We start from the raw sequence: 72,089 nt of genomic DNA, 5'->3' as shown, positions 1-72,089 counted from the left end.
GTATGAAGAGACAAAATTCTTTTCCCTAATCCAGAAGGGTGCCAGAATCCCACACAACTATGTCTCAGCTCATTATATTCCTATCCCTCAAGGTTTTGAGGTCAGTCCATACAATTCACATATCTGCTCACCACAAACCTGATCCAAGCCCACTGAAATCAACTGAAAGATTCCCACTGACTTTTTGGTCTCCGAGTCAGGTGCTAAACCCCCTCCAACAAACAGTTTCCAGCTCACATTCCCTCGCGGCTATGAAATGTGGCGATATGAAAATCAGCCTCACGGTGTGAAGAACATTGCAGAATTCCCCTACGAAGGTTTTCCACATCTTACCCTTCAGCTCCATGCAACAGACCTGGCAGTTCAGCCTCATTTTGACACTTACACGGACCAGACTATACCCCCAAAGCAAAGGGAGAAGAGACTCCTACATGGATGTTCTGTAAATCAAAATATCTTCTTTAGTTTTTTAGGGAACTTGGATATATGGACTGCAGGTAACACTTATTTTTTATATTTAGAGGAAATGTTACATGCATTAAAATCTAGACCATGCCTTTAAGGCACAGCCTCAAGACGTGTGGGAAGAGATTGCCTCACTCTAATCCTTAGAGGCACTACACCTAAGGCAGGCATGATACTGCCTGATGTTCTGGGGGAGACTATCAGACTTTTACAGCTCTGCTGGGCAGGGCACAAGGACTTTGTGTCATGAACCCACTCACAAACCATCCAGTCTCCTCTGGGGAGCATAGTTCTGCCATCAGCAGTAACCTGGAGCATAAGAAACAGAATTGTGCTTGATCACCGAACTGAAAAACAAACGGAGGGATCATGTATCCCGTTTGCACCCCTACACGTGGCCAGAAACAACGTTGCCAACCGTGAGCTGTAGCTCACGAAAGCTTATGCTCAAATAAATTGGTTAGTCTCTAAGGTGCCACAAGTACTCCTTTTCTATTCATGTTTTTATAACCATCTGACAGCATACAACTTACAAGCACGCGGGATGCAACTCATCATTGAGCTGACACCTATCCAACACGGGCAGAAAAAATATTGATGCAGATAAAAGCCTATGAGAACACAACATATCCTGCAGCAGCATGGTGAAAGGCAGCATACATCCAAATGTGCAGAAGATTGCATAACTGAACTATTTTGTCACTCCCCAAATGCTTATAACAAAGAAAAAAAAGGTTAAAAAAAAGTTTCTGACTTTCGTTAACCTTCTCTTGTAGTTCAGGTTATTTCTTTAATGCATTTATCTGCTTTAAAATTGTCTCCTTAGCCTCTCAAGGGAAACCAATATAATACACCATCACATTTCTCACAGGAGAAAAAAGAACACTTACTCTTAATAGGTGGCAATTTTGCCAGATGTTATTGACATAGTAAGTACGAAATTTCAGTGATACTAAATGCAAAGTGCAGCAGATTAAAGAACAATGGAACAAAGTGCAAAATGAAGTTTCAAAAGCAGCAGTGTCAAAGTCAGAGAAAGTGTGAAAAAATACATTTTAACAACACTATTAAGAACAAGTTTACTAATTACTGTAACTGGCACAAATGTAAAAGTACATTCCTAAGACTTGGGAAAGTTTTTAAAGTGTTATATTTTTTTCTTGTCAGCATTTCTTTTTTTCTTTATGCACTGCAGAAGAGACATAACACTGCTGGTACTAAAACAATGACACTTCAGGCTCTTTAGCTTTCACTTCTTAACCCTTCCATAACATATAATACCTTTACAATTCCTGCTTATTTAAAGCATGCAGTGAACTACAGAAAATGCTTTGATAACTAACGCCATTTAAAATAAAGACCATGAGATTGATTCACTCATGCTTTACACATTCTCACACTAAATAATGGAATTTGCACACCAAGAATGACTTCTTATTAAAAATTCAACAATATCCTGTTTTTCTACTACAAAGAAAAACTGTATATGGTGCACCACCTCCTCATACTTAATTATCCACTAAAGCTCAATAATAGAACACTACAGTCCCCAGATGCTCAGCTGCTGTAAATCAGCGAAGCTCCAATGATTTCAATAGAGCTATACCAATTTACACCAGCTGATGATCTGATCCTTCACTCGCATTTTCATGTTGTATTAACAAACATAGGGCCAGATTCTTATCTGGTGTAAATCAGCATTGCTCCATTCAAGTTAATGGAATTCCTCTGATTTACACCAGAGGAGTATCTGACTCATACTACTGTACTAGACTGGTCCCATCTACAATTCAACTTTAGCTGCTTGCAGCACAGCTAAGATGTGTAGTGTGGACGAGATCTAACTGTGTCTCCATAACAAAGCCTTGGAGATATGGTCAGGTCACATTCATGCTAACATTTTAACTCTTCCAACAATGACTGCAGATGTTATGGGCCAGATCACCAGTTGGTGTAAATCAGAGCCGAATTACACTGATTTACATGGACTTAGTACACAGCCTTACATGTACACATTTCTGAAGAGTACACCTCTAGAACTAAAACCAATAAATTACCATTAGCTGAACTCAGTAGCCTCTCTGAAGAAGAACTCTAGATAGACTTTATAATCCTTCAAGTTTCAGAGACAGTTCTTGAACTAATATCTCACAGTGAAATCCTACTAGCCAGCAAAGGGTTCCCATTCAGTTTTTTCTAGTAAACTTAGGTAATTACCTGGTGCATTACCAGGTTTAAGTATCTCTCCTTTCTCTATTGGCACACTGAGCATAACTTTCAGTTGATCAGCGGGGAGAAATGAAGCTGTCAGTGTCCTCCCCTCTCTTAGTGGGTATTTCTGATCTATTATCCTCTGGAAAAGGGCTAAATTTAAAGTCTATTTGCAAATAAAATACAAATAACAAAGCATCAGACCTTGCTAAAATACTACTAGCTTCTTCTCCAGGATCCTGGAAAGCTGACTTTACATGGGGTGCAAATAGGCTGCACTAATCATGATTCTGTTAGCAGTAGCTCTCGAGCATATCAGTGGCTACCCTTTTCACGGGAAATCTGATATTATTCAGCTGAACACATCTTCACAGCTTTCTTGGGGCACTTTTCTTTAAAGTGCATTTAACATACTCATCTATCGCCACTTTTCCACCTCATGACTGCATTTGACTCAATCAAGTAATTTGTGAACTAGAAATAAAATTGGTTCAACTTCAGAATTTGTCTACTGTACAATTTGACACGGGACCTAAGGCTCTGACCCCTCAAGGAAGAAAAGTAGCTGTATTGTACATGACTAATTTGCTGAAGGGCCTATTCCTGCTAATAAACAAAACCTGGTGCATTGTAATTCTATCCTCTGGAACATCATACTGGAATAAAGAAAGCTACTGATATTTTGCACAAAAATTACTGTTTATAGCCAGGCAAAGCAAACACAGAGCTGATGTGAGGATCCTGAACCTACTGATTCAGTTAAACTTATTCAGTTTAACATTGCTGGTGTCAGTTATTTCTCTTCAGCAGATTTAAATGAAAAAAAAAAATTCTTGTTGCAAAGGCAGTCTGTTCTATTCTACTCTGGGCTGAATGAAACTTATATTCATATAAGGTCACATTCATAGCACCTGACCTGTTCAATGATTTCACCCAACCCACATTAATGGTGAGCTATATTGATGATGCATATCCATTTCCCAGTAGGTGTGATGTAACTGTCAGCGTTTCAAGCCAAGTCCTCAGTAACCAGTAGTCATTGGTTCCACTGGATTAGACAGAGTATATACACATTTCATGACTGTAAAGGTGACTGCAGAATTCTCAGTGGTTTTACCAACATGCTGACTTCTGTTTATATCCCCACTCCCTGGCTGTTGAACCACATTTGCTCCTTATTATTACATGAAGGAACCATTTGGTATAACAGTGTTAACTGATTTGCTTGTTATTGTTATTTAATATGTCTGTATTTAATATGTTGTGAGGCCCCAGTCATGACTGGGCCCTGTTATGAAAGACTCTATGCCAATAAATATGCAGATACAGTCCTTTCCCAAAAGAACAGTTTCCCTTCATCGTTCTGCTGCCACCTGGATTCTAGAAGACAGCATGCAGTATGCTGGAGGGAGGCAGTGCAGTCCTGGACTCAGGAGGCCTGAATACTCTTTCAAGCTCAGTCAATAACTCGTGGCATGTCTTGGGCAAGGCACTTCCCCTCTGTTTTCCCATCTGTAAGGGGAGAAAATTATACAACCCTTATCCCTCCTTTCTAAAAGTGCTTTGAGACCTATTGATAGAAAGCATTAGGAGTGCTATGCATATTATTATATTATAGTTTTGGCAAGCATCCATGATCTGTTCCATCAGCTGGCTCAAGACTTATCTCCACAGCGGCTTCTCCTATGCCTTCACTGCTTCCTGAGTTGATGAGCATTTCTTCACCTTCTTGATATTTCCACTGACATGTACTACTTACTGCATGACGCTCTTCTTCCCAGAGACAAGGTGGGATAGGTAGTATCTTTTATTGGACCAACTTTTGTTGATGTGAGAGACAAGCTTTCAAGCTCTTCTTCAGGTCAGTGTAAGCTCGAAAGCTTGTCTCTCTCACCAACAGAAGTATGTCCAATAAAATATAATACCTCATCTACCTTGTCTCTCTAATATCGTGGGACCAACACAGCTACAACAACACTGCTCTTCTTCCCATGCATTTTTACTTGAAAAACAAATGATGTTCACTAATTCCCCTCGTTTTCTCATTTAAATGAAAAAAGTTTTGATGGAACTTTTCCAACCTTTTAAAATGTTGACCAATTACTATGGAGGATCTATAGATGGTTTTGATGTTTTTAATCTTGACACGTCTGTCGTGAAGGAAAGCTCACTGTCAAGAGCTTTACATTTACATTCAGTTATAGCAATCAGCTTGGTATTCAGAGTGTGCTCCTGAGAAACTACCATTAGAATAATTTGTTCTACCTCTTCCTTCTAGATCAGAAATAATTGCCCATCCACCTCCCCCTCTCTTATCACCTTCTGTAGTTTTCATCTTCTCAGTCTCTTCCAGTTACCCAGGGGGCCCTCATCAGAGCTACATAAACCTTTAGGACATATATTTTACCTCCAGCTGCACTGTTAATGGAACTCTTTGATCTTCCACTAAACTACACTGGACTTCTCCAAGATCATGTTTAATCTTTTGCTGGACTTATTCTTTAAGTCAATAAAACTGTCTTTTAAATTTACAGCTCTATAATGAGCTGCCTCTCTATTAAGTATTTTGTATAAGGGACACTACAGAGTTTATTTTTATCCTGTATCCATGTTAAGTTCCATCTCCTTATCTTCTTGTGGAACTGCTTCTCAAACCACTTTTGGGACAGCTGAGTTAACAAAACTGTCATTTTGGGTTTTTTGTTTGTGTGTTTGTTTCTTTTAAGCTGTGCTAGCATGCTGTTGTAACAGTCATGGAGCTTTTCTTGGTTTGTGGCTTGACAACTTTCTTGCCATATTTTATCAAGTGTAAATAAAGACAGAGTGGTTAATCAGAAGAAGTATAAGAATGGACCCTCAAATCCAAATGTCAATGCACTCAGGGTATGGGCGAGTGGTGGATATAATTAAGATCGGCAGCTCCTATTCCAACTCTACTGTTCTAGCGCTGGGTCAGATCCACATCTAAATGGGGACTATTTTGTGGTTCCAATTTAGATGCAGCCAAAACCTTGCAATAACATGGAGATTTTGACTCAAGAGGCCTGATGTTATGGATAAGGCTCAGCTGCAGATTTCTACAGTTTGGTGCTGAACACATATCATGACTGTTTGTGAGACTTTAGCACTGCCAAATCTGGACCCACACCCACTATTCTCAGTTCAGTCTCAAACTCTAAGCCAAATCTGAACACTGCCTCCTGAATCAATCCTTACTACGGAGAGCGATGCAAGCAATCCTCATCTTACTGCTTCCTAGTAGAGCAATATGCAGTCATCACTACTGTATTTATGGAAAACAGTTTTAAAATAAAGTTCTGTTGTTCAGCTACTAACATTCACCATCAGAAACAGACAAGACTTTAAGTTAGGAGTGAGTGAAATTTTCAACGAGATGGGTCCCAATTCCAAAGTTTCTGTTCTTTTACAGTTTAGATGTTATATTATTAACCTTCTCACTGATTGCATTATAGCAGATAACTCAGGTAAATCAGTGAAAATCTATCTATTCTTCTGATACCCCTTTAGTTTATGTTAGTTTCAGATTCAAGAGTGAACTGTTCCCACCACTGGCTGAATGTGCTACTTTTATATAGTCTGCTCAGCCCATGCCCCCCATAAACCTCAAGCAGCAAAAAGAGAAGGCTCAGCTTCAGTTAGTCCATTGAAATAATCAACCACACTTGTTATTCACATGGTCTAGACATCTAAACTCAGGATGACCCTGATACTTCCGGGCTAAAACAAGGAGGCTGGACTATTCAAGTCTACAAAGAACTCTAAAAGAAACTGTTTTAAGAATCCATTTTTACACCAGCTCTGGACTTAACTCTGCATTTGATTATACATAGAATCATAGAATATCAGAGTTGGAAGGAACCTCAGGAGGGTCATTTAGTCCAACCCCCTGCTCAAAGCAGGACCAATCCCCAATTAAATCATCCCAGCCAGGGCTTTGTCAAGAATGACCTTAAAAACCTCAAAAGAAGGAGATTCCACCACCTCCCTAGATACCGCATTCCAGCGCTTCACCAGCCTCCTAGTGAAAAAGTTTTTCCCAATATCCAACCTAAACCTCCCCCACTGCAACTTGAGACCATTACTCCTTGTTTTGTCATCTGCTACTTAGAACAGTCTAAATTCATCCTCTTTGGAACCCCCTTTCAAGTAGCTGAAAGCAGCTATCAAATCCTCCCTCATTCTTCTCTTCTGCAGACCAAATAATCCCAGTTCCCTCAGCCTCTCCTCATAAGTCACGTGATCCAGTCCCCTAATCATTTTTGTTGCCCTCCGCTGGACGCTTTCCAATTTTTCCACATCCTTCTTGTAGCGTGGGGCCAAAACTGGACACAGTACTCCAGATGAGGCCTCACCAATATTGAATAGAGGGGAACGATCACGTCCCTCAATCTGCTGGCAATGCCCATATTAATACATCCCAAAATGTTGTTAGCCTTCTTGGCAACAAGGGCACACTGATGACTCATATCCAGCTTCTTGTCCACTGTAACCCCAAGGTCCTTTTCTGCAGAACTGCTGCCTAGCCATTTGATCCCTAGTCTGTAGCAGTGCATGGGATTCTTCCGTCCTAAGTGCAGGACTCTGCACTTGTCCTTGTTCAACCTCATCAGATTTCTTTTGGCCCAATCCTCTAATTGGTGTAGGGCCCTCTGTATCCTATCCCTACCCTTCAAGTGTATCTACCACTCCTCCCAGTTTAGTGCCATCTGCAAACTTGCTGAGGGTGCAATCCACACCATCCTCCAGACCATTAATGAAGATATTGAACAAAACTGGCCTCAGGACCGACCCTTCGGGCACTTCACTTGATACCGGCTGCCAATTAGACATGGAGCCATTGATCGCTACCCATTGAGCCCAACGATCTAGCTAGCTTTCTATCCACCTTATAGTCCATTCTTCCAGCCCATACTTCTTTAACTTGCTGGCAAGAACACAGTGGGAGACTGTATCAAAAGCTTTGCTAAAGTCAAGGAACAACATGTCCACTGCTTTCCCCTCCCACACAGAGCCAGTTATCTTGTCATAGAAGGCAATTAGATTAGTCAGGCATGACTTGCCCTTGGTGAATCCATGCTGACTATTCCTGATCACTTTACTCTCCTCTAAGTGCTTCAGAATTGATTCCTTGAGGACCTGCTCCATGATTTTTCCAGGGACTGAGGTGAGGCTGACTGGCCTGAAGTTCCCAGGATCCTCTTTCCTCCCTTTTTTAAAGGTGGACACTACATTAGCCTTTTTCCAGTCGTCCGGGACCTCCCCCGATCACCATGAGTTTTCAAAGATAATGGCCAATGGCTCTGCAATCACATCCGCCAACTCCTTTAGCACTCTCGGATGCAGCGCATCCGGCCCCATGGACTTGTGCACATCCAGCTTTTCTAAATAGCTCCAAACCCCTTCTTTCTCCACAGAGGGCTGGTCACCTCCTTCCCATACTGTGCTGCCCAGTGCAGTAGTCTGGGAGCTGACCTTGTTCATGAAGACAGAGGCAAAAAAAGCATTGAGTACATTAGCTTTTTCCACATCCTCTATCACTAGGTTGCCTCCCTCATTCAGTAAGGGGCCCACACTTTCCTTGACTTTCTTCTTGTTGCTAACATACCTGAAGAAAACCTTCTCGTTACTCTTAACATCTCTTGCTAGCTGCAACTCCAAGTGTGATTTGGCCTTCCTGATTTCACTCCTGAATGCCCGAGCAATATTTTTATACTCCTCCTTGGTCATTTGTCCAATCTTCCACTTCTTGTAATCTCCTTTTTTGTGTTTAAGATCAGCAAGGATTTCACTGATAAGTCAAACTGGTCGCCTTCCATATTTACCATTCTTTCGACGCATCAGGATGGTTTGTTCCTGTAACCTCAATAAGGATTCTTTAAAATACAGCCAGCTCTCCTGGACTCTTTTCCCCTTCATGTTATTCTCCCAGGGGATCCTGCCCATCAGTTCCCTGAGGGAGTCAAAGTCTGCTTTTCTGAAGTCCAGGGTCCGTATTCTGCTGCTCTCCTTTCTTCCTTTTGTCAGGATCCTGAACTCAACCATCTCATGGTCACTGCCTCCCAGGTTCCCATCCACTTTTGCTTCCCCTACTAATTCTTCCATGTTTGTGAGCAGCAGGTCAAGAAGAGCTCTGCCCCTAGTTGGTTCCTCCAGCACTTGCACCAGGAAATTGTCCCCTACACTTTCCAAAAACTTCCTGGATTGTCTGTGCACCGCTGTATTGCTCTCCCAGCAGATATCAGGGTGATTGAAGTCTCCCGTGAGAACCAGGGCCTGCGATCTAGTAACTTCCATTAGTTGATGGAAGAAAGCCTTGTCCACCTCATCCCCCTGGTCTGGTGGTCTATAGCAGATTCCCACCACGACATCACCCTTGTTGCTCACGCTTCTAAACTTAATCCAGAGACTCTCAGGTTTTTCTGCAGTTTCACACCTGAGCTCTGAGCAGTCATTCTGCTCTCTTACATACAGTGCAACTCCCCCACCTTTTCTGCCCTGTCGGTCCTTCCTGAACAGTTTATATCCATCCATGACAGTACTCCAGTCATGTGAGTTATCCCACCAAGTCTCTGTTATTCCAATCACGTCATAATTCCTTGACTGTGCCAGGACCTCCAGTTCTCCCTGCTTGTTTCCCAGCCTTCTTGCATTTGTGTATAGGCACTTGAGATAACCCACTGATCATCCCGCTTTCTCAATATGAGGCAGGAGCCCGCCCGTCTTGTGCTCTTCTGCTCGTGCTTCCTCCCGGTATCCCACTTACCTCAGGGCGTTGGTCTTCTTCCCCCGGTGAACCTAGTTTAAAGCCCTCCATACATGGGGCCATACATCACTTTTCTGCATGTCTGCAGCATGATAATGAAGTGACTAATATGCACGAGTAAAAAGTATAATTTGAATAATTACTAGGCTTATATAAATCTTTTCAGTCATTATAGCCTTTGTAGACCCCAAATAAAATTTTCCAGCATATCTTTTCCACTTGAATTTCCATGAAATTGGCACATTTTCCTAAAAGTCCCCATGAAATTAGCACTTTTCCCTGAAAGGTCCCATGATATGACAAAGCTTTATAGTTCTGTTTTTGCTACACCGTCTTGTTTGTATTTGTTTCTGCAAAAAGTTGCTTTGAACACCTCTTTTTTGTTGGTACACTCATTGGTTGACATTTGCAGTAACACTGAGAGGTGCTGGCCACAGTTAAGTTTAAGATTTGCTTCCCATTATATGCCTGCTTTAGGCACCTGCTCACATCACAAAGGTCATTTCCACTTTAAATTTTGTATGAGATCTTGGTGAGCTAAGATCTGTTCTGAGACAAGAAAGGGCATAACTGGGAAATTTTTCACTGGTGTTTTAGGAACATCATAATACTCAGGATTTGGCAGATATTTCAACAGTGCTGAATTAGTAGTGGGGATATTAGAGCTTTCATCAAAAAGAAGGGGAAAATGTAAGTCTTTAGCCAAGAGCCAGTCTTTAAAACATAAAAGCAATTGTTATTATTAATTATTTATATTATCAGTGCCCAGAAGCCCCCCCGGCATGGACCAGAACCCCAGTGTTCTAGGCTCTGTATAAAAACAGAACAAAAGACAGTCCTTTCCCCAGAACAATCTAAGTGTAAGACAAGAGATAACAGATGGATACAAACAGACTGATAGGGAAGTACAAGGAAACAATGAGACAATATTGGTCAGCATGATAGTCTGTAGTCTCAGTACACCAGCAGCCTAGGCATTGTCAAGTTTTTTGTAGGCTTCATGGCAAAGGAGAGTCTGCTAGGGAGGATTGTCATGGTGACTGGGAAAAGCGGTTGGAAAAAATTACAGCTTGCCGTCTCCACCCATAACACTCTCATTGCTGTATTCTTATCTTCTAAATAACTCAAATAGCTACTCCTTCCCCTTTCTCCTATACCTACCAAAGAGAGTATGGAATGTTCTTCCTTGAGCACTCTCTTCAGAAAATGGCCTTTGGACTTAATGGCTGTGTCAGAAGTACCAATATTCCTCCCCTAGGTCCTGAACCAACACATTCCTGGGAAAATACAGTCCTGCTAAAAGGGACATCCCCTAAAGTTGTTTCTGGATGATTAGAGAGTTTCTCCAGGCTCCTCTCCTCCACCTCTATGTTCCTGAGTTGAAGTACCACACCTCCCCTTCCTTGCAGCAGTAATTTTGTCCTAGAGAGTGCCTAGATGCTGATGTACTCCATCAGTAATAGAATATTCTAAACTCTCTTCTACATGGGTCCCTTGGGAGGCAGGCAACCAAAGAATTTTCTCCAGCATCAACACTGCCTATCTAGAGGAGGCAAGTGTCAACAGGAACCTTCGTCATCTCCCACATAAGCAGAATCTTTCAAACACCATCAGTAAGCAATGGATAGCAAAATTTTCACACTCATAGATGACACGTGGTTGACATCTTCCCCGCAAGGTGATGGCAGGTAGGTCTTTGGAGGAGAAAAAGAGAAAGTCCCTGCGGTTCAAGAAAAGATGGGAAATCATGGAATCCATTAATTCCATGAGTACCATTATAATTTAGGGGGAAAGGCAGTGGTATGGTCTATTTATCAGCATAGAGAGACATCCATATTTAAGAAGTCTGTAGCCTTAATATCCTTGGAAAAAGTCCTTGATCCAAAAAAAAATTATTTTTTACAAATTAGGAATGAAAGGAATAAAGAAATCATGATAGGAGTTTGGTTTCTCTACAGGGACAGAGGTAAAGTGGTTTGGATTCTTTGTTCACTTTTGTACTTCCAAATATTTGAGTTTCTAAATTTAATATTAATTTTTAATCTGCTGGATTTAAATGGTTATTTTGATATCTATAGTATTCTCATGATTTCTATAGCCATAAGCCACTGATATATACTGAGCCTTAATTCCCATTGAACAACATTTTTTGGCAGGGAATTAAATAGTATGATAAAGGTCCCTTAATGAATGACAAATCACTATTAATTGGATTGAATAGGCCATAGCTTTGTGGAATTCTGAATCCTGTGTTTGCAAATGGTATTTTCTGTTAACTGTGGCAAAGGATCATTATTAGGAAAAGGCCACTTACAAAGCAACAAATACAATAAAACCAAGCACCAAGTACTCTAACCTAGGCTGTTATAGTCCTCCCCTTTCCAGGTTGCCTTGGCATAGCATCAAAATAAGTAGAAAATTACTGAGGGGAAAAAAGTAATAAAATTCATAATATTTACCTTATTGAATGATTTTCTGGCCTCCTCTTCAAAAGTACCTTTCCCACAATTCATGAGATTAAAAATGCTGTCAGATCAAACATCTTTTGACTGACATTTCTGTCATGGCAAATCTTGCTCTGACTAGGTTTTTTTCAAAGTCCATCTTGCATTGCTACAACCCATCTAAACACATTGCTATTAAGGGAAAGCTGAGGACTTCAAAAGGAAAGATTAGCAGAATGAAGGAGACAAAGAGGCCTTATTGGTGTGAAAGGAAAATCAGGCCAAGACAGAGGGTTTTGTGTGTGTGTGTGTGTGTTTATGGAACTATAACTTTTAGTTAAGATGACAAAGGGCAGAGAATACAGGACATAAGTGCATGGAAAGGGATGAAAGAAAGAGAGAATTAGGAAGGTGGAACACTGAGGAAGAAGAAATGGCATTTAGGGGTATTTGGGAAGAAGGCACAGACCCCCAGAAGAAAAAAACAAAACTAAAAAACTAGTCATACCTAGGAGGTAAACACCACCAGATTTTATTACCTAACCTTGGCTATCATCTGACTCGCTGCTGAGGTATTTAGCTAATGACTATTTGCTGAATTCAAACCTCAATCAAGTACTGCTCCTAATAGACTATGGTCCCAACTCTGCCCTCACTTGCGGCCCGATGCTGAGCACCTGAGGCTGTAAACTCACTGGGAGTTTTGGGTGCTCAGCATCTGTCAGGAACAGGTCCTGACACCAGGTCATCTTGCACTGAATTCATCATATTGAACAGAGTAGAGTGTCTATCACAAGCAGAACCATTAAATTGCATCTTATTTATGATGCTCCAATTTACTATAAAATCCCACAGCAAGAGAAATGTTTAGAATAACAGTCCACGTCACAATAAAATTATTATTATTTACTGCACTGGCTCCTAGAGGACTACCAGATTGGGGCCCTTTGCACTAAGACTAAGTGCTTATAGTATATGACAGTCCCTGTCTCACCATCCCTGACACAAGTAAGCTGACGTATACACTTCACATTTAACATACTCCCCACACCAATTGAAATACCATGTATTGCAGCTAGCACAGCAGGACCTTAACGAGTAGCAAAGCAAGTATTTCTTGAAGTAGAATTCAACATGTTGGCATTAAGTTACCTTGGGGTTTTCCTCCCTAAGTCAAAAGAACTCTGCACTCAGGTTTCTGGGAGCTGATCATAGGATGGTATATTTATTTTTACATTTATCATCCAAAAGGCTACAAATGAAAACCATGAATAGGGTGAATAAACAGAAAAACATAAGGGTGCCAAAAGCAAAACGAAAGTCTTTATTTATAAAATGGACACAATTCTGCCCTTGCTTTCACACATTTACCTAAAAAGGGTCTGATGCCCATTATTTCAGTTTCTGAGGACATGGGAATAAGAAGTGCGTGGTTGAGACTACAGTTATTGAAATCACATGGTTAAGTACTTGCTAATTTTGAAAAATGCAGGGCAACTTCTCTCAGTTACATGGCTACAAACCCATTAACTTCAGTCAGATTGCATTGGTGCTGTTCAGCATTCCCTTAAGTGTCTCACACTGACATCTCTGTCACTGTTGATGACACCACCATCTTCCCTGTCACTCAGGCCCACGACTTGGATGTGTTCTTTGACTCCTCCCCCTAATATCTCATATTCCAGTTGTGTTCAAATCCTGACACTGTTCCTCCATTACATTTCTAATACTGACTGCTTCTTTTTGCCTGCACCACTAAAAGTCTTGTTCCAGTCCTCATCAGCTCCTGTCTTTCCTACTGCTACCTCTTCGGCCTCTCGGACACTCACAACACCCTCTCTGACTGACCACAATCTACATAAAATGCTGAATCTAAGCTACTCTGTCTGGCTGTCATTCTGACCATTCATATCATCCATTCTTCTTGAATCCCTCCATTGACTCCTGTTCTCTGTGGTGTCAAATTGAGGTTTCTTGAGCTTTTCCAAGGCCCCCTCACAGTTCTTCCTCTCCTTATTTATCTACATTTAGCCCTTATTTCATTCCCCTCTGCTCCATTCACTTTGTCAGCTATTCCAGCCTTGACTTTCCACCTTTCTACTTCTCTCTCAAACATGTAGTGCTTTCTTCTATGCTATCCCTTTGACAGAGAGTACCCTCCCTTTTTGAACCAGTCGATAAGGCCACGACCTTCTTTGCCTTTAAACTCCTTCTCAAGACTCACGTATGCTGAAATGCCTACAAGAAAACTCCTAACAAATGATGGCCAGGATTCAGGAGTGGAAAAATCTCTACATTTGTATAAACCATTTCATGAGAAGTGTATACATTTCCCTCTCCCCACCCTTCACAGGTCACTGGTCTCCTTAGACTGTAAGCCGCTCAGGGCAGGGATTGTATCTGCCTCTGTGTTTGCATAGTTCCTATCATAGTGGGGACCCAATACTAATTGAGGTCAGTGCCTGTTGCCTTATGAATAGGAGGAAATATCAGTCAGCAAGGCAAATGCCACCCTCTGTTTCGCCGCTATAATACTCACAGACTTCAAGGCTGAACAGGTGTAACTGAGAACAGAACTTGGCCTGTATTCTTAATGAAATATATTCCTGTCAAAAATGCTCTTACATTATCTGGGGACAAAAGAATAAAAAAAGAAAGAAATTATGGAGACAGGACTTAAATCAGGAAAAGTCATTAAAAAGACATCATTAAATTTATAGAAATGTAAGCAGCTTTTAAGAAAGAATGCAGCTGGAAAGAAAGCCCAACTGTATTTTAAAATCTGACTTTATGTTCAGCTTTATAAATCCTAATCTTTAAAAGACAACACTACTGTACATTGAGGAAGGCTAGGGAGAATTTTTCACGCAAAGTCAATGACAATCCTAAACTTCAAGGACAGATAAGAGGTATGGTTACATCAGTCTTATGTTTATAAAGTGCTACCCATCCACTCTTGCATAATATATTTTTGCAGAATCCTAAATCACCTAATAGTGTGATAAAATGCATGTTGGCCCAAGTGCCAGCATCAGAGTGTTGCAATAAATTAAGTTTTAATACAGACACATAGTTCTGTTTGTTTATCCATGCACAAATATGCTTTTGCACACATAAAATACACGTGACCAAAATCACCAAACAAAAGGCCTGATCCTTATGAAGACAAAATTTCCACTAAAATAGACTCACTGGGGCCCAAAGCAGAAAGCAGAAGCCCACTGCCTGGGGCTGAGTCCCAGAACCCTGCCACCTAGGGCTGAAGCCAAAGCCTCAGCAATGTAGCTTTGTGGGGACCCGTGCGGCACACGGCCCCTGGCAACTGCCCTGCTTGCTATCCCCTAACGACGGCCCTGGCTTTTGCATGCAGAAAAGCAGTTGTTGTGGCACAGGAGGGCCATGGAGTTTTTATTGCATATTGGGAAGGGGGGGAATGGCCTCAGAATGAAGAGGTTGAGAACCCCTGCCCTACAACATACCACATCCAGCAGAATTCATGTTGACTTTCATGGGTGGTGCCAAAGGAATGGGCCCTTAAACTGTAAATCTGCAACTGCCTGCTTTCCCTAAATACCAGCATATTAACATTGAAATGATGAGTGTATAACTTAATATATACCTCCTCAAACTTTCTGACCACCCTGATTCTAATAGAGTGTCAGTCCCCGCACCATCCCCCCTTTAAAATCCTTACAGTTTTGTTTTTCCAAGTAGACAGCATTACCTGGGTTTTTTTCCATTAGTGTAAAGAATACCTCGGAAAATGAAGATAATGTTACTTACTTGCAAAGTTATTTGTGACGATTTTAATAATGATCACTGTACTCTATTATGTAAATTGTAAACTCTGCAGTAACAACAATTTAAAAACTGTTTTTCTCCTTTTTTAGCCTATAATGCCACTACAGCATCTCTCTCTCAAGTACTTCTACGGAGTCTAGTACTGTGGGAACTGGATACCATCACAGTGATAAAACATATGTAACAACAATGATGTACAAGTTTCAAAGAGAAAAGTATCTGTCTGTGGCCAGCACTTTTTCCCTATATACATTATACTGATATATGGAAATCCTGATAAGAAATAGAGATAGACCTGCCATATTTATAATGAATCATTTTATAATCAAATCGTATATATTAACCTGGTCTCTGGCCAATCCAAGAGCTGGCTGCCAAGTTCATAATTACACTGTTCTACAGTGAAGGGTATGAAAAATTAATTTCATGCCATTTTTGGTCTTGCTCGAAAGTGTATTCATTTGTTGGCTAGTGTGCAACAATTAAAGTTTGAAAGTAACAGTCGTGTTAGTCTGTATTCGCAAAAAGAAAAGGAGTACTTGTGGCACCTTAGAGACTAACCAATTTATTTGAAAATAAGCTTTCGCATCCGATGAAGTGAGCTGTAGCTCACGAAAGCTTATGCTCAAATAAATTGGTTAGTCTCTAAGGTGCCACAAGTACTCCAATAGCACTGTACGTAAGGGAGTAGCACTGTATATAAGGGAGCAGTATGACTGCTCAGAGCTCCGGTATGAAACTGCAGAAAAACCTGAGTGTCTCTGGATTAAGTTTAGAAGTGTGAGCAACAAGAGTGATGTAGTGCTGGGAGTCTGCTATAGACCACCGGACCAGGGGGATGAGGTGGACAAGGCTTTCTTCCGGCAACTCGCAGAAGCTACTAGATCACACGCCCTGGTTCTCATGGGCGACTTTAATCTTCCTGATATCTGCTGGGAGAGCAATACAGCGGAGCATAGACAATCCAGGAAGTTTTTGGAAAATGTAGGGGACAATTTCCTGGTGCAAGTGCTAGAGGAGCCAACTGGGGGGGGGAGAGCTTTTCTTCACCTGCTGCTCACAAACCAGGAAGAATTAGTGGGGGAAGCAAAAGTGGATGGGAATCTGAGAGGCAGAGACCATGAGTTGGTTGAGTTTGGGATCCTGACACAGGGAAGAAAGGTAAGCAGCAGAATACAGACCCTGGACTTCAGAAAAGCAGACTTTGACTCCCTCAGGGAACTGATGGGTAGGATCCCCTGGGGGAATAACATGAAGGGGAAAGGAGTCCAGGAGAGCTGGCTGTATTTCAAGGAATCCCTGTTGAGGTTACAGGGACAAACCATCCCGATGAGTCGAAAGAATAGTAAATATGGCAGGCAACCAGCTTGGCTTAACAGTGAAATCCTTGCGGATCTTAAACATAAAAACGAAGCTTACAAGAAGTGGAAGGTTGGACAAATGACCAGGGAAGAGTATAAAAATATTGCTCGGGCATGTAGGAATGAAATTAGGAGGGCCAAATCGCACCTGGAGCTGCAGCTAGCGAGAGATGTTAAGAGTAACAAGAAGGGTTTCTTCAGGTATGTTGGCAACAAGAAGAAAGTCAAGGAAAGTGTGGGCCCCTTACTGAATGAGGGAGGGAACCTAGTGACAGAGGATGTGGAAAAAGCTAATGTACTCAATGCTTTTTTTGCCTCTGTCTTCACTAACAAGGTCAGCTCCCAGACTGCTGCACTGGGCATCACAACATGGGGAGTAGATGGCCAGCCCTCTGTGGAGAAAGAGGTGGTTAGGGACTATTTAGAAAAGCTGGACGCGCACAAGTCCATGGGGCCGGACGCGTTGTATCCGAGAGTGCTAAAGGAATTGGCGGCTGTGATTGCAGAGCCATTGGCCATTATCTTTGAAAACTCATGGCAAATGGGGGAAGTCCCGGATGACTGGAAAAAGGCTAATGTAGTGCCAATCTTTGAAAAAGGGAAGAAGGAGGATCCTGGGAACTACAGGCCAGTCAGCCTCACCTCAGTCCCCGGAAAAGTCATGGACCAGGTCCTCAAGGAATCAATCCTGAAGCACTTACACGAGAGGAAAGTGATCAGGTACAGTCAGCATGGATTCACCAAGGGAAGGTCATGCCTGACTAATCTAATCGCCTTCTATGATGAGATTATTGGTTCTGTGGATGAAGGGAAAGCACTGGATGTATTGTTTCTTGACTTTAGCAAAGCTTTTGACACGGTCTCCCACAGTATTCCTGTCAGCAAGTTAAAGAAGTATGGGCTGGATGAATGCACTATAAGGTGGGTAGAAAGTTGGCTAGATTGTCGGGCTCAACGGGTAGTGATCAATGGCTGCATGTCTAGTTGGCAGCCGATATCAAGTGGAGTGTTCCAAGGGTCGGTCCTGGGGCCGGTTTTGTTCAGTATCTTCATAAATGATCTGAAGGATGGTGTGGATTGCACTCTCAGCAAATTTGCGGATGATACTAAACTAGGAGGAGTGGTAGACGCTGGAGGGCAGGGATAGGATACAGAGGGACCTAGACAAATTGGAGGATTGGGCCAAAAGAAATCTGATGAGGTTCAACAAGGATAAGTGCAGGGTCCTGCACTTAGGACAGAAGAACCAATGCACCGCTACAAACTAGGGACCGAATGGCTAGGCAGCAGTTCTGCGGAAAAGGACCTAGGGGTGACAGTGGACGAGAAGCTGGATATGAGTCAGCAGTGTGCCCTTGTTGCCAAGAAGGTCAATGGCATTTTGGGATGTATAAGTAGGGGCATAGCGAGCAGATCGAGGGACGTGATCGTTCCCCTCTATTCGACATTGGTGAGGCCTCATCTGGAGTACTGTGTCCAGTTTTGGGGCCCGCACTACAAGAAGGATGTGGATAAATTGGAGAGAGTCCAGCGAAGGGCAACAAAAATTATTAGGAGTCTGGAACACATGACTTATGAGGAGAGGCTGAGGGAACTGGGATTGTTTAGTCTGCAGAAGAGAAGAATGAGGGGGGATTTGATAGCTGCTTTCAACTACCTGAGAGGTGGTTCCAAAGAGGATGGTTCTAGACTATTCTCAGTGGTAGAAGAGGACAGGACAAGGAGTAATGGTCTCAAGTTGCAGTGGGGGAGGTTTAGGTTGGAGATTAGGAAAAACTTTTTCACTCGGAGGCTGGTGAAACACTGGAATGCGTTACCTAGGGAGGTGGTAGAATCTCCTTCCTTAGAAGTTTTTAAGATCAGGCTTGACAAAGCCCTGGCTGGGATGATTTAATTGGGGATTGGTCCTGCTTTGAGTAGGGGGTTGGACTAGATGACCTCCTGAGGTCCCTTCCAACCCTGATATTCTATGATTCTATGAGATGGTCAAGTTCAGGATCCTGACACAGGGAAGAAAGGAGAGCAGCAGAATACGGACGCTGGACTTCGTACTTTGCTCAGTAATTCTGAATTTTTCCTTTGTAGTTTCTAACTTGTTCCCAGTCAAAAGTTCAAAATTTCTATTTTCACCAAAGCTCCAACAAATCTGATGCTACAATCATCAGCAAGTTTAATATAAAATTAAAGTTGGATCACTGAATTTTATGGCACATACAGTTGTAATCATACATTACTTATCAATCCCTCATTTTTAATGTTCAGACATGTTATGTTAAGCTAGCTTGTTCAAGTAATGGATTTACTGATTAGTTCCTGTTTTGGTCTAGAATTGTTCAGTGATTTCCTCAATATTAGCTTAACCAAAAAGCTTATATATAATTCTTAGCAATAGTCTTGACAGAAATACAGAAGCATTCACAAGAGAATCAGAGTTTAAGTTAATCAATAATGGCTTTATCAAGAGTTTTTATTTATAGCTAATGCAAACGTTAGAAAAAATGTTACAGCCATTAATTATTAGCAGATTTTTAAAGCACAAAGTAAGAGTTGAATAAATGTACTTTAAGACACTTAAAGCCCAGGCATTCTTTTTAAAATGACTAGCTAAAGAGCCCCTTGGGCTGTCTTTTTACTGCTTTTCAAAGCTCTAATAGCACTTTTTCACCAAAGACACACCCCTTGAATCCTCCGAGAGATACAATAGCATAATTGTTCTTTTAGGTTTTAAGGCCTTGACATATCTGTCACTGAAAGAACAGTGAATAATAATACCAGAACTATTTTATGCAAATTCCACTTAGAGGTTTCAAGATTTTTGTGAGACTGATCTTGCCTCCTTGTTGACAGTTTTATTGTCACATTAGCTTTCCATGAGAAAGTGGTAAAGTTTTGTTCTTTGTTAAAAAATACTCATTTTAAAATCTTTAAAGTTAAAAACAAATACAAAAACAATGAGATGGAAACATTAATTTGGAAATGTATCAAAGGGGAAAACAGTAGTCACTTGGAACAATTTCTTTTTCCACACATATTCATTTATAAAATTATAAGCCATTCTCATTATAACGTGTAAGTGTAATATGTACAAAAGGAATATTTACATGCATATACAGTATATATTTACACACATAAATAAAGATAAAACATACCAACATGCATATTCTTTAGCTAGTCAATATCTAAAGCCTGCAAAGCCATTAAATACTCGGTGTGTGTGTGTATATGTTCATAGAAGACTGATTTTGCTATGGATTGTATACAAATAGAACACATGCCAATATGTTGGCAACATTAAATTCAGTTGGCAGACTGAGAATGGAATGATATATATGCTCACGGCAACCCTCTGAACACACTTATATTAACATCTAGTGAAGAATTTTTGTTAAATTAAGTTTTCAAATTCCCCAGATTCACAGGTTCAAAGAAATTGCCACAATGAACAGTGCATAGGGCAAGTAGCTCACCAGCAGCCTATCTACTTAACAGATCCAATGATGACTCCAAATTCAAATAGCACAGATGCCTATGGAGCACACAAAAAAGCAAGGCTGGAAAAGTACAGGTTCTTTCTTACTACCACATGGAAAACTAGGGCAAAATTAGTTAACGTAGTGTCAACCAGCAGGGAGTGGGGAAAAAGTATTACTCTGAAATAGCTCAGCCATTTAATGTATTTGACTTGTATTTAGTAATAATATACTAGAGATGGGCCCAAACCATTACCTCAGAATCTATCTGCCAGAACTTGGAATCCAAGCTGAGCTTTGTGACTCAGGCCTATTTCTTTAAAATATGTATGTATAGATGGAGAAAGAAAGTAAAAAAAAAATTTAAAGTGTAAAAGAGTATTTGTTCTTCTTTCTTGGGAATACCTGTGAGACAAGACCAAGGGACGCTCACAGAATCTTCTTCAGTCACGGGGGACAGATTTTGCCTACCTGTGGATGAAGCAGGAGGCTCATTCCCCAGACTGTGGATCTTTTGGGATGCATCAGAAGCAAAGGGCCTCTGTAGCTCTCCCGCAGCTCCCTGTTAGTATGTTTCTTTTGGGAAGCAACCCTGAAGCCCCTTTAAAAAGGGGCTTCCAAAGTGTGGAGTAACTTCACTCACTAGGAATTAATAATGCATGCTGTATTGACTTTCAAGTGGATTTCCTGCAGAGTGAGAAAGGGGACAATACACAGCCTGTCCAACACTGCTTTTTCATTATGCACAGATCCTGGAGCCTATGGATAACCATCCTTGGGATCTGGGGATGGTACTACAGAAGCAGCTGACTCCTGTCATAGAATATCAGAGTTGGAAGGGACCTCAGGAGATCATTTAGTCCAACCCACTGCTCAAAGCAGGCACAATCCCCGATTTTTTTTTTTTTGCCCCAGATCCCTAAATGGCCCCCTCAAGGATTGAACTCACAACCTTGGGTTTAGCAGGCCAATGCTCAAACCACTGAGCTATCAGGGACACAGCCACACACAAAAGGTGCCCACTGCACTTGGATCAATAGGGAAAGGAATGGCAGAATCCATTAAGTTCACAGTTTTAAAAATATTTTTAAATGAATTTTTCACCATACCAGTTGGAAATCAATACTATTTCTACAATTATACTACAGCCACTACTCTTCGGTTTACATAGTGCCTTTTATTGAACAGGATCTCAAAGCACTTTATTAGCTTAATATATATATATAGGAATCATTTCTCCTTCCACTGACATTCAGCCACCTATTTGGCCAGGTGAACAACTGGTGCAGAACTACACAATACCGGTGAAAGGAGAAATATTGACTCGAGGTCACGCAACAAATCTTTATGATTATGAAAACTGCCTTAGGATACTTAATGACCATCCAGAAAAAAACAAGGCCTTAGAATTTAAGCTTTTACAAGAAAGCGCTGTTGTATAGTAAACCACATAGAACTCTATATTTAAAAAGCTGTACTGCACAGAGTTGTGCAAATGCTTCTGCATTCATTATTAAATGGATTCACAATATTTTTTGTGGTAGAACCAGTTTGCACTGAAAGTCAAGAAGGTTTGATTCAAATAAGCCTAGTTTTCCCTGACTGAACCTCATTACAAGGACACAAGCATGGATCAGGTTTACTGGCTTATACTTTGTTTGCAAAAGTTTGCTGGTGCCCACGACCTGGAAGTCAAAGTGTTCATGCAACAAAATAGCACTGATTTGGGGGACACACATTTCAACATATAAGACAAAGAAATATTATGGACCAGACTGTGAACACCTTACTCCCAGTGATGAGCAGTAACTCATACAGATAATCCTATTGACGTCAAGGAGACTACTTACGCAAGCCTCTGCTCAGCACCAGGAGTCGGGTTCACAATGCAGCCCTTAAGTCCAAAAGGTATGATTTTAATGAGTCAGTTCCCAATAACTGGCAAGGTTACAGACAGTAATAACTTGTCACAGTCTACACAAGTCAGGGCGACAAGGATTAGGAGAGATTTTCCCTCCCCCTCACTGACTTTTTTCCCTTAAGTGGTTCAAATAATTGAAATGCAGCCAGTGAGCTAGATTCTGCCATGGTTGAAGCTGGCCTAACCCACAATGCTGTGTCCTTCGTGGTAGAAAGTCTGCCTGAATGGGTCCATGGTGACAGGGGGCCCAGTTTCCATCAAAACTGATTGAGAAAGTGAACCCAGGGCAGATGGGCATAGCTATGAAGTTTTGTTCAACTGCATGGGAGACATTTTATGTCCATTAATTACAAAGCTAATTTGCAGATAACTTGTGTCTATTATCAAACTTACAGTTATGGTCCAAACACATCCTTCCCCAACCACTGGTGAGGTGAGGATATGGAGCTGCACAAAACTTGACAGCTCTTACTGGGGTAGGTCGCCAATAGGATGGATGCTCAGGGAATTCTGAGGGGTAGGGAAGCCTGAGTGGGAAGCTGGGAGAGGTTGATAGGTGGCTGTTGGATGGAGCAGGGGTCCCTTTTGTGACAAATGGGGGGAGTAACACAGGGTGCTATGAGATCCCAGGGAGGAAAATGGCGCTTGGAACTCCCAGGGGTGCTATGTGTTGGGAAGCAGGATTCTTTCATCTGGAGTGGGTGCTGGGGGGGGGAGGGGTCAGGGGGTCCCTGGACTCCTGGGCTGAAGGGAGCTGTCTAGGTAGCCAAGTTGCTGGTGCAGCTGACTACAATAGGAGACAGCCTTGAGCCTTTCCCCTTATGCTGCTGGCCCCATCACCTTCTTCTCCAGCTACTCCTTCCTACTCTGGATCCCACAAGAAGAGCAACAAGAGAGGACAGCCTCATTAAGTGGCCAAAATGCAGAACCGCAGACAAATGTTTGTTACTTTTCCATAGCCCTTCTGATGTGCGAGAATCCAGCTGAGATGCACGAATGCCCCCAGATAGCTGCCAAATGCATGACTCCCATGTGAGATATGTGACGCCTGGCAACTCTAGATGGGAAGTACTTAATCTAAGGCAGGGGTAGGCAAAATATGGCCTATAGGCCAGATCCGGCCCATCTAACATTTCTGTCCAGCCCGCCATGACTAGCATTTCTGTCCTTGCAATCTCCGGGCTGCTAAAAGTCCTGCTGTGCAGCGGGACACTCAGGCAGGCTGCCTGCCTGCCGTGGCCCCATGCCACTCCTGGAAGCAGACAGCTGCTGCTGGCATGTCTCTGCACCCCCCTGGTGGGGGGGGAGTGGCTCCACACGCTGCCCCCACCCCCAGCATTGTCCTCACAGCTCCCATTGGCCAGAAACAGGCCAATGGGAGCTGCTCAGGGCGGTGCTTGCGGCTGTGGGCAGAACACGGAGACCCGCTGCCCCCTACCCGCAAAGGGCGCACAGAGATATGCCAGCAGTCGGCCGCTTCCAGGAGCGGCGTGGGGCCACAGCATGCAGGCAGCCTGCCTGAGCCCTGCTGTGCTGCTGGCCGGGAGCCACTTGTGGTAAGTGCCTTCCGGCCAGAGCCTGCACCTCGCACCCCCTCCCGCACCCCAACCTCTCCTGCACCCTAACTCCCTCCCAGACCCTGCACCCCCTCCTACACCCCAATCCCCTGTACCAGCCCAGAGCTCCCTCGTGCACTCAAACTCCCTCCCAGACCATGCACCCCTTCCTGCACCGTCAGTTTTTGCACTAATTATTTTATTACGTGGCACTGCAGTAGAGGGGTATCATAGAATCATAGAATATCAGGGTTGGAAGGGACCTCAGGAGGTCATCTAGTCCAACCCCCTGCTCAAAAGCAGGACCAATCCCCAATTAAATCATCCCAGCCAGGGCTTTGTCAAACCTGACCTTAAAAAACTTCTAAGGAAGGAGATTCCACCACCTCCCTAGGCAACGCATTCCAGTGTTTCACCACCCTCCTAGCAAAAAAGTTTTTCCTAATATCCAACCTAAACCTCTCCCACTGCAACTTGAGACCATTACTCCTTGTCCTGTCCTCTTCCACCATTGAGAATAGTCTAGAACCATCCTCTCTGGAAACACCTCTCAGGTAGTTGAAAGCAGCTATCAAATCCCCCCTCATTCTTCTCTTCTGCAGACTAAACAATCCCAGTTCCCTCAGCGTCTCCTCAGAAGTCATGTGTTCCAGACCCCTAATAATTTTTGTTGCCCTACGCTGGACTCTTTCCAATTTATCCACATCCTTCTTGTAGTGTGGGGCCCAAAACTGGACACAGTACTCCAGATGAGGCCTCACCAATGTCGAATAGAGGGGGACGATCACGTCCCTCCATCTGCTCGCTATGCCCCTACTTATACATCCCAAAATGCCATTGGCCTTCTTGGCAACAAGGGCACACTGCTGACTCATATCCAGCTTCTCGTCCACTGTCACCCCTAGGTCCTTTTCCGCAGAACTGTTGCCTAGCCATTCGGTCCCTAGTCTGAAGCTGTGCATTGGCTTCTTCCGTCCTAAGTGCAGGACCCTGCACTTATCCTTATTGAACCTCATCAGATTTCTTTTGGCCCAATCCTCCAATTCGTCTAGGTCCCTCTGTATCCTATCCCTGCCCTCCCGCGTATATACCACTCCTCCCAGTTTAGTATCATCTGCAAATTTGCTGAGAGTGCAATCCACACCATCCTCCAGATCATTTATGAAGATATTGAACAAAACCGGCCCCAGGACCAACCCCTGGGGCACTCCACTTGACACCGGCTGCCATCTAGACATGGAGCCATTGATCACTACCCGATGAGCCCGACAATCTAGCCAACTTTCTACCCACCTTATAGTGCATTCATCCAGCCCATACTTCTTTAACTTGCTGACAAGAATACTGTGGGAGACCGTGTCAAAAGCTTTGATAAAGTCAAGATACAATACATCCACTGCTTTCCCTTCATCCACAGAACCAGTAATCTCATCATAGAAGGCGATTAGATTAGTCAGGCATGACCTTCCCTTGGTGAATCCATGCTGACTGTTCCTGATCACTTTCCTCTCATCTAAGTGCTTCAAGATTGATTCTCTGAGGACCTGCTCCATGATTTTTCCGGGGACTGAGGTGAGGCTGACTGGTCTGTAGTTCCCAGGATCCTCCTTCTTCCCTTTTTTAAAGATTGGCACTACATTAGCCTTTTTCCAGTCATCCGGGACTTCCCCCGTTCGCCACGAGTTTTCAAAGATAATGGCCAATGGCTCTGCAATCACAGCCGCCAGTTCCTTTAGCACTCTCGGATACAACGCGTCCGGCCCCATGGACTTCTGCACGTCCAGCTTTTCTAAATAGTCCCTAACCACCTCTTTCTCCACAGAGGGCTGGCCATCTATTCCCCATGTTGTGATGCCCAGTGCAGCAGTCTGGGAGCTGACCTTGTTAGTGAAGACAGAGGCAAAAAAAGCATTGAGTACATTACCTTTTTCCACATCCTCTGTCACTAGGTTGCCTCCCTCATTCATTAAGAGGCCCACACTTTCCTTGCTTTCTTCTTGTTGCCAACATACCTGAAGAAACCCTTCTTGTTACTCTTAACATCTCTCGCTAGCTGCAGCTCCAGGTGCGATTTGGCCCTCCTAATTTCATTCCTACATGCCCGAGCAATATTTTTATACTCTTCCCTGGTCATATGTCCAATCTTCCACTTCTTGTAAGCTTCTTTTTTATGTTTAAGATCCGCAATGGTTTCACCGTTAAGCCAAGCTGGTCACCTGCCATATTTACTATTCTTTCGACACATCGGGATGGTTTGTCCCTGTAACCTCAACAGGGATTCCTTGAAATACAGCCAGCTCTCCTGGACTCCTTTCCCCTTCATGTTATTCCCCCAGGGGATCCTACCCATCCATTCCCTGAGGGAGTCGAAGTCTGCTTTCCTGAAGTCCAGGGTCCGGATCCTGCTGCTTACCTTTCTTCCCTGTGTCAGGATCCTGAACTCAACCAACTCATGGTCACTGCCTCCCAGATTCCCATCCACTTTTGCTTCCCCTACTAATTCTTCCTGGTTTGTGAGCAGCAGGTCAATAAAAGCTCCCCCCCAGTTGGCTCCTCTAGCACTTGCATCAGGAAATTGTCCCTTATGCTTTCCAAAAACTTCCTGGAATTTAAAAATTTCATTAATATAGTAGAAATGTGCGGCCCGTGACATCTTACCAAAATTCGTGGAGTGCCCCCCCCCGTGAAAATTATTGCCCACTCCTGATCTAAGCACATCACTTAGGCAGCCACCAGAGCAGATGACCACAACCTAAAACTACATTCCACCAGTGAGGTGAGCAATTCAAATACTGTCTACCCTCCTTGATGGGTTTGAATTCCATTATAAGAACAGTATCCCTATACAGAGAGGCACCAAACAGAGGTTCACTGAGCCTGTTCTCCTTGAGATATCAAGTGAAAATGGAATTTACTGAGCTAAGCTGACTGACCTGGTGTCAACCAATCACAAGCACAGGAGAAATGCCATTAGGTGAGTTAATTTATGTGATGTATCCCTACGGATGCAGCTTGAACCAAAAATGCAGAGTGAATAGAAGACTCAAAAATTCTGTGGCTCTCCGGAAACAGCAGAAAGGAATTCTATCAAATCACTACAGATTTACGAACCCAAGTCCAGTTCAAATCAAGACTTATTTCATGTGCTTTTGAAGTTTGAGTTGAAATTTTCACACAGCTATAATATTCATTGTTGATCCAAAAGGGATAGCTGGTCTAATATCAATTGTTGTCAGACACCTCTGGTGCATTATGGTATAAATATAATAAATGAGAGTAGTTTGTCTGTACTAAGTAACATATACTAGTGATGCAGACATTTGGGGAACTTGGTCACATTAAGATTGCAAATGTGATTTATTTTTATTAAAGGGATTCTGTCTTTTGAATATAACTTTAGAAGACAAAGCCAGCTTTTTTCAAGAGGCAGTGGGTATACAAAAGAAAATGTATTTTTAAATATGAGCATAGATATTGTGCTATATTAGTATTTTGTACCCAACCACTGATTTTATTGGTCCTTTCTTAAGTTAGCAATTGCCTACATTTTTCAAATAGCCAGCTCTACACTGAGCCCATTTAACCTCTCTTATACCGGGATGCATGCCACTGAAATGTGTCTGCCTGAACACATTTATTTTCCTGCTCATTTAGTGTCTACAATTAGCTGTCTACTTCCAAAATACACCTTTCTACAAATGCAGCCCACTGAATCAAACTCATTACCTTAAGACATTTCTGTGGGCAAAGGTTATGCTTTTCGGAGCTATATTAATCTCTTTGTCTAAACATCACAAGCTTAATTGGTTTAGATCAGACTTATACTGTTTTGAGTAAAAGGGTGTGATTAATGTGAGCTGAAGAGGACTGGATCAGGACAGTCTCATTCTACAGCATACACAAACCTATTATCAGTGGAACTCTGGAAGTGCTTGAGAAAAAACAGCTTTGGTAAGCAAGTTTCTTTACAAAAAACGCTGTAGAAGGACAGTAAATAAAAGGTTTCTTCATTATGTTACGGACTTTCTATCAATGGAGCTACATGGTGAGCAAAGTCACTATGATAGAGCTTGCTCTGCTAACTGATTACAAATTATGCACTACTGGCAGAGAATGTTGGATTTCACATTTGCTAGCTAGACAGCAGGAGAAAAAAAATAAATATAGGGAAGCCTGTGAGTTGCAAGAATGGTCCTTTTCCCTCACCCTTTGTCTCTGTCTCATGGAGACCAATCAGAGGAAGGAAAGGCGACTGAGCAATAAGAGACTGCAGGAGAGGAGCAGTGCAGGTGAGAAAAGTGCTATCCCATTCCAAACTGCAGAAGTTCTCCCTAGCATTTGTGAGCAGTCAGGCTGCCACGCTTCAAACAGATGCCTGCCAGAGAGCCTGTTCTTGGTCCCTGCAAGAACTCAGAAGCAATAAAGAGGCACCTTCTCTCCTCTTCCTCCCCCCACAATAATTCTCTCTCCTAAGTGCAAGAGGAGGCAGAGAAGAGAAATTGCCATGGGCGAGCAAAAGCTGTGTTGCCAACTCTTGGTTTTATCATTATAATTGTGATACTTGTCTTTCTTAAAGCCTTCACATGGGGAGTCATGAGAACCTGAGCTTTTATTTAAAAAAGAAAAAAAAGCAAGTTTATAATATTCACGGCTGTGAAGAAAATCTGGAAAGAGTGACCCTAGTGTATCCTAAAGTCTCAAAAACCAGAAGGCAAAGTAAAAGGATCCAAAATTTACTACTTTTTAAGCCAATCTTGATATTTTGGGGTCTGACTCATGATTTGTGAATGCTTAGAGTTGGCAATACTGAACCAGGGTGGAGAAGAGAGTATCAGAGGTGGTGAGGGGTAGCAAACAAACTGGGCAAGAGAGAAGGAGGGACACAAAGAGAGTACAGAACTGGAGAAGAAAGCAAAATAAAGATAGATATTAGTGCCGCAAAATATCCACAAATATACAAAGAACATTAAACAGGGAGATGGAAGGGACAAAACACTAGCCGGGATGTGGCAAACTCGGAAGGGTGAATGAAGTGCAACAAAGCACAAGAGTGCTTCAACTGAAGAAAGCCGGGTTCCCTAGGATTTGCTCTCATCCACAGCATTCCTCTCAGGTGTGCCCCTATGAGCTCTCCAATGGCTATTGTCCCAACCCCCACCATGAAGGAGTTAGCACAGCACAAGCTAGAATGTTAGCATGAGCATTATCCTACACTTGAAATTTCTCAAAGGTCTGAGGGGGAGTGATGCCGCAACTCTCCCCTGACCACAATAGTCCCTATTGGCTAGCCATGCTGCTCTTGAAACTGCTGGGACTGAAATGCACAGAAGGGACTCAGATTCACACTGTCAGGAGTAAGGCCCTGCAGCTGCACCTGCTCAGTCTGCTGACAGCCTACTGAGTTAGCCAGGCTGCCTGATGGACTGTCCTGCCTGATTGTCTGAGGAAGCTAGCAGGCCAGTTCTTAAGCCCAGCAGCAGCAGTAGCTCGCTGGCTGCTCAATGCACATGCCTGCAGATTCTCTGCCTCCCTGTGCTCGCTTCACTCCAAATCCTCGTCCTCCACTGCTCCTGCCTAGGCACTGCCCTACACCCACCCTTGTTCCAGTCCTGTCCTAGCCTTGCACCTGCCTTGGAACTTGGAACTTGCTCCTGCCTTCAGATAATCTGGCTCTGACCCTTGACTCTGATTCCTGGCTCCAACTTTTCCTTGACACATGGCTCTGCCATTCGGGCTCATCCTAGGGTCAACTGTTGGCCCTGGTTCTGACTCTGGCTCCAACCACTAGGCCTGACTCTGGCTCCAACCACTAGGCCAGACACATCACCTATGAAGTTGGACCATCAAGTTTTGTATGGATTCAGCTATAATATTCTCCAGCTCTCACTTCCCAGAATTCACACAGCAATCCCATCACCTCTTGCTTATTTTTGTTTGTTGCTATAGGAAAACTAATTTTTGTATCTTGGTATGAGCACACAATAAGAAACCAATCATGGTTATGTAATTTAATACTTTCAGCATTAGCTTAGTGTGACTGACAGCATCCTTCACACTTCTTAGTAGACCCCTACACTATGAGCAGTGGCTTTAGCATTCTCTCCTTCTCTGAAATCCTCTCAGCACAGGATGAGGGTTGGTTGTCATTCAGCAAGTTACGTCTCCCTGATTCTCATCATGCAGCTGCACAAACCCTGTGCTTGGGCATCAGACAAGCTTAGGGGCTGTTTTAACTTATACCGGCTGGGTATGGCCCCTATGGATTCATACATCAGCTGAGAATTGGCAGAGCATAGGCTCACTTGGCTTTTCCTCTTTCTCAGGCTCCCAAATCATTCAGCCCCCTAGAAGGTGAGGGGGAGCAACTGACATGAGAGCTGCCTGGCTAGTTAATGACAGCTGAATGCTCCCCTCTGTTGGCAGAATTCTCCCCTGGCCAGTAAAAGTCAGCTTCCATTGCTTTAAACCACCAGAGTGGAGGAAAGGAACGTGACCATGTGTCTGTCTGTCCATCCATCCTTGCTGCCCTCCCCAGTCCCCAACACTGTTGTTTTCCCTCCTCCTGAAACAAAGTCCATATTTCAAACACTGCCATTCACTGGCACCTCCTCTTGTAGGCCCGTCTGACCCATACACCACATCTGACCTTTCAGTTCCTTACTTTGTCTCTTCCTTACCCACTCCCAGTTTGCCCCGTCACCAACTCCTCCCCTCCCCTCCCCCTTGATGTTATCTTCTCATACCCTGTTCCCTCCCTTTTTTGCCCAACTTCTAGCATCTAGTTTATAGTGGGGCAATGTCTACTCTCAGGTGTACCAGTGTAAATCCAGAGCAAACTGATGCTTAAGCAATTGAGTTGCTCTGGATCTGTATCAGTTTAAACGAACAGTTATCTAGTTTCCGATCTAGCTTGGGTCACATATGAAAACAGTAGGTGGGCATCATCTAGTCCCAGTGGACATTTGTCCTAAATAGAGCCAACACTGGACAACCAAGAATATTACCATTTGGGACTATGGAGAACCGGGAAAACTGCCTGGAATGCAATGCCTACTGCTCAACGCCTGGCTCTAGCCAGATCCTGATTTCTCTTTCTTGAATGATAAAATTCACCTTTAAACAAAACAAAAACAAACAAACAAAACACCTTTATCTCACACAGATATATAGAAAAGTAGATGAAAGCATCCTTGACACAAAAAATGTAAATCACAACACTTATAACTAATGTATTTTCTTTTATTTCTCCTCTTCTTTTTCTAAGGCATAAAAAAGAATAATAATAAAATGAAATTTAAAAAACTGGCATGGTTATCATTCATGTTGATGTCAACAGCCGTACATAGACAGGTAACAGGAAAATACCACCCCAGGGATTCTATTCATGGTGCACAGCAGGGCTCTGTCTGTAATTACTGTGGCCTAGTTATTTCTCAGGGGAAAAAAGTCCAGCACCAGATCCTTTTTTTTTTTCTTTTTTAATAGGTGAAGTTGAACCTAAAGCACTGTAATTTTAATCAAATCTTTCCCATCTGCGTGTAGTGTCTCTGAGAAGTTGAAGATTTAAGTGTATGTTGTAGGGTTTGCTGAATAGTCCCAGCGGGGGGAGAAGGGGCAGAGAGATGGTAATTATGTTACACTTAAAGGTATTTCTGTTGCCAAGGAAGGTTTCGCCACCCCCCACCCCCTTTCCTTAGAGAGGGTTAAGATGATGTCATGGACAGAGAAGGAAATACTGTGGTGGAATAGAAGGCATACTCAGAGCAAGAGGTGGAAATGATGAAGCTGCAGTTTATAAATTTGCCTGATGATTGTTTTAGTAAATAAAATGTTTAAAAGCACAGTGACAAAGAGGTTTTGTGGAATTTTTCATGCATGGAGGTCTTCACCACAAAGGATAATACTCTGGGATACTTGGATTTGTTGGTTGCTGATGGTAGTGAACAAGTTTCCTTAAACCCCTTCAATTTCTACTCCTTCACCTCTCTTTATATGGACAACATCTAACTTGAAACATAGCTTATGCTGCTCGTGTCAACATCAAAGAGAAAATCTCAGTGGAAGCAGGATCAGACTTGTACAGTAAATATTACAGCTTAGCAAATAGTTTGCAACAACAACAAAAACGTAATTCAGGAAATGCACCCTCTTACAACTTTTAGAAATGTTCTACACTGTGGGCTGACCACGAATACAAAGGGTAGCTATTACTGAGAACTGGCCATGTTTGTAAACAGAATTTTTAATAATAAATCAATACGTTTTTAAGTAAGTTTTAATGTTATTAATAAAGGATTTTTAATGTAAACAACAATCTACAAAAAGTACCAATGTAGCTCTAGATGTTAGGGTTAAATTAACTCATTTTATTGCCAGTCTGACCCCCTTTTTCAGTTGTATCAATGTGAAGCAATGACATTCAATGATGAATTGTCACTCACAATCATGTATTTCTGTACTTATCTTCAGAACAGTTAGAAACCCGTCTCTCATATATTTAGAAAGATTATTCTGGACTGGAATTGATACAAAACATTTAGTGCCATGTTCTCCTCTCAATTACACCAAGGCAACCCTGTTGACTTCAATGAAGTTTGACTGGTGTGACTGCAAGGAGAATTTGCCCAGTAAATTGCTGCTCACTTTTCCTCAAAAAAGACCATACAAAGAGGTTTCACAGCACTGAGCACCCCCTTTGAGGTGCCGTGCACTCACTGCAATGGGAACTGAGGGAGCCCAGTCAGCTCCTCACAGGAAGCACCCAGAAACTTGCAGTTTCATGCCCACAATGCAGTACAAGTTATCATACAGTTGCAAATTCTGAGCAGTCAGGAAGAGTTTGATTACAGCTGTGGCTGGGTACCGTCTATGTTGTCTGAGTGAAAAACATAGGATGTGTCCTTCTGGTCTATTTTCATCAAGCATTCTTGTGAACTAAGATATTAGCTGGTGAAAGCAGGGCAGGCAGAGCTCATCTAGTACACTCACCCCACAGATCTCCAAAAGAATTGTGTATAATGTCAGCTAGACTGGTTCACTAAGTGACCCCCACAGGCAGATCCTTGGCCCTCCTAAGTCCTCTTTGTACCACTCCAGTAGCACAAAGGTGATATAAAGCTGCCTCAAAGAGATCCACCTTAGGCATAGGGGAGAAGCTGCCATATGAGGATTGTTTTAGATGTGAGCTCACACCACTCAGCTGATCCTTTAGCTAGCAGAGTGGTCTTTGGGGGATTTGCACCAACTGGTGTAACTTAGAGCAGTTTCCCAGGAACTTCTTCAGAACGGAGGAACGGAAAGGTGGCGTATACACACTTCTCCCTCCCTCCTTCTGTCCCATGCTCGCAGCTGAGGATTTACCACCAGGTGTTTAGCTAATTTCTAATGCATGAAATCATTTGTGTTAAAGCTATCAAAGTCTCTCGTGGTCAGGTGGTCCATACCTTATCCAACTAAGGCAAAAGAGGAATTTAGGTACAGAAGGCAGACCGTAATTACTCATACACCAAGGCACCTTGATTAACACGTTCAACTCTTGCCAAAAGTGCCACAGGATTCCATAATGGCTCAAATTCCAATAGCACACGTCCCTCCAATGTTACATCAGATACAGCTTCAGAACTCTCTTAAAGGGCAAAGTGCCGTCATCTGAACTACCAACAGTAACCCCTATGTCCATGGCCTTGGATTTTACTTTTTCCAAGTATCTCCAGTCCTGTCCATGCTTTCAGTGACACTGATGCATAGTTAAAATATCAGATCAGAATATGCTGTTAGCTATAGTAACAATATATGACCTAGTAAGTTACATATATCTAAAACAATAGCTTTTTGCACTCCTGCACATGAAGCCAGTACATTACACTGAGGTCAACTGTTCACATCCACCTTGTTCAGGTGTCACTAGATTGCGCTAAGATGCTGATAATAGAGCAAAAGCACAAACAATTCAGCTACCGGTCAATTGTCTCTAACTTCAGCTGTTTCAAGAGGAATGAAAGAAGAAATATATAGAGAAAAAAAAAAAACAACCCAGGGTGACGTTTGCAGCACAATGGTCTGGACTTTTCCCTCTGCTGAAGCCATATGTAGCTGGACCCATTCTCTGCTTTAGCTTTGAAAATTCAATATTTTCCCTCCTTTTGTTATGACCCAATGACAAGAAAGGAGGAGCAACCAGGAAATAAAGATGTTGGGTGTGGGGTTTTTTTTAAAGACGCCGTGGAAGGTGTTTTTAGAGTGGGATGACCATTACCACTTTGCCTTCTGTTCTGACACACAAGTCACACAGCAACTTGTACCACTCCGTAGCAACCTCCCATACAAAGACAAGTTTGACTGTTAATTAAAGAAAGTCTACTTTTAATTATACAGAGAGAAAGAGTCTCAAAATAAACTCTCCCTGACAAGGGTTTGTACAATATGTTCTCTCCCTACAGGACACATTTTAAATGGAAAACTGTTAATGCAGCATTAAGGTTCTAGAGCTAAGACTGAGGAAATGCAAAAGTTAAGATTACGACAGCACCAGCATCACTGTCAAAGCTGATGCCTTATCCATTTTGTGCTCTACATAAACAGTAATAATAATAATAAGCTTTATGTGATGGGGACCCCATCCAGTACTAGGTGGGTTCAGCCCATCCTTGAGCTGCCTGCTGTCTCTAGGTAGATGAGACCTAAGGGCTAAAATCAATAGGGTTGCCCTGATCTGCAGGGCTATAAGGTTTAGTGGCCAGAGTCTATAAAAGCACCCTGATCCGCAGGGAAGTAGGACATTGTGGCCCAAGTCAATGGGGTAGCCCTTCTCCGAAGGGCAGTCTGGTCTAGCAGCCAGAGTCCATACAATTACCATGGTCCGTAGGGCACTGTGGCAGAGATACTCTGGGTTCACAGGGCAGTGCGGCCAGAGTCCATAGAGTTGCCCCCTGGGGTGGGGCTGTATGGCCTAGCAGCCAGTTGGGGTGGGTGGCAGCCAGGGTAGAGGAACCCAGGCCCTCTCTGCTCCACTAGGTCCCAGCCCAGGGCCCTGTCAGTGGCGAGTGTGTCCGCCACTGAGTTAGTGAGGATCTGTCTGCAACACGCTGACTATCGTTGGGACAATGGCTAGTCCGCGCCACGCTATGCATGGTGGCAGTCTGTGCATCTTCGGGGTCTCTGGGTTTTTCAGCCGTGCAACTCCCTGTAGCTTGGGTGTCCACAGATACCTGGACGTCAGCTTGGGTCTCAGTGCCTCTGCCTTCTGCGGTCCAGGCAAGAAGCATCCTTCCTTTCTGGCGGTCACCCCAGACTGAGCTCGGCTGCTCCCTCTTATACTGGTGCTACACTGGAGCATGCCCAGTAGGGACGTGGGGGCATGGCTTCCTCTGCCCACAGTGAGGAGCTAACCCTTTCCCATCCAATGTGGGGTGAGTTCACCCTGTCACAGTTTAATATGAAAAACAAAAAGGAAAACACTACCTACATATGACATGGCTGAGTTCAGATTTTTTTTTAAACTTTCCTCACTTTAATTTAATTATGTAATTTTAATGTTGCATGAACACATATTTTCTTTTCTTTAAACAAAAAAGAAGTTAAGAAATGAAAGGACAAAGAAAGTATACCTCCTAAAGGAACGGGATTAGTCCTGGTTAAGTGTTGCACTAAGGCCTGTAAAAATAACACACTCCTTTAATTGCACATAAGAACGGCCACACTGGGTCAGATCAAAGGTCCATCTAGCCCAGTATCCTGTCTTCTGACAGTGGCCAATGCCAGGTGCCCCAGAGGGAATGAACAGAACAGGTAATCATCAAACGATCCACCCCTTATCACCCATTCCTGCTTCCGGCAAACAGAGACTAGGGACAAAATTAATTTACATGCATTGCAAAGGCAAACATTTCAATTGACTAGATAACATTAATTAAAGTAAAACTAAAAAGTTTAATGGGGGCCACTGTGCATGTTTCATAGAGCACTAGTGCACTGCTTACAAGAAATGGTGTCTTCATTAAATGAACAGATCAAATTGGGACCCTTTTGGAGTAACTGGGGCCTGGGAGTAAACTGAGGACCTAAACTACATTTGGACAAGGGCTGTCAGAACCCCTGCCCAATTAGGCAGGAGAGGAAGGCAGAGATGCCTGGAGACCTGCTCCCTTGTTAGTGGAGCAAAAGAGCAGCATGGAATCTAATTTAAATTTCCTAGGCTCTAGGGCAGTGGTCCCCAAACTGTGGGGCGTTCCCTCCTACAGGGGCAAAAAGGAAAATTTGGGGGACGTGATGGGACCCGGGCCGGCCCCCATGAGGGGAGAGGAGAGAGTGTCACCCAGTCCCGCTCTGCCCCCAGCCGCTGCTCTGGCCCCAGCCCACGCTCCACTCCTGAACCCAGCTCCGCTCCTGACCACGGCTCCAGCTGAAGCTCCAGCCCCAGCCCCAGCCCCAACTGCCACAGCTCTGCTTCCGGCTCCACTCCCAACCGCAGACCTGCTCCAGCTCCCAGCTGTGGCTCCTAGCAGAGTGCGGACAGATTCCATTACGGGTAAGGGGGGGTGTGACAGAAAAAGTTTAGGCACCTCTGCTCTAGGGGCCCCAGTGAATTCTGAGGTGCACAGCCTGCAAGCCCAGGTAATTTAAACTGAGCTTGCGATTTAATGGTCGTCTATTCAGATAAACATTGTTTGAGGCAGGAACACAGGAGCGGGAAGGCTGGACAGTAGTCAGGAGGGATAAGGTGAAGAGACAACAGTGGGGTGAAGCAGTCAGTGTAAATACATATCAACATTCCTCCCTGTCTCAGCAAGGAGAGGTGCTCATGTACGGAGAGCGGAGTGGTACTGAAAAGGAGAAATGTCTCCATGCTCTGGCGCTATTGGTCAGTTTGGAGGAGGGTGGGGAAGCTGAACTGGGAGGGATTAGGGAAGCCAAAGGGTAGAAATGGCCATACTGATCCCAAATACTGGCTCCCTGTATTTGTTCCCACCCAACCTTCTCTGTAGGTTCCTTGTGGCTGCCAGAGCTGCATTTCAGACTTGCTGTGGGCTTGACCAGATCAATTTTGGGGGTAAGGAAAAAATTTTTCCCACAGGGCAAAACTTGCCATTACACTATAGGTCTGTTTTTTTTTTCTTCCCCTTCTTCACATTCCTCACTGCATGCTGGAGGCCTGGTGTTTTAGGGGTTGTTTGTTTGTTTGTTTTAAGAGCCATAAAAAGAAATAGTAGTTGATTTGTTGCACTATATGGCTGGGGACTAAGGCAGATATGCTAGAGCTTAAGTCTTGTACATGTAAAGGCACCTTTGACTAGATCCTCATTTCCCCCTGCAAGGGGAAAGTAGGATGACTTCTACGTTCAGAGTTATGGGGTGACAGGCTAAGGGTAGCCATTCCTCTTTCCCTATTGCTTGACCAATTTAAGGCTAGTTTCCTCCTACATTGCACCCTGGTAATTTAAAGGGGGCAGCTACCCCAGTTAATTGATTTAAAGTTAATCAAGTTGCAGCCTGCCACTTACCTCCATCCTATGTGTCTCATTTTCCTATATAGGCTGATCAATAATGACCGGATTGTAGGAGGTCACACCATCACAGAATCATAGAAGATTAGGGTTGGAAGAGACCTCAGGGGGTCATCTAGTCCAATCCCCTGCTCAAAGCAGGACCAACTGCAACTGAATCATCCCAGCCAGGGCTTTGTCAAGCAGGGCCTTAAAAACCTCTAAGGATGGAGATTCCACCACCTCCCTAGGTAACCCATTCCAGTGCTTCACCATCATCCTAGTGAAATAGTGTTTCCTAATATCCAACCTACACCTCCCCCACTGTAACTTGAGACCATTGCTCCTTGTTCTGTCATCTGCCACCACTGAGAGCAGCCTAGCTCCATCTTCTTTAGAACCCCTTCAGGTAGTTGAAGGCTCCTATCAAATCCCCCCTCACTCTTCTCTTCTGCAGACTAAATAAGCCCAGTTCCCTCAGCCTCTCCTCATATAAGTCATGTGCACCAGCCCCCTAATCATTTTCGTTGCCCTGCGCTGGACTCTCTCCAATTTGTCCACATCCCTTCTGTAGTGGGGGGACCAAAACTGGACGCAGTACGACCAGCTGTGGCCTCACCAGTGCCGAATAGAGGGAAATAATCACTTCCCTCGATCTGCTGGCAGTGCTCTGACTAATACAGCCCAATATGCCATTGACCTTCTTGGCAACAAGGGCACGCTGCTGATTCATATCTAGCTTCTCATCCACTGTAATCCCCAGGTTCTTTTCTGCAGAACTGCTGCTTAGCTAGTCGGTCCCCAGCCTGTAGCAGTGCATGGGATTCTTCCTTCCTAAGTGCAGGACTATGTACTTGTCCTGGTTGAAAAATGTCACTAATGTGAGTTTTAAATCTGTGGACTGCTCTATGGGAACTTGAGGAAACAATTCAGGAAGGCCCAGGATGGAAGCATAATGAACAAAATGTAGTATTCATTTTGTAGGTAGTATCTCCCTACCCTGCAAGTACAAGGAATTGCATCTCCCACCCTCTGAGTTCTTGTCAGCAATCAACACCATTTATACATACATGCTGTACAGAGAAAAAAATTACATGACGGTGGATCTCTATTATGACATATATCTTCATGGATACAAAGAGAAGTGATAACTCACCAGTGAAATAGCCATGAGTGAGACATCTGTCTTTTCTCATAAGTGAAGTATCATAATATAGTTCTGCCTTCATAAACTATACACTTACAAAACCACTGAAGAAAGAAAGAAAGAAAGATTGATTATTTGGATAACTGATACAAATAAGACTACTAAAACATATGTAGGAATAGACATTTTCGAATCTTGTACAACTTTAAGGACACTGGAGTTATGGTTAATAAATGACACCCTAAACTAAAAAAGGACCCATAGCAGCATTTGACAGCATGTCATTATATACACTCATACATGCACATATCCCCACACACATACATATGATATACATATGATTGCATGGTAAGGTATTCATATTTTCTTGGCATGATCTTGGGATGGCTAACTGTTGGTGAAGTGAGTTAAGCAGGTGATCTCAGATGAGTGCTGGTCAGATCTTTATATCAGGCATTCTGTGACTATCACACGTGCCACAGAATAACTATTCTAGAACCGTTTTAGAGAAGTTTTTTTTTAAAATGGCATTGGGACTATTTCCTGTATCTCTCCATTTTTACCATCAGGGCTACTCTGAATTTTGCCTTTGTCCTGGGCAAGTTTTCTTAAGATCTTGAATTTGCAGAATTAAAGGTCAGAAAGGACCTTTTAAGAACCTACGAACCTGACCTGCATAACATAGGACATTGAATTTCACCTAGTAATTCCTACAGTAGAGGGAATTATTCTTCTCTACTATGGGAATGAACCACATCAAGCCTAATAATTTAAAAGAACACAAAAAGTGACAGGTGTTTTATTCTCACCTATCCAGCAAAGCACTTCAGCATGTGAGTAGTCCACTGACTTCAGCAATCAGATGCAACAAGCTAAGCATGCACTTAAGTTCTTTGTTGGATGAGGGCCTATGAGCCTATCACAGATTTCTTTGGGATTTAGTGGCCAAATACAATCCTGGCCTACAGAGTTTCACCCTCTTACACTAGCAATTAATTTGGTCATGGGTCTTAAAGAGCAAGATGTTGTGTCGTGACTGAGAAAATGTCTTTTCAAGCTTAATAAACCTTCAAGAAAGGTGTAGGAGCAACAGAAAACTAAACTCCTTTCTCTGACATTCTAAGCATAACTAAGCAATCAGGAGTCAAAATATTATTCTTAACCTGCAGAATCTGATTCATAATAATCATTTTTTAAGAATCCAAGCAAAATATCGTATTTGTATTTTCTTTAAGCCTTCATATGCATTTTCCACCATAATATGAATTCCTGTGCACTAAAATAAAAGTATTTCAAGCTGTAGTGTATTCCAAACTCAACTAATTTGTTATTAATTTGTTCAGATTCTGTTTCTGATTCCTGCTAGGTTCCACTGCAATGTCAAAGCAAAACCATTGTTTCCTGATTAACAACTCCATAAATTTGGAGATATATGAGACATTCATATCTCCCTTTTTTAAAAACAAACATACTTTAACCAAAATTTCAAAAGTGACTAGTGATTTGGGATACCCCACTGGAGATATCTTGATGGAACCTGATTTTCTGACGTGCTGATCACACACCTACTGAAAAATCGAGTCCCTTTAAATTTTCTCAATTTGGGCAAACAAAATCACTAGTCACTTTTGAGAATTTGGGACTTGGGCTTATTGTCCAAGCATGATTTTAAGCAAAACAGCCCAAACATATTAGTATTCCTCCTTTAATTACTGAAGAATGATTTCAGTGGAAAGAAATATTATATATTTAAAATATTGGTTTCACCTTTAATCTTTTATATGCATTTTGATCTTTGCCTTTTGTAATAACAATATGCCACTCTAGGGCATACAGCGTGCTGAGATAAGATAATGTCAGGATTAGGGGGAACTCAAGAGATACCTATGATATTACATCATCTCAATATGGCTCTTAGTCTGTGGTGTGTATTATTGGTTAATTAAGGCACAGGAAATGATGTATATGAAAAGATACATCTTCCTTATTTCCACTGAAATAAAAATTTCAAATCAAAAGCATCTGTCTTTTTTCATTTATATGTCAAAATATAATTGGCTGTGGCTGAGGTTTGTTGCCTTTATTACTTTTAATAGCTGTACAGCCACTGATTGCCCAAGCTGATGGTTAATTTAATTCCTGTCAATACAATATTGGGGCTGTCTGCATATTCAGGCCATGATTAACTGCGGCACAGTCCATAACAGTAGTGTTATTATTACTGCATTTAACTACCTCTCGGGAGAAGACAAATTAAATTATGTTGAAAATGCTGTTGATTATCATTACGGACTTATTTGTAGAGCACAATTACTGATCTGTTGTAAAATAAATCAAATTTTTTATCATCTTGGTATAAATTAAATGTAATGTAGGAGAATGGAGAGTGGTTACTGAAAGAGTTCAGGCAGCTTTGTATAAGTCACCCAAGCACTGAATTAAAATAATAATCACAGATGAACATGATATTATATTTTAATAATAAGCTACTTTGTGACCAAATGTGGCTCATAGATTATGGGATTTCAACAATAAAAAAAGCAAAGTTAAAATGCTTTATGAGCTGTTGACTTAAACAAAAAGGTTGAGGACTTCAAATAAATTACTTTATACTACTGCTTCTACACAAGCTGGAATCATGGTTCAAGTAACTAATTTTAGGCACTGCTTTAAAAATACAATTACACTAATAACTTACATATGACAGTCCTTTAGCTCTCCTCTTCCATCTATAATACCCACCCCGCCACACTGTATTATATCCTAACTGAATGTGTTGCGTTACTGATAACTGCAGTGACAACAAAATATTTGCAATATTTGTGCACAAATATAATGTATACTAAACGCTCACAAATACATACTGCAAAACACCATCATTTCTAAAAGGGCGAGATGGTGACTATTGTTTATTGGGTGAGGAAAAGTGGGAGAAGGTGTAAAGGAGCTTTCTCCAGCCCTTTACACAGCTATGAAGGGGCCAGCTACAATCCCAGCCACTGAGTTCTAAGTCTAGCACCACCACCAACGCTAGGAAACCCAGAGGAGGGGATAAGAAAGTGGCATGGATGGGAGGAGCATGGCCCAAGCCTCCTTTTACACCACCCATCAGATGATGAATGGGGAAGGACAGGCTGCACCTATCAGTGATGGAGGCAGATTATCAGATGGTATAAATTGTCTTAGCTCCATTGAAGTCAATTTAGAATCTTCCCCCTAACACATATGTTCCTCCAGTGCTCTAAAAGGACATATTTGACATCACAGCCTCTTCTCACCCAATTCTACTGTAAGGTGGGCCTTAAAAGCCACAATATACCCCAAAGCATCAAGTATCACTTCCTGATTTAAAAATACAACACTCACTTCACTAGGTGTTTTGCCTACATAAGGACTACATGAATACACCCTCTTTCTACCTATTACAAGCATAGCTACTTACATGCAGAGCTGATAGGTTGTCTAACGCTTTTCATTATAGGCCCCTGTTTTCAGTTGCTTAAAATTATGCCAAATTTTAACCTTCAGGCTAATATTTTTCACACTTTCTCTCTCTGACTTTTCTTGTAAAAGCTGAGTTTCTTGGAACGTTCCAGCAAAAACAGCTCACATATTCTTGAGAATGAGGTTAGGGAAAAAATAGTTAGTTTGGCTGATGTTAATTTCCCCCGCCCCCAACCGTTTTTGAAGAGCTTTCCAGCTTCCATGCTTTGGAACAGAAACTTGAAATTTGGCAGGGACATATTTCTGGGGTTATAGAGGTGCCTTTTGCTTTCTCCATAAAAATCTACCCAGATCTGGCCAAGTTATAGGACTCTGCCCTTTGCACATGCTCAGTAGTGCTTGTTAGAGGCTTATTTCTAAGTCTCTCATCATTCCGTCTGCACTGAGCATGCTCCAGTCCCACAATTTCCCACATGCCAGCTCTACTGCACTTGGAAACAACATTCTCTGTAAACTGGCTGGGGACCCAGGAAAACTGGGTTCTAATCCTGCCTTTGCCACAAACTTCCTTATGTTGATTATATCATAATATAAATATATTCTCTTCTTGATGTTGATTCTAAAAAGTTCTGCTTCTTTTCATGGACTGAAAAGCTCATATTTTGAGTCATTTAAATAATAATGGTGTGTTACACAGCTCCCCCCCCCCCCGTTTAAGCTATGCACTATCAATATCACAGCATCCAGAAAACTGCACAGTGCCAAGGACCATTTTTATTATTAACTATTAATTCTACAGCACACAAAAATATGCTAGATGCCTCCCATTATAACGAGGTCCCTCCCTCAAACCATTAGTTAAAGCTGTAGGGGGGAAGATGTTCTACATAAAGGGGGTAGAAAATGTGAAGATAAAGTTCAGGCTCAAATTTTTCACAGCACTTTTTACAAAAAGCATGATAGACACCTGATAGAAAGAAGCAGGTAGCATGCTTTCCATAATATGTGCTAAAAACACTTTAGCTCAGTCTATACTAGCAGCTAAGCAGTTTTCAATTTCCAGTCCAGTGGGACCCACTGGTGACTTTTCTAGTGTTCCTTCTTTAAAAAAAAAAAATAAAGGCTTTATTGGAAAGTTTAAACATGTGAAGGGGGATGGGTCCCATAACCCCATCCACATAGCATAACCCTATAATTCATGCATACACATGTAGGTAGAGAAGCCAAGTCGGTCAATATCTATGTTTAAATCAGTGGGATGAATGGGTTTAAAAGACAGCAGAATCAGGTACTACCAGGTTAAATAGATATAAGATATGCAGCATATTGGGGCCCCTGTGTCTTAAATGCATTTCTAGGTTAATCTTCAATACAGTCAATTAATACAAGTTATCAAAATCTGCTCAAATGATAGAGACAAAAGAGAATGTGAAATTATATCTACCAAGTAAACTCAATACAGCAATTTATGTCTTAAATGAAAGTAAAGAACACAAGTATTGCAACGCTCAATAATACCAAAAAACAAAACAATATTAACAAATTTGACCAAATATTACATATATTTATATAGACAGATATAGATATCTCCAAAAAAGAGCACATAACCCTATAATAAATATCGATAAATTCTGCTAAAAATGAAAATTGTTACTAAAACAATTGTGCAGACTTCATGACTGGTGAAATTCACCCACCAGTGGGGGAGCTATGAAAGGATCCCAACACAGCAGTTGATGATACTGTGCTGATTTGATATGACACACACTATTCGTCTTCATAAAAGTTTCAAACTCACAAGCTACAAACTGAGATCCATTGTCATTTACTAGCCAATCTAGCAAACAACAAGGAGTGAACATTTCACACAGCTCCCTCCTCACAGACATGGAGCACAGCGACAATTTTAGTGGCACTGATGGATGATCTCCTTATGGCCATGGGAAAAAGATGAACTTCTGCAGTGACATTGCTGGATCTAGCAGCAGCCTTCCACACAGTGTGTCATTATTACCTTGTGCTCCACCAACAGAGGACAGTGCTAAGTCAGCTTCACTCTTTTCTCATAAACAAAGCCCAGAGAGTCATGGCTGATGAATGCTTCTCTGTCCAACAAGCCCTCACTTGTGACATTTTGCAAAGATCAGTCCCTTTGCTCTCTCCTTTTATAACATCCAAGACCTCCCCCTGCCCACATATACCAAAGAAGATTGTAAGGCAATATGGATTTCAATGTTACCAGTATAGTGATGATATCCAGCTGTATGCTTTCGTTTCACCTGATGCAGCCAACATCATCATCCTGTTATCGTGGTATCTGAGTGATCTAGCCTTATATATGAAAAACAGGTGGCTCAAACTCAACTCAGGCAACAGAGAGGTGATGCTGGTGGGAAGAAGAAAGAAACTTTAGGAGCCAGCCAAGATATTAACCTCATTCACTCCTGAAGTGGTCAAGTATTGTAATCTTGGAATCCTGTTGGATTCTTCTCTGCTTCTGGACACAAAGACTGTGACATTAGCAAGACATACCTCTTTCTACCTACCCATGATACCTCTAACCATCTTCACTTCTCTGCACCTTTCCACACTCAGCTATAGCTTTCTTAACTATAGCTTAATCGCTTTCTTAATAATTTCAAGTTATAATGAATAGCACCATGTTTCTATGGACCAGAAGACAATTTTGATAGATAATAGCAATAATGCAATAGGTAGCATATCTAGAGAGTTCAAAGTACTTTACAAAGAAGGGTATAATTATCCACATTTTACAGACCTATAAATCAAAGAATCATAGAATATCAGGGTTGGAAGGGACCTCAGGAGGTCATCTAGTCCAACCCCCTGCTCAAAGCAGGACCAATTCCCAACTAAATCATCCCAGCCAGGGCTTTGTCAAGCCTGACCTTAAAAATATCTAAGGAAGGAGATTCCACCACCTTCCTAGGTAACACATGCCAGTGTTTCACCTAGTGAAAAAAGTTTTTCCTAATATCCAACCTAAACCTCCCCCACTGCAACTTGAGACCATTACTCCTTGTTCTGTCATCAGCTACCACTGAGAACAGTCTAGATCCATCCTCTTTGGAACCCCCTTTCAGGTAGTTGAAAGCAGCTATCAAATCCCCCCTCATTCTTCTCTTCTGCAGGCTAAACAATCCCAGCTCCCTCAGCCTCTCCTCATTTTTGTTGTCCTCCACTGGACATTTTCCAATTTTTCTACATCCTTCTTGTAGTGCAGGGCCCAAAACTGGACACAGTACTCCAGATGAGGCCTCACCAATGTTGAATAGAGGGGAACGATCACGTTCCTCGATCTGCTAGCAATGCCCCTACTTATACATCCCAAAATGCCACTGGCCTTCTTGGCAACAAGGGCACACTGTTGACTCATATCCAGCTTCTCGTCCACTGTAACCCCTAGGTCCTTTTCCGCAAAACTGTTGCCTAGCCATTCGGTCCCTAGTCTGTAGCAGTGCATGGGATTCTTCCATCCTAAGTGCAGGACTCTGCACTTGTCCTTGTTCAACCTCATCAGATTTCTTTTGGCCCAATCCTCTAATTTGTCTAGGTCCCTCCGTATCCTATCCCTACCCTCCAGCGTATCTACCACTCCTCCCAGTTTAGTGTCATCTGCAAATTTGCTGAGAGTGCAATCCACACCATCCTCCAGATCATTTATGAAGATATTGAACAAAACCGACCCAAGGACCGACCCTTGGGGCACTCCACTTGATACCGGCTGCCAACTAGACATGGAGCCATTGATCACTACCCGTTGAGCCCAACAATCTAGATAACTTTCTATCCACCTTATAGTCCATTCATCCAGCCCATACTTCTTTAATTGGCTGGCAAGAATACTGTGGGAGACCGTGTCAAAAGCTTTGTTAAAGTCAAGGAACAACACGTCCACCGCTTTCCCCTCATTCACAGAGCCAGTTATCTCATCATAGAAGGTAATTAGATTAGTCAGGCATGACTTGCCCTTGGTGAATCCATGCTGACTGTTCCTGATCACTTTCCTCTCTTCTAAGTGCTTCAGAATTGATTCCTTGAGGATCTGCTCCATGGTTTTTCCAGGGAAAGGTAAAGTGAAAGGTCACTCAAGTTAGTAGCAGAGATGGAAACAGGGCCCTTATCATGTAACTCTCATTCCTGTGCCATATTGCTGTACTTCATAGTCTGGGACAAATGAGAGGTACTACTTTTTAAACAATTATTTGGATTAAAATCCAAAATCATTTTCAAAAATTACTTACATCCAAGATGAATTTGGACCAGTATTTTAAAGCAGCTACATCCATTTCAGAGATAACATCTGGATAGGTGTGGGAAAAAATATGTTTTACCAGCATTAACTAAATACAACATTCTTCCAATAGTGGTGCTTTCCTGTGCACATGCCCGTCCAACAGGTCAGGTTTTCCCTTTCTTGTTCACCCACACCTCCCACTGACTTCTACAGATGTTTAGGAAGCACAAGAAATGCAGTTTTGGGCTCAGTACCTGCACAGGTGGGAATAGCTGCTATTCTACTGCAACTTAACCTTAGTCTTTTAACAGGAGAAGGCAGTTATGGAAGAAGCCAGGCCATACAAATGAACAAACTAGAACATTGAACAAACTAGAACAAACTAGAACATTCAGCTGCTATGGCTACTAAAGTCACTCACTGAATTCTTGCTTGTCAGTTTTTCATCCTCCTTCAACTATGTTATTTTCTTCTTCCATTAAGTAGTTCTAGTCTATGTAGTATATTGAAGAACCCATATAATCTGTTTTTCCAGGGCATCCTCATAAAAGTAGCTCCGACATCTCCATTAGAAAGGTTAATTATGTCAGCAACAATTTTGCTGTTCTGCATTGGACTGGGAAGTTCTAGATATACCATACAGTTATATGCTGTAGATATGTTACTACTGTAAGTAAAGTTTGCTGTCTAAACAATATTGTGTGCTGCTTTCTGAAACCAAATATTTTATTATTTATTCAGTGATAATATGTATGTTTAATTTTATAAAATCATAAGGAGCCATTTTATGGCATATTTTTATGCACTACAGTCAATTAAAAAGGCTGCCTCCTTACAAAATACATAGTGTGACCTGAAGCCCACCCTTGCAATTGTAATACTTTAGACAATTATGTTATTATTTTCTTGGATGTGCTCTCTGCAGCCCTTTGAATACTTGTGCCAGATTAATTTAGCTCTGTGTCACAAATTGGAACTGACGTGTCATTCATGTTAGAACTGTAAGTGGTAAGGAAAGATTTCATTCAGCTAAAATAAATGTAATTTGCACTAATTTCTTTCTTCCAAATGGAAGTGTTCATGACAAATTTTATTCACTAATACCTAAGCCTCCATCATGTAAGCTTAGAAAGTTTAAAACACTGTCTGCTATTAACTTATGTTCGTGCATTTTTAAATGCACACACCATAATATTTCTATCTTGCTTCGTTTCTGTTTCATTTTAGAATATATTTTGATCCCATGTTTTGTGAATGTACTGACATTAAATTGCCTTGATTTCTATAATTAGTCCAAGATTATTTTTTAAATGCCTAGTAAGATTCCAGAGACAACTAAAAAGACATTTTTAGAGGTATTCAGATGCAAACTTAGGCCCCAGTTCAGGATGATATTTAAGCCTGTGCCTAACATCAAACATAAATTATAATACCTAGCTCTTATATAGTGATTTTTATCCGTAGATCAGAAAGCACTTTACAAAGGAGGTCAGAATCATTATCCCCATTTTACAGCTAGGGAAACTGAGGCACAGAAAGGGGAAGTGACTTGTCCAAGGTCACCCAGGAGGCCAGTGGAAGAGCCGGGACTAGAACCCAAGTCTTCTGTGTCCGAGTCCAGTGCTCCATCTGCAAGGCTGCACTGCCTCTCCAGCTGCTTAAAATGAAGCACCTGATTCTCATTTATACTAAGGCTGTGCACTGCAGAGACAAGAGAGGTGTAAAGTGGCCTTAGTATAAAAGAATCAGGATCAAGCAGGTGCTTAAGTACCTTCCTGAATCAGGGCCTCAGCAGAAAGAATTTAAGAACACAATTGTCCACAATTAAACAAACAAATTAAACGATGGCTCTTTCTTAACAACCTGTCTGTAGCAGAGGATTTGATCTTCCTCCTATATATATTCATTTATCTTCCATATTAATTTTAGCCATTAAAAGAGTATGTGATAGAAGTCTCTCTATGCCATAGCATACACAAGCTCTGAAGAACTAACATGGTGGGGGGAGAGAGAAATGGGGATGTAAATCAGAATCTTGACCCTGCAGTAGGTTTCTTAAATAGAGAAATCACCATTATCCTAGTAATAGGATGAAATTTAATAGTGAGAAGTGTAAGGTCATGCATTTAGGGATTAATAACAAGAATTTTAGTTATAAGCTGGGGACACATCAATTAGAAGTAACGGAGGAGGAGAAGGACCTTGGAGTATTGGTTGATCATATGATGACTATGAGCCGCCAATGTGATATGGCTGTGAAAAAAGCTAATGCGGTCTTGGGATGCATCAGGAGAGGTATTTCCAGTAGGGATAAGGAGGTTTCAATACCGTTATACAAGGCACTGGTGAGACCTCACCTGGAATACTGTGTGCAGTTCTGGTCTCCCATGTTTAAGAAGGATGAATTCAAACTGGAACAGGTACAGAGAAGGGCTACTAGGATGATCCGAGGAATGGAAAACTTGTCTTATGAAAGGAGACTCAAGGAGCTTGGCTTGTTTAGCCTAACTAAAAGAAGGTTGAGGGGAGATATGATTGCTCTCTAGAAATATATCAGAGGGATAAATACCGGAGAGGGAGAGGAATTATTTAAGCTCAGTACCAATGTGGACACAAGAACAAATGGATATAAACTGGCCACCAGGAAGTTTAGACTTGAAATTAGACGAAGGTTTCTAACCATCAGAGGAGTGAAGTTTTGGAATAGCCTTCCAAGGGAAGCAGTGGGGGCAAAAGATCTATCTGGCTTTAAGATTAAATTTTATAAGTTTATGGAGGAGATGGTATGATGGGATAAGATGGTTTTGGTAATTAAATATTCATGGTAAATAGGCCTAATGGCCTGTGATGGGATGTTAGATGGGGTGGGATCTGAGTTACCCAGGAAAGAATTTTCTGTAGTATCTGGTTGGTGAATCTTGCCCATATGCTCAGGGTTTAGCTGATCACCATATTTGGGGTCGGGAAGGAATTTTCCTCCAGGGCAGATTGGAAGAGGCCCTGGAGGTTTTTCACTTTCCTCTGTAGCATGGGGCATGGGTCACTTGCTGGAGGATTCTTTGCTCCTTGAAGTCTTTAAACCACGATTTGAGGACTTCAATAGCTCAGACATAGGTGAGAGGTTTTTCGCAGGAGTGGGTGGGTGAAATTCTGTGGCCTGCGTTGTGCAGGAGGTCAGACTAGATGATCATAATGGTCCCTTCTGACCTTAGTATCTATGAATCTATAAAGTGACAGATCTTCATTTCAATTCTCTGTGATCATTCTGGATTAGATATTAAATATAAACCCAGAGCAGGCACACTATTTGCATTCGTGCACCAACCACCAAGTTACCTCTTTTCAGCCCTTTAAGGAAACAAATATAAGCGATTACACTAATACTGTATCTAAAACCTGGGCCATTTCAGGCTGGGATTTTTACCAGTCTGGATCAACATTTGATACCCGACTTGCATAACACTGATTTTCATTTTATCAGCATGACTGAAATCCCTTCCCCTCCCCAAGCCCCCAAAAAAGAGACTACGCTGTGTCTGTTCAAAAAGCACAAAGAGCACAGAAAAATGTATTTACTAATGTATTTCTTTGATACTTAGTCTATGTCTCAGCATAACTTTGTGACACATAATAAAGAAAACTTGGAGGCTTAGATTAAAAGTAGACTTTAAGCTATTAGTGCATCTGCTTTTTTTATGATCCACAGATATTTTGAATTCATTTATAATTCATTACATGCTCATTTCTAGATAACACAGTAATATATCAGCACAACCTTCTCACTTCTCAAAATGCTATACAGAGGCTTATTTAATGGCTGCTAAGTAATGTAAAAGGTACAGTCATGAATGTAGGTGCCGTAAGATACAAACCAATGCCTCGTCCTGCAAAGGTTGCCATTTGAGTAGACTTGTGTCCATGCTGAGTCCCACTGAAGACAACAGGACTTCAGATAGAAGAAAGAGTTAATCCATACAACTCCTTTTGCTGGAACACGGGCCAAATCTACAAATAGGTGTCTGGATATTTCGGAAGCAATCTATACCTTACAGATGTTCTGAGGGATAATCAGTACAAGCATTCTTCATTCTTGTACCTCTAACAATGACTTGCCAGCCATAATGGTCAACCTCCATTTGTAAGCACAGCCATCTAGAAAAAATAGGACAGGAATTCTAGGAACACCTGATGCAGTTCCAAATTAAAACACCTTGCATAATCAGTATCAAAGCAGGACTAAGGGGATGCAAAAGAAAAGTAGGCAGGATGGCCCAGATCCAGCAAAACACTTGAGGATGTGGTTACTTTAAGCATGCAAGTTCTCCCATTGAACCCAGTTTCATGAGACTACTCATGTGGCTAAAGTTAAGCATATGTTTAAGGGCTTTGCTGGATGGGTCATTAATAATATTTCAGAGGCTGATGCAAAAAGCTAAAGTTACTCTTGTGTTAGATACAACGCCTTAGTGGGAATTTAAAACATGCACAGATAAAGTCCCTTTGAAGATATGGAGTTAAATCCTGGCTTCGTTGAAGAAAATTTTGAGAATTTTGTCACTAAATTCCATGGTGCCGAATTTCACTCTAGGTCCCTTTGGGCATCATCATTTCCTAGTGAACTCAATGATAATACTCCCATTGACGCTAAGGAGAACTGGATCTGCCCCTTTGTAAACTTCTGGGTGCCAAAAACAACTGGTGTCTACACTTCTGCTTTTTCTTATTAATTACAGCATTTCTTCTTACCAAGAAAGGATTTACTTTCATAGGGCCACATTCTGCCTTCAATCCACTGATTCCATCATTGGCACCAAAGGAGTAAAGCGTATCAAATGTAGCACAGGGTACAATCTGACCCATAATATTGGTGAATACTGTATTTAGAAGGTTAAGATAAACAACCCGTCCCATATTCTTATGCATAGTCACCTTTTAAGAATTTGGGTTCATGAACAGATTACCCAGAAGTAAGAATCAAAAGAACACTCAATCCATAATTTTAAAGTAATCTGTGATTTTACAATTAAAAAAAAAAACGTTTTCCATCATGCCATTTCCATTAATTCTGCAGGTTCCTCAACAATGTTCCCAAATCACAGGCTACAACTCATCAGCACCAATTTAAACTGTATATAAGGAACCCAGGACATTGGTCTCGCTTGAATAACTAAAATACACATTTCTTCACTTATGTTCATGTAAATGACGATTTCTTGCCAGTGTTTAACTGTATAATGTAAATACATATAGCAATGCAATAATGTTTAATAAAACACTGATTCTCAAAGATTACACACCACTTCTCCTTAACCCTTTCGTTAAATATTAAACCTCATAGATTCCAAGGCCAAAAAGGACCATTGTGATCATCTAGTCTGACCTCTTAAGTCTTTCTTTTGCTGAGAATATAAAACTACCACAAGTTATTAGAATACAGCCCCCAAGCAAGTCCTCGGTTTTTCTGTTATTGAGTTACTGAGGGTTGTGATTAGGAACAAGTTGTATTCTGTGTTTACAATGGCCTTCCATAGCATTAATTAATCAAAAGTGTAAAATATACACAGGCACTCGGAGTCCATGGTGATGGGAGCCAGAATGACATTGAGAGAAGGATGCATACATACTTATTACAAATAACCGTGATAATTTAAAAGGGCAAAGAATGGTGAGCAACATTTTGTGAAAACTTTGAGACTTTTCAGAGCTACTTCTGACTTGGATAAAGTACGTTGCCCTGCCTGGCTCATGAGATCTGAAGTAACCTCATTCCTCTCTATTTCCCAGTGTAGAGGAAACTACAGGAATTAGGGGTGTTGAACAATATAATATCCATGTTCAGATGACACTGGGATTCAGGAGTTCTGACAGATGCCCTAGAAACCTCAGCAGGATTGGATATTTAAGGGAGACCACAGGTTTTTTCTCTAGCTACCAAGTTGCCTGGGAAGTCTCTGAATTCTAGGGAGTCAGTGCAAGTGGTTCAGGGGCAATAAAAGGGGAAACAGGCTGCCTTCCACCATCTTACTCTAAATGATCCCTATTTCTTTACCTCCATCCCTATTTCACAATGTCTTTAAGTATAAGTTCCATGGAAGTCAATGGGATTTAAGCACAGTTCAAATTAAACATGTACTTAGTGCTTTGCTGAATCAGTGCCATGATGTCTAAACACAACCATTGATTTTGGGGAAAAAAAGTTTTGAAAGTGCAAAATATAAACTGAGAAAGTATCCTAAGGCTGCTGAAATGCCCTCCTGGGGCACGCCACAGCATGACAAATGCTCCTGCATCAGTTTCCCCTTCAGAGACCCCAGTAACTCCATATCAGGGTCTCTTGCTTCAATAATACACCTCCTTGGGGACAGATTATTACCAAAACATAATGCAAAATAGTCCATACCACAAGTCCCCAAACATAATCCTTTCATCACCCCAGTGTATATAGTCCTTAAAATCCCACATCCTATAGTCCATTGACATAGCGCACCACACTCCAGCAATTTCCATCACTCCTCGGCTCTTTGTCACTGTTCTTCTGACAGGACAGCCACCCCAGACCTTCCAGCTGTGGTGCAACCCCAGTCTTCCTAGCCTCTCTGCTAGCAGATCATTCCAGGGGAGCATCCCTCACTCCCTCCGGCCCTCTCACTGTATCCCTGGTGTCAGTTTTCCAGCATATAGATGTCAGCAGGTAAGCCCCTCCACTGTTCCCCTGCCTTCAGCCCTCTCCAGCCCTCATCTCAGTTTAGAGGTCAGCAAGCAACTCCCGCTGCTGATGCTGCCACCTGCCTTCAGCCCTCTCCAGCCGTGGCTCTTTGGCTTGGGGAGGTCAATCAGCAAAAGCCTCTTGCCAGTCTCCTGCCTTCAGCCTGCCCCTAGGAACTGACCACAGCTTCCTTCCAGGATCTTCCACACTCACTCTCACCTGACCTTTTCCTGACACACTCAGTCTGAGCCCTAAGGTAACCCTCACTCACCAGGTCTCTCTCTCCTCTAGGGCCCAGGTGCCCTCTTTGAAATCCAGCTGGAGTGAGCTCATCAGTCACAGGGGCACTGGCCCTGCTCTCTCTTAAAGGGACAGTGTTACCCTATGACAGGAACCATCTTAGCACAACAAAAAGCCGCATTCTTTTACCACATTTCAGCTGGTTCTTCAGCCTGGTGCTTCACAGCTTATCCAAAGAGTGAAAATGGTGCAGGAAATCACAACCTGTTGTGGCTTAAAGCTTAAGTGGAACCACTGCAGCTAGCTTTTATTTTTTAAGCAGGGGCATGAAATGTACCTACTTTCCAAGTTAATTTTTGGGGTGGCAAGATGCAGGTAATTCTGCTGCTGAATGCCTCTTTGGGAACAAATCTCACTCCCGAAAAAATTGCTACCTACTTTCAACAAAGGCTTCAGTGTTTGCATTATATCGTAAAATCTGAGTTTAATGTTTGTGAGTTATTGTAAGAACCATGTATGGTGCTGCATCTTGTTTCCACAAAACTCCTGTGGAGACAGTAATAAGATGTAAAGTTGAAATTACAAGTATTACATGTGGTAGAAACACAAACCTGCATTTAAAACAACTCAGTCTCATTTAAAATATCCTTGAAAGTTTAGAGAACCGTGCTCAAAGTACTGAGAAAACAACAGAGCCCCACAGGAGAAAAACCCCATGTGGAGAGGGTCCGATGGAGATGGTTGAAGATTATTGTTGGAAGATACAGAGTAGATGCCATGCATCTAGTCTATAGAATACGCTGCCTCAAAGTCAACTCCCTCCACCTGTGGAGAAAGCAATCAACATTACATATCCTGGTAGCCCCCCAGTATCATTCCTGCTTTACAGCTCACCATCTGTTTCAAAACACGTATTTTCTCTTTTGTCTGTACCACTTACTTCTTTCCCTCTGCTCTTATTTCTATAGGGTACGTTGTGATTCGGACTAAACACCTGCTCAGGAGTGGAACGGCAAGTCAGAAGGCCCCTTACACCTCTCTACAGGTCACTTAGGGCTAGCCTACACTCGGATCGCTACCGCGGCACAGCTGCAGCGCTGCTAGGGCAGATGCTCTATGCCGACGGGAGAGAGCTCTCCCGTCAGCTTAATTACTCCACCTCCCCAAGTGGCGGTAGCTGTATCGGCCGGAGAGAGTCTCCTACCAACATAGCGCTGTCCATACCAGTGCTTAGGTTGGTATAACTTACATCGCTCAGCGGGGTGGCTCTTCCACACCCCTGAGCGACTTAAGTTATACTGAAGTAAGCATTAGTGGGTACATGCCCTTAGCTGTTGGATTCAGGTATGCAGGAGTAAGTGGGACTACTCACAAGATTACCCTCTCACCGGAGCGTATGGACAAGGGAGAGGCAAAGTAGCAATGAAAGGGCAGAAGCCTGCTCCCTTTCCCCTTGCTTGCTGAGACAGGGCCTGGGAGCAGGGGCAGTAATTTACCCAACCCCTAGAGTGAAAGGAGGAAGCCAAGGACAAATTGTGACCCAAAAATGAGGTGCGCTGTCTACTGGTGACATTCCTAGGATGGTGTAGCACCCTTGCCCAGGGCTCTGACCCAAGTCACAATCTAGCCTTACAGAATGGTGCAATTATAACCATACATGTTTCTCCTTCTGATTTTTTTTATCCCATTCATTATATCCCCTTCACAATTAGGTTGTTAGGTATACAGAGCAGGGACCTCTCTTCTTATGGTACTGTGAGATGCCTACCACTGTGAAACAAGAATCATAATAATCTAATTCTCTGCATTATTTGAGGATACAGTTTGTGTCAAAAAACACCGTATGTCATTGTTAGTACAATAAAAAAGGTTGTATGCTTCCAGAAGACAATCCCAAGGCAAGTGCAAGAGTTCTGTTGATGCTTAATATTCATATACTCTTAGTGAATCACGAGCTAGAGAAGTTTTCACACAAGAACTCCCTCCCCACATTCAGGGCCCTGGGTCAAAGGGGGGTTGGGTGGCATGCAGTATGCAGGCCCCAAATGAGGCCACCAGACAGTAATCTTTCCCTGGAAGGAGAAAGACGAGGTCAGGGCAGTGACTCCAACTGGGAGATGCAGCTTTTAATCAAAAAATGGTCCTCTCAATCAGCAACTGGACAACACATGGGGAAGAAAGGGGTTGCAGGTCTATTTGGTCTCAAGAGAAGTCAGTCTTATCTTAGAAGGTAGGTGTTTGTGTTAGGTCATCCTGGACTGTAATAACAATCATGTGTACATTACATTCACACTAATGTGAAGGATGCATCACATACCCTAATATAGTCAAACAGGCCATGATATCAGTGCATTTGTACAAGGCCTCTAGCCTGGCCCTTTAGTTATTGTACTTTCACCACCATGTTAAGTGTCCCCATCATCCCACACACAGCCACCCCAGTCCTGTTCATCGCAGCAATTTGTCACAAACAGTTTGTCAAGGTTCCTCCCCCACTCTGAACTCTAGGGTACAGATGTGGGGACCTGCATGAAAAACCTCCTAAGCTTATCTTTACCAGCTTAGGTCAAAACTTCCCCAAGGTACAAAATATTACCCCTGTTATCCTTGGAATGGCCGCTACCACCACCAAACTAATACTGGTTACTGGGGAAGAGCTGTTTGGACGCGTCCTTCCCCCCAAAATACTTCCCAAAACCTTGCACCCCACTTCCTGGACAAGGTTTGGTAAAAAGCCTCACCAATTTGTCTAGGTGACTACAGACCCAGACCCTTGGATCTTAAGAACAATGAACAATCCTCCCAACACTTGCACCCCCCCTTTCCTGGGAAATGTTGGATAAAAAGCCTCACCAATTTGCATAGGTGACCACAAACCCAAACCCTTGGATCTGAGAACAATGAAAAAGCATTCAGTGTTTTACAAGAAGACTTTTAATAAAAAATAGAAGTAAATAGAAATAAAGAAATCCCCCCTGTAAAATCAGGATGGTATATATCTTACAAGGTAATTAGATTCAAAAACATAGAGAACCCCTCTAGGCAAAACCTTAAGTTACAAAAAAGATACACAGACAGAAATAGTTATTCTATTCAGCACAATTCTTTTCTCAGCCATTTAAAGAAATCATAATCTAACACATACCTAGCTAGATTACTTACTAAAAGTTCTAAGACTCCATTCCTGTTCTGTCCCTGGCCAAGACGACTACAGACAGACCCTTTGTTCCTCTCCCTCCTCCCAGCTTTTGAAAGTATCTTGTCTCCTCATTGGTCATTTTGGTCAGGTGCCAGCGAGGTTACCTTTAGCTTCTTAACCCTTTACAGGTGAGAGGAGCTTTCCCCTGGCCAGGAGGGATTTCAAAGGGGTTTACCCTTCCCTTTATATTTATGACACGCCCCCCAAATCTCAGCTAGGGTGAAACACTGGCTGGGATTTCTTCCTGGAGCTCTAGGAAAAACAGAGTTAATAAGACACATGCATCTCTAAATATACTACCAAGTACATAAAGACTAACAATATTTTCCACATCTCAAGGACGATTTTAACCAGTTGATTCTGGGAAACTTTCACGGGAGAGTGCATCAGCCACTTTGTTAGAAGCTCCTGAGATGTGTTGGATGTCGAAATCAAAATCTTGGAGAGCTAAACTCCACCGAAGAAGTTTTTTGTTAGTTTCTTTGACGGTGTGAAGCCACTTTAGTGCAGCATGGTCGGTTTGCAGGTGGAAACGCCGTCCCCAAACATATGGGCGTAGCTTTTCCAGAGCGTAGACAATGGCATAACATTCTTTTTCAGTGACTGACCAGTTGCTTTCCCTCTCAGACAGTTTTTTGCTGAGAAACACTACAGGGTGGAATTCTTGATCAGGTCCTTTCTGCATTAAAACTGCTCCCACACCACGCTCGGATGCATCTGTGGTTACTAGGAACGGTTTGTCAAAGTCTGGGGCCCTTAGTACAGGGTCAGACATGAGTGTCGCTTTAAGCTTGTTAAAGGCCTTCTGACACTTTCCGGTCCACTGAACAGCATTTGGCTGTTTCTTTTTGGTTAGGTCTGTCAGTGGGGCAGCGATTTGGCTGTAGTGCGGTACAAATCGTCTGTAATAACCGGCCAAGCCTAAGAAGGATTGAACCTGTTTCTTTGACTTTGGGACAGGCCACTTTTGGATAGCATCCACTTTGGCCTGTAGGGGGCTGATAGTTCCTTGACCCACCTGGTGTCCAAGGTAAGTCACTCTGTTTAGGCCTATTTGACACTTCTTAGCCTTAACAGTTAGTCCTGCCTCCCTTATGCGCTCAAGGACTTTTTGTAGATGTTCCAGGTGGTCTGCCCAGGAATCCAAAAATATGGCCACATCGTCAAGGTAGGCGACTGCATATTCTCCTAATCCCGCTAGGAGACCATCTACAAGTCTTTGGAAAGTGGCGGGTGCATTTCGCAGCCCGAAAGGGAGTACATTAAATTCATACAGCCCGAGATGTGTGATGAAGGCTGACCTTTCCTTGGCAGATTCATCTAGCGGTACCTGCCAGTACCCCTTGGTTAAGTCCAAGGTAGAGATGAACTGGGCCCTTCCCAGTTTCTCTAATAGTTCATCTGTGCGTGGCATGGGATAGTTGTCTGGGCGAGTTACAGCATTTAGCTTACGGTAGTCCACGCAAAAACGTATTTCCCCATCTGGTTTGGGAACTAGAACCACTGGAGATGCCCATGCACTTTCAGAGGGGCGGATTACCCCCATCTGTAACATATCCTGGATCTCCCGTTCTATAGCAGTTTTAGCTTGAGGAGACACCCGGTAAGGGTGGACCCTAATTGGGTGAGCATTACCTGTGTCAATGGAGTGGTATGCCCGTTCAGTCAGTCCTGGGGTGGCTGAGAACGTTGGCGCGTAGCTAGTGCACAGCTCCTGGATCTGCTGTCGCTGCATACGCCCAAGGGTCATGGAGAGGTTCACCTCTTCCACACCACCAGCACATTTCCCTTCGTAATAGACACCTTCAGGCCACTCAGCGTCGTCTCCTCCCTGGGCTGTAAACTGACAAACCTTTAATTCTCTGGAATAAAAGGGCTTTAGAGAATTAATATGATACACCTTAGGCTTTCGGTTGGAGGTGGGGAATGCTATGAGATAATTAACAGCTCCCAGGCGCTCCTGGACCACGAATGGCCCTTCCCACGATGCTTCCATTTTATGGGCCTGGAGCGCCTTTAAGACCATGACCTGGTCTCCTACTTTGAAGGAACGCTCTCTGGCATGTTTATCATACCAGGCTTTTTGCTCTTTTTGAGCATCCTGTAAGTTTTCTCTAGCAAGGGCTAAAGAGGTTCGGAGGGTGTTTTGTAGGTTGGTTACAAAGTCCAGAATGTTAGTTCCTGGAGAAGGTGTAAATCCCTCCCATTGCTGCTTCACCAACTGCAATGGCCCCTTAACCTCACGGCCATATACAAGTTCAAATGGGGAAAACCCTAAACTGGGATGTGGTACAGCTCTGTAGGCAAAGAGCAACTGCTGCAATACTAGGTCCCAATCATTGGAGTGCTCATTTACGAATTTACGTATCATGGCCCCCAAAGTTCCATTAAACTTCTCCACCATGCCATTTGTTTGATGATGGTAAGGAGTGGCAACCAAGTGATTTACCCCATGAGCTTCCCAAAGGTTTTTCATAGTTCCTGCCAGGAAATTAGTCCCTGCATCTGTGAGGATGTCGGAGGGCCAACCTACCCTGGCAAAAATGTCTGCTAGTGCCTGGCACACACTTTTAGCCCTGGTGTTGCTTAGAGCTACTGCTTCCGGCCATCGGGTGGCAAAATCCATGAAAGTCAGTATGTACTGCTTTCCTCTGGGTGTCTTTTTCGGAAAAGGACCCAGAATATCCACAGCTACTCGCTGAAATGGAACTTCAATGATGGGGAGTGGCTGGAGAGGAGCTTTGACCTGGTCTTGGGGTTTTCCCACTCTTTGGCACACCTCACAAGACTGGACATAGGTAGAAACATCCTTGCCCATTCCCTCCCAGTGGAATGACCCCCCCAAACGGTCTTTGGTCCTGTTCACCCCAGCATGGCCACTAGGGTGATCATGGGCTAAGCTCAAGAGCTTGGCCCGGTATTTAGTTGGAACTACCAACTGTCTCTGAGGATGCCAGTCTTCCTGGTGTCCACCAGAAAGAGTTTCCTTGTATAAAAGTCCTCTTTCTACAACAAACCTGGATCGATTAGAAGAGCTGAGAGGCGGTGGGTTGCTCCGTGCCGCCGTCCAAGCTCTCTGGAGGCTTTCATCTGCTTCCTGTTCGGTCTGGAACTGTTCCCTTGATGCTGGAGACATCAGTTCCTCATGGGATTGTGGACCTAAGCTTGGTCCCTCTGGAAGCGATATAGGGGATGGAGCTGTTTCTGTTGACTGTGAACCGCTCTCCGCTGGTGTACTATGTTGGGATTCAGGCTCCGGCTGAGCCTCTTGTGTAGGGTTATCGGCTGCTGCCAGTTCAGGTTCGGTGGGGCCCTCTGGTGTTGAGGTTGCAAGTACTAGATTCAGTGCTGACACGGGGTCTGGTGTTGGTTGTTCGGCTGGTTCCGGTTCTGGGACTGGTTCCGTCTGGGTCTCTGGGACTGGATCCACTACTGCTGTTGCAGACATTGGCCTGGGGTCCAGGTCCATCACCTCTGACTGGGTCCTGATAGAAGTTTCCGGAACAGAGCTAGGCCTCACGGCTTGTTTAGCCTGGTTGCGGGTGACCATTCCCACCCTCTTGGCCTGCTTCACATGATTGGCCAAGTCTTCCCCCAACAGCATGGGGATGGGATAATCATCATAGACTGCAAAAGTCCACATTCCTGACCAGCCCTTGTACTGGACAGGCAACTTGGCTGTAGGCAAATTGAAAGAGTTGGACTTGAAGGGTTGAATCGTCACTTGGATCTCTGGGTTGATTAAATTGGGGTCCACTAAGGAAGCATGGATAGCTGACACTTGTGCTCCGGTGTCCCTCCACGCGGTGACCTTCTTCCCACCCACACTCACAGTTTCCCTCCGCTCCAAGGGTATCTGGGAGGTATCTGGGCCTGTGGACCTCTGGTGTGATTCCGGTGCAATGAACTGTAATCTGTTGGGGTTCTTGGGGCAGTTGGCCTTTACATGCCCCAGCTCGTTACACTTAAAACATCGTCCAGCTGACGGGTCACTGGGGCGAGGAGGGTTGCTGGAGAACGGGGTGGTGGGACGATAAGGGGTCTGGAGGGTTCTTTGGGAGGTAGGTGGGGCTTTGGGCGGCCCCCGGTAATAGGGTGTGGTCTGGGGTGGTCCCTTCTGGTCTCCGCTCCAACTGCGACCAGTTTTCTTCTTCTCTGCCACCTCCACCCATCTGGCTCCAATCTCTCCTGCCTCAATTACAGTTTTGGGTTTCCCATCTAGGATGTATCTTTCTATTTCCTCAGGAACACCCTCTAAGAATTGTTCCATTTGCATTAGGAAGGGCAAATTTACTGGAGATTCAACACTTGCTCCTGATATCCAGGCATCCCAATGTTTTACAATGTGGTAGGCATGTCGGGTAAATGACATGTCTGGTTTCCACCTTAGGGCTCTGAACCTCCGACGAGACTGCTCGGGTGTCATCCCCATTCTGACTCTCGCCTTGGATTTAAACAGTTCATACTTGTTCATGTGTTCTTTAGGCATTTCAGCTGCCACCTCAGCTAAGGGTCCACTGAGCTGCGGCCTCAGCTCTACCATGTATTGGTCAGTAGAGATGTTGTACCCAAGGCAGGCCCTTTCGAAGTTTTCTAAGAAGGCCTCAGTATCATCACCTGCCTTGTAGGTGGGGAACTTTCTGGGATGGGAAGTGGTACCTGGAGAAGGATTGCTAGGGTTTGTTGGTATATTCTGCTGGGCCTTTATCCTCTCCATCTCCTCCACATGCTTCCTCTCTTTTTCCTTCTCCTCCTCCACATGCTTCCTCTCTTTTTCCCTCTCCTCCTCCACATGCTTCCTTGCCTCCATTTCCCTCTTGTGGGCAGCCTCTTGGTGTTGTTCTGCCTCCCTTTCTTGTTCCTTCTTCAGCCGCATGAGTTCTATCTGTCTTTCATGTTCCCTTTGTTTTTCCTCAGCCTGAAATTTGGCTAATTCCAGCTGTAGTCGAGCTGAGGATTTGGCCATTCTAACCTCTCTGTTTTTAACTAACTTTACACCCGAGGTTTAGAAATAAACAAACAAAACTTGGCTGTAAAATTTTGCTGTGCTGGAATAGAATACCTATTCTCTGATAGTGATTGTCAGCCTACAGAAAAAGACAATTCCCTTGTCTCTGCTCTGGGCCCAAATTAAAGCAAAAAACCTCCAACTACTTGGAAACCTGCTTACCCAGCCCAAAGAAAAAAAAATTTCTTTTCAAACCTGTGCTCCTTGTAAAACAAAAAAAAAATCAAAATCCTAAAAAAAACCCTGCCACTTTTGTCTCCAGGCAAATGGGTAGAGCACACACCCCCTATTTACTTTTAGGAAGAAAAGAAAAAAAAAAAAAAAAAACCTCTGGGTTGGAAGACTGTGAATTTCCCTGCAGGAGTTAAGTACCCTGCCTCCAGGCAAAGAAAATCTGCAATTCACAAGATAATCCCCTTTTGTCTCTGCTTGGCCACAAAGCAGAGAGAAACCAAGCTGCTTTCAGTTTCAAAGCTGCCTTCTGGACTTCCTAAAAATTCCTTTTTAAAATCTGTATTTCTAGTTCAAAAAATCTCAACTGGATCTCAAAATGATTTCAGGTTAATCCCACCACTGTGCCACCATGTCAAGGTTCCTCCCCCACTCTGAACTCTAGGGTACAGATGTGGGGACCTGCATGAAAAACCTCCTAAGCTTATCTTTACCAGCTTAGGTCAAAACTTCCCCAAGGTACAAAATATTACCCCTGTTATCCTTGGAATGGCCGCTACCACCACCAAACTAATACTGGTTACTGGGGAAGAGCTGTTTGGACGCGTCCTTCCCCCCAAAATACTTCCCAAAACCTTGCACCCCACTTCCTGGACAAGGTTTGGTAAAAAGCCTCACCAATTTGTCTAGGTGACTACAGACCCAGACCCTTGGATCTTAAGAACAATGAACAATCCTCCCAACACTTGCACCCCCCCTTTCCTGGGAAATGTTGGATAAAAAGCCTCACCAATTTGCATAGGTGACCACAAACCCAAACCCTTGGATCTGAGAACAATGAAAAAGCATTCAGTGTTTTACAAGAAGACTTTTAATAAAAAATAGAAGTAAATAGAAATAAAGAAATCCCCCCTGTAAAATCAGGATGGTATATATCTTACAAGGTAATTAGATTCAAAAACATAGAGAACCCCTCTAGGCAAAACCTTAAGTTACAAAAAAGATACACAGACAGAAATAGTTATTCTATTCAGCACAATTCTTTTCTCAGCCATTTAAAGAAATCATAATCTAACACATACCTAGCTAGATTACTTACTAAAAGTTCTAAGACTCCATTCCTGTTCTGTCCCTGGCCAAGACGACTACAGACAGACCCTTTGTTCCTCTCCCTCCTCCCAGCTTTTGAAAGTATCTTGTCTCCTCATTGGTCATTTTGGTCAGGTGCCAGCGAGGTTACCTTTAGCTTCTTAACCCTTTACAGGTGAGAGGAGCTTTCCCCTGGCCAGGAGGGATTTCAAAGGGGTTTACCCTTCCCTTTATATTTATGACACAGTTTAATAGTCCTGAGCTCAGCAGCAGTTTCAGCTGTGAAGGGTGCAGTCATCTCTCTTTGTGTGCCTTCTTCAGTTAATTACTTCACTGAAAGGCCCCTTGCAAACTAAAAAGTCATACAGCTGCAGGTCTGCAATAAAGGGGTTTTCAAAAGCCAGTGAGGCTAGAGGGCAGATTTTGTTGGCAAACTCTTTTTTTGCTGTGTTTCCCAATTTTACTCAGAAGGTGTCTGTGTCAGCTGAGCAACCCTTTCATCTGTATACTGGGAGCTTAAATGCAGTAACATTCACAGGGGAAGGTCTTGTCCCTTTCAACAAAAGGCATAGGGTAATCCAGTACTGAGGCACATACTAAGGTTGACCAAAACTGAGGAATGGTTTGCTAGTTTTAAAGGTGGAAACACACATGGTGGACAGCATAATGCATTTGCAGCGTAGTTGTAGCTGTGTTAGTCCCAGGATATTAGAAAGACAAGGTGGATGAGGTAATGTCTTTTATTGGACCAACTTCTGTTGGTGAGACAAGTTTTCAAGCCACACAAAGCTCTGAATGAAGAAGAGCTTTGTGTGGCTCGAAAGCTTGTCTCTCTCACCAACAGAAGTTGGTCCAATAAAAGATATTACCTCATCCACCTTGTCTCTCAGCACAATGCATACACAGTATATAATGTGTTGGTGCCTGAGGGAATGTCTCGCAGCTGAAGACAGCCAAGTGATTTTGCAACAGTGAGGGTACCAATTTCCCTAGGTAACCTTCCGCTAGGATTTGGTTTTAAGTTGGGTTTATTGGTTCATTAATGAAAATACTGTAGCCAATTTTACCTCTAACCTCTAATCAGTCTTTATTTGAGGCATGCCACTGCGAAGTTTGCTCTGTGATCTATCCTGTGTTTGCTTCTTTATAGCAATGGGCAGGAGACACTCAGTAAAACTTAACTACTACCTAATGCTTGGAATGGGGTCCACTTCAGTGTGGTTTGGAATGTAAATAAATAAATAGGCGGACACATGCCTTGTGGTGCATAGTTGTGAGTGTTTACAAAAATTACAATAACAACCTGGAAAGCTGTGGGATCAACTCCCTTCATATGCCAATAGTTCCTTAAATTGAGGTCATTATGGCCACTGCAAACACATAGTTCTAAGGTCTCAGCAATGTCCATCATATAATACTGAGTGTTACATCGGGGGAAAGTAGCGAATTAGCAGCTTGCCATGGTCTCTCTAATCACAAAGGATTTGTCACAGTGGTCTCCATAGAATGGAGAATGAAATTTCTTCAGGAAGGACCCTTTCCAAGAATCGCAGATCACAGGAGATGAAAGGTGCTCTCAGAACAGAGAAATTAGGTCCTGGTTACCACAAGCAGCCAAGAATTCCTTTCACATCTACTGAGCAAGGAAAAATAAACCTACTGTACAGCAGCACACAGGAGATCATTATCAATATGATGAAGACAGACTTTGAGTTACTATAGAACATCCTTTTTTGTAGACAATTAATTTGGTTGACTCTGTTGCCAAGAGATGTTTGGAGGAGAGCCAAGAGATTTATGGTAATAAATCAACAGGAAATAAAATGAACACAATTTACAGATATTGCCAGAAAGTTAGTATCCTGATGTCCTGGTTTTTATAACACAAGCTTATTTCTCATAAACATTCTGGTCACTTTTATTGAGATAGAATGTTCCTATCACAGTTGACATTGACCCTACAAATGGTCAATGCAAACTAGAGTCTTACATCTGGACAGGTAAAACGGAAAGAAGCAGGTTATGATAATTTCTGCTCAACCTAATGGGTCTTTAGCAATTGGAATGACATTGGCTCAGACAACATCTTCTGAGCGAGATGATCACAAGGTGTACCAGAGCCATAGTAAAAATGCCAACAACAACAAAAAACCCATATACTGTATGTATGTTAGTTCAAGTAGTGTCATAAATCAAACTGGGTTGCGCCTAATCAGGATCTAGCTGAGAGACCACCAGCCAAAACCCAAGTGCTACAGAAAGTGGTACAGCTCGTTTTGGAGGTGATACTTTTATTTCCTTGTCCATGAAAAAGAACGTTACAAAGTGCTGGTGTAACCCACACACCTTCTCGGTGTGGTGTTCTGGCCCATCCAGTGGCACTGAGACCACCTAGAAAGAGAGAGATAAAATGAGTCTGCTCTACCGCCTTAGCTAACAGCCAGTTGGCTTTTAGCTCATGCAGTAAGGGCTCATGCACAGAAGTCCCAGGTTCGATCCCGCCCGCCGTCGAACAGGGTCTGTTAGCATTACACTAGGAGGCACAGTGCTAATGGAGGTGCCTCTTCAGAAGAGATGTAAAAGACAGGACCTGAGCACACATAGTCATTGACGAACTCATGACATTTTTCTAAATAGTGTGTGTATGCCCTGGCTGAATTCTAATGTGGTTAATAACATTCTGTCTGTATAAAAAATCTCTTTATTTCAATTGAAAAAAAATTGAAATTCTTTAAAATTCTTTAATAGAATATGCTATGTGGCGCAGCAAGCATAAATATCATGTCATGTTCCAGCCCAGGAGAAAGCCAGATTTCAGAGGTTAGCAAGTGATCCCTGCATATACACAGCTTGTAAAGATCATTAGAATTCCCCTGGATGAAAGTCGTTATAAAAATGCAAGGTATTAATTAGTATTATTATAATCAGCATCAAGTATTCTCTTATTACAGCAAATGGGAGGATCCAAGAATCAAACTGCCCATCTTTCCATGCTTAGGGATGCACATACTAGCAAATGAAATAGTTAATTTAAAGTAAAAATAATATAGTTCTCTCTCCTCTACTCACATACACATTATGCAGGAGAGGAGAGGTGCTTAGCAGCATGATAAAATGATACTCCAACAGTGGCCACTTTAGGGAACTGACTTTCTGTTTCCAGTCAGTCTTTAGGTTGGCCTTATTGCTTAGGTTGTACAGTCAGAAAGTTATTTAGCAGTATGCATTATGTTCTGAGTGGGCTGAGTGCATGTAATTTATGACTGTTGCACTTTAATGCATATTTAATAAAGCTGCAGACATTTATATACCAAATCAACTGTGTCAATGTTGTTTGCTTTGGGAGGCTGGAGATGTCCCATGGCAATGCTGACACTCTTACGGAGAGATTTAAATTGTAAGACATTTCATTTGAGAGGAGAGCACTTTTAATATACTGTAGCTTGATGCAGCAAAAATAATCAGCAAAGGTTGACTAACAGGCACAGAGAATAAGAAAAATATGATAAGGCCTACAAAGAGTTTCACCTTTGCTTTCAGAAAAAAAAGCGGGGTTATTGTATATAATGACTGGCTGAAACAATCCCAAACAAAGCTGATGATTCAATTCCATTTCACTTCAGGTTTGGTGGGGGGCTGGGGCAGGAGGGAAGACGGACTCTAAAATTCCAAACGTGCTTTATTTGCCTACTGAAGCATATAAGCACAGTACTTTTTTATACCAGGGCAATCGCATCAATAGCAGTGGATTTGGTGTGTTGGTTTTTTTTAAGACACTAACATCTAGTGCAAAAGCAAAGGGTATTGCTCGGTTCCTGCATTTAGATGCAGAGACAACGGGTGGCATTTTTTCTTTTATAGTAAGAGAAATATTATTTGTGAAATTAATTGCAGTTTTAGTCAGATGCACTTATACCCATTTCCAAAAAGGATCAATGTGCATTTAGGAAGTTTCACACTTTGTCTTTTTTTTTAAACACAATTCTCTGTGCTAACTTGCACACTGAATTAAACCAAATCAGTGAAAGTCTTGGGGCAGGAGTGTTAACTGTTTTGATGGTACCATGTAAGGGCTTGGTTTAATCAACCAACCATACAGGGGGAATATCTTTCACTCTGCAAGGTAGCCTGTGTTGAAGTCAGCTTATCTATCTAGATTTTCATGCTTTTCCCATCATGACCGGTATGACTGGTTATTGTTGAATCTGACTGTATATCCTATCTAATACATAAGCTTTATTAAAACTCTTATTTTTTAAATAGACTTGACCTGCTCTACTGCATAATGTGGTAAGACACAAGGTGAATATGACACCCGCATTCATTGAGGGGCCTACCATCTGAGCTAGTAAAGGCTGTTACACTGTAAAGTGGAGAATGTTAAAACTGCTCATATGCTTCAATATGCAAGAATGCATTGACGCACACTCTGTATCTATATGGCCAGTGGTTCTCAAGCAGGGGTCCAGAGCACCCTGTGGGGCTGCGAGCAGGTTTCAGGGGGTCTGTCAAGCAGTTGCCAGCATTAGACTCGCTGGGGCCTGTGTCAGAAAGCTGAACCCACCACGTGGGGCTGAAGCCCGAGGCCTTGAGCCCCACCACCCAGGGCTGAAGCCAAAGCCAGTGCAGCTTAACTTCACGGAGGCCCCTATGGCATGGTGCCCGCCCCAGGCACAGAGCCATCCTGTCCATAGGACAGACCAGGCACTTTGGGAGGCCCCACACTTTGGGACATGGGGTCCAGGGCGGCCTGGAGGGTTAGCGAGGAGCCTGGTGCCAGCAGCAGTGAGCGACCAGGGCCCCGCACTCCCCTAGGGACAGCCCTGCCCAGGCAATTGCCCTGCTTGCTACACCTTAATCCAGGCCCTGGCTTTTATATTCAGAAAACCAGCTGTTGTGCCACAGGTGGACTATTGAGTTTTTATAGCATGTTGGGGGAGGCCTCAGAAAGAAAAAGGTTAAGAACCCCTGTATATGGCAACATAAAAATGTGATTCTAATTGCACCAATGAACTACAGTGCTCAACAAAAATGTCACGTGATATCGGTCATCCAGAATTTAAACAACTACAAATTAAACAAATTCAATTTAAAACAGCAGCAACAGGAGGAACACAAGGGGCGAAATCCTGACCACAGTGAAGTCAATATGAATGTTGTCATTGACTTCAGTAGTGTCAGGGTTTCACCCAAGGAGCCTATCTTATGTGTAATTACTGTATATTCTCAGCAAATTTGATTGCACTTACTGAAGTGAATTAATGGTGATATCCCACTGACTACAATGGGGTTTAGAATAAGGGGTCCATGCTAGAGGACTGGATTGCAGAATCAGGGACGCTGTGTCTATATGTCAGTGAAATATCATAATTTCCCACAATTGATGTCTTTCATATTCACTTTACAATTCTATCCTTTTTATTCGGCACATTTCTTCCTGTCCCTGCGAGTGTTTAAAATAGTTTCTTTTTTAAATCTGCTGTTTAACCTATTCCCAACCAATAACAGGCCCAGAGTTGACGTCATTACACAGGAAAAATCCTCTATCAATTTTGATGGAAGTTTACCTAAGAAAAAACTGCAGGATCTGGTCCTACGTGCATGTCTTACATGTCTGCCATGCCTTAAAAGCAAGGAAAAGTGACCCAAATGCCACATGTGGAATAAGTCCCTTGAATACAGGACACTTTAGCCTAATATACAGGCTATATCATCAGAGTTACTCTACACTGAGCTATGGATCCTATATTGCATGTGATAGCATGACTTGTCTGTGCTCTGCCAGTAGTACCTAATCTACAGATCGGCTAGGAGGATCACAGTGCAAAATCATTTAAGGTTACAAAATCCTGCCACAGCCAATTGTATTAAGTCTGGCAATTCAAGGGTGTAATAAATATACTGTACCAACCATTTTTTACTCTATATATTTAAATTGGACCACAGGATGACCATTTATTTCATTTCATGTTATGGGTTCCCAAAAATAAATATTTTTGACATAAAGTTTCAGGCTTTCTAAATCCAACTTCCACAATGCTTGAGGCTAAAAATTTCATCTAAATATTATTGAATTCCAGCACAGCATTAGCATGCAGAGATATTTACAATAACACAGCCATTACAACTCAATCAAAAGCTGATTTCAGCCAGAATTATGCAGAATTAAATCTTGCAGGATTCAAATTATTAAAAATCAGAGACTCAATAAAGTGTGGTCTAGGAGTTCCATTTATCAAGGGAATAGAAGTGCCGCTACAGTTATAGTGACTTTTTCATATATATTCTGCAAGAATTTGCATGCATTTTAAAAGATCTGAGTTTAATTCTTATGGAATTCAAGTAACTATGCTATATTTATAAGGCAATAGTAACCAGCTCAGAATCATTTCTTTATGTTTTCCTTTCTACATCTCACATTTATTTCTGGTTCCCGCTGGGTAGAAAGATACTAAGCTAAAATGCAAGAAATGTGTGTATGTTTGGTTCCAATAAAAGCTGAATCAATGTAGCAATATAAGTAGCTAGAATAAATCCAAAGCAACAATTAAAAACAACATTGCTATGCAAATAATGCACTGAAAGCAATTCCTCACTTATTATAGTTGACCAGAGTGATTGTTTTCGAAATTCAGCATATTCATTTTGGCCCTTTTCCAGCTCATCACATATGAACAGGCAGAGAGTGCAATTTTGAAAAAGAAAGGGATGGAAAAAAAAAAACAAAAAAAAACCCTGCAACAAAACAACCCACAATTCATGTCAGGCTTTTCACCTATTTCCAAGTGAATTTGTAATGGAAGGAATCCTACATCTGTCTCATATCACTGCAAATTTATGATCACTTTTCATCTTTCAAAGAGACGGGCCCCAAGCCACAATATTTGCATCCTGATCCAATCTTTCCTAAAGTTTACATGGGAGCCAAAGAATTTCGTTTGGCCCATTATAGATATAAGGGCAAGAGACATCGAGCCAGATCCTCAGCTGACTCCACTGACTTCAATGGAGCTATAACAATTTACACCAGCCGACCATCTAGTAACAAAAAAGAGAGATCTTGAATTAAAGTTTTGAGCCCTTCCATTCCCATCATTTCTTCCCTCTCTTCCCATAATGGGCCCTGACTGCATGTTTCAGGAGAATAGTTTCCAAGCATTCTTATACTGAGGAGATGTAATTCCAGCAGATGTAGAATAATGAGTAGAAATAATCCCACATGTAAAACCTAAACCCTTACTCATCTAAAAGCTTGTTTTATTTAACAGATTATTAGGGATCACAGTCAGCCTTTAAGAAATACCAGTTCTAGTTCTAATAACACAAACCCTTTGCCGCAGTTACAGTACACAGAAGTGACAGCCTAAAATTGAATTACTCAGTGATCTCAAAGGGCCAAATCCTGGACCTCTGCACAAAGCTGAAGTTAATGGGCGTTGAGCATAGTGAATCTTCCTAGGGACCAAAGGACAGAAATGTCTTCTCCCCACCCCCAAACTGCAGAGCATCAGCTTAACTGACCCTAATTATCGATTGGCTGAAGTAGCAACTGCTGGCAATCCCAGCTAGAACCCACTGTCCATGTCCCTACTTCTCCCTTAACTAATCTCTTCACCCTACATAACAAAGTCCTGGCAATTCCGCTGTATTTAGGAGGCCCAGTGCTCAACACGAGTAAATTCTTGCAGCTCTGTTGAAGTCAATGAAGCTAGGACAATTTAAACCAACTACAGAGCTAGTCCAGGGCTTTCTACACTGCTGAACAGGGAGGCAAGATTTGGCCCTGATTACCATATTCTAATTTTACTTTAATTTCATCCTTATTTAAGGGCAGAACTACACTTACAAGACAATGACAGGTTTCAGAGTAGCAGCCGTGTTAGTCTGTATTCGCAAAAAGAAAAGGAGTACTTGTGGCACCTTAGAGACTAACCAATTTATTTGAGCATAAGCTTTCACGAAAGCTTATGCTCAAATAAATTGGTTAGTCTCTAAGGTGCCACAAGTACTCCTTTTCTACTTACAACACAGCAGCTCAGCTGCACCACTGTAGCACTTCAATGAAGACACTACTATGCTGATGGAAGAACATCTTCCGTTGACATAGTTAATCCACTACCACGAGAGGCATTAACTATGTCAACAGGAGATGCGCTCCCAGTGACATAGGGCTGTCAACACCAGGGGTTAGGTCAGTATATCTGTGTCGCTCAAGGATGTGGATTTTTCACACCCCTAAGTGACATAGTTATACCAATGTATAGTGCAGACCTGGCCTAAGTCTAAATCCAAAATGACCAATAATACATTAAGTAAACGACTTAATGGAAAATGACAGGTTTCAGAGTAACAGCCGTGTTAGTCTGTCTTCGCAAAAAGAAAAGGAGTACTTGTGGCACCTTAGAGACTAACCAATTTATTTGAGCATGAGCTTTCGTGAGCTACAGCTCACTTCATCGGATGCATCACTTGAAGTGAGCTGTAGCTCACGAAAGCTCATGCTCAAATAAATTGGTTAGTCTCTAAGGTGCCACAAGTCCTCCTTTTCTTTTAATGGAAAATAAGCTTGGAATAAATCAGTCAGCAGTCAGAGCAAGCCAACAGTAAAACCATCACTAAGCAAAGATGTGAAAGCATCATCAGTAGAAGGGTTAAGAAGGGGATTAGATAACACATGGAAGATTAGATGATCGATGACATCCCTTTCACATGTAACATCTATGATTCTGTTGTTCCATTGGCTTAACGAAGAACTGTAATAAGAAACTTCATTCATATAGAATAGAATTCAACCATTCAGTTTACTCAAGCAAAACTTCCATTGACTAAGAAATGACCATACAGTGACTAGCTGGAAAACAACAACAAAATACTGAATTATCTGTTTATTTTTATGCATACAGCACTATCGAAAGGCCATCATTTTTGATTAATGACCGCCATACCTATCTATACACTTAGACTGTGTCATTTATTCCACTGAACTAATACATTTTCAGGTAAGTATTTGAATATATTTGAGAAAAAATATGAAACAGTATGAGCCAAGATTTGCCTTTGATTTAGGACACGCAACTCCATTAAAATCAATGTAAGCTCAAGGAATATTATTAAAGGCAGAATTTGGCCCTGCATAATATAAAATTATATAATTGAACAAGGTGAATAACTAAAATGAAGAATTAAATGAAGTAACCTGAATTTAGAGGTTACCACTTCTTTCTAAATTTGAATGTCTACAATTACAAATATATTATCCTCTTTGATTTGCCCAATGAAAAGATACTATTTTGCACTTGGGGAACAAATTTTAGCATCAAACTTTCAAAATCA

The sequence above is a fragment of the Lepidochelys kempii genome, chromosome 6, assembly GCF_965140285.1.
Source record: "Lepidochelys kempii isolate rLepKem1 chromosome 6, rLepKem1.hap1, whole genome shotgun sequence".
Classification (NCBI taxonomy): domain Eukaryota; kingdom Metazoa; phylum Chordata; order Testudines; family Cheloniidae; genus Lepidochelys; species Lepidochelys kempii.
This window is presented reverse-complemented; position numbering follows the sequence as displayed.